At 43.1% G+C, this 71,087-nt stretch overlaps 3 protein-coding genes across 9 annotated transcripts in view; 1 reads left to right on the top strand and 2 right to left on the bottom strand.

Annotated features, from left to right (window-relative positions):
- Positions 1-10,864, bottom strand: part of LOC109142748 (protein FAM163A) — a 10,884-nt gene extending 20 nt beyond the window's left edge. The window contains exons 1-4 of one of the 3 annotated variants that reach the window (XM_019277442.2): positions 10,802-10,864; positions 3,546-3,634; positions 1,750-1,864; positions 1-1,000 (exon numbers count right to left, since the gene is read on the bottom strand). The exon at positions 1-1,000 is cut by the window's left edge and continues 20 nt beyond it. In XM_019277442.2, coding sequence (XP_019132987.1) covers positions 620-1,000; positions 1,750-1,842 — 474 coding nt within the window. In that variant the 5' untranslated portion in view covers positions 1,843-1,864; positions 3,546-3,634; positions 10,802-10,864 and the 3' untranslated portion in view covers positions 1-619. Of the gene's footprint in view, positions 1,001-1,749; positions 1,865-3,545; positions 3,657-10,801 lie in introns of all 3 variants that reach the window. The other 2 variants (XM_019277443.2, XM_027274589.1) reach the window with 2 other exon arrangements.
- Positions 10,865-19,545: 8,681 nt separating this feature from the next.
- LOC104926594 (nardilysin) lies at positions 19,546-42,874 on the bottom strand. 2 transcript variants are annotated; one of them, XM_027275098.1, is made up of 33 exons: positions 42,804-42,874; positions 42,320-42,409; positions 42,064-42,289; positions 41,295-41,547; positions 39,558-39,639; positions 38,537-38,690; positions 36,919-36,992; positions 36,679-36,774; positions 36,361-36,483; positions 34,337-34,394; positions 33,606-33,679; positions 33,361-33,430; positions 33,036-33,113; positions 31,424-31,544; positions 29,962-30,020; positions 29,614-29,668; positions 29,425-29,529; positions 29,066-29,189; positions 28,690-28,776; positions 26,981-27,100; positions 26,805-26,856; positions 26,257-26,407; positions 24,979-25,106; positions 24,585-24,747; positions 24,308-24,339; positions 23,937-24,075; positions 23,795-23,842; positions 23,655-23,707; positions 22,652-22,735; positions 22,322-22,412; positions 21,940-22,056; positions 20,488-20,577; positions 19,546-20,400 (listed from the first exon to the last, which is right to left on the bottom strand). In XM_027275098.1, the coding sequence occupies exons 3-33, from the start codon at positions 42,249-42,251 to the stop codon at positions 20,176-20,178; spliced, it is 3,294 nt and encodes a 1,097-aa protein (XP_027130899.1). In that variant the 5' UTR covers positions 42,252-42,289; positions 42,320-42,409; positions 42,804-42,874; the 3' UTR covers positions 19,546-20,175. The 2 variants fall into 2 exon arrangements, with proteins under 2 accessions (XP_027130899.1, XP_010738780.2); XM_010740478.3 differs by having other exon boundaries at positions 42,064-42,286.
- A 152-nt stretch (positions 42,875-43,026) lies between these two features.
- LOC104926602 (SLIT and NTRK-like protein 3) lies at positions 43,027-64,510 on the top strand. 4 transcript variants are annotated; one of them, XM_027275236.1, is made up of 8 exons: positions 43,027-43,160; positions 45,073-45,110; positions 51,240-51,520; positions 51,714-51,965; positions 52,200-52,315; positions 52,570-53,493; positions 54,737-54,956; positions 63,012-64,510. In XM_027275236.1, exons 3-8 carry the CDS (start codon positions 51,305-51,307, stop codon positions 64,161-64,163), a joined length of 2,880 nt encoding a protein of 959 aa, XP_027131037.1. In that variant the 5' UTR covers positions 43,027-43,160; positions 45,073-45,110; positions 51,240-51,304; the 3' UTR covers positions 64,164-64,510. The 4 variants fall into 4 exon arrangements, with proteins under 4 accessions (XP_027131037.1, XP_027131036.1, XP_010738791.3 ...); XM_027275235.1 differs by lacking the exon at positions 45,073-45,110; XM_010740489.3 differs by lacking the exons at positions 43,027-43,160; positions 45,073-45,110 and adding an exon at positions 48,205-48,316.
- The last annotated feature ends 6,577 nt before the right edge of the window (positions 64,511-71,087 follow it).

Genomic DNA, 71,087 nt, shown 5'->3' with positions numbered 1-71,087 from the left:
AGATTTCATGAGAAAAAAAATCTGTATTTTTTATATTATGTATAATGATTCATTGGAAACATGGCTTATGGGAATTGCTTAAAATTTGCATTCCTAGCACCTACAAGAAAGTTTACTTGGCTGTCCGAGGACCCTTTTTATATTAACACTTTAGCAGATGGTCACGTGTCGCTGACCACCTTCAAATGTGGCTTGAATCGCTGCATCAGTCCAGGCACATTCACATAAATTTAGACTGGATCATCGCACCTGAGATCCGAAAGACACATTTTAATTCCACATGGCCCCATGTAAAGAGTGATGTACCATTGTACGGCTGATAAAACGCTGCTTCATGCTGCTGTCTGCAGCTCCCCTGTGGGCACGGTCCAGGGATTTGTTTCCCACACAGAGGCTCTTGTCAGTGGGCTCAGTTTATGAGTCACTCCCATGGATGAATGAGTCTGGAATCTGTGGCAGAAGTGAGCATGTGCAGTAATGTGGGCGTGTGTGTAACTGTGCTGTATTGTGATCCATCACCTGAATGTAGTCCCAGACAAAAGGGCATGTGCTAGATGCGTAAATGCCAGGTGTGTGTAAGTATGTCATAATGTTTTTCCCACGTGTGTGTGAGTGTGGGTCAGACCTGGGTGCTGTAGGGACGTGGTGGAGGAGGAAACATGTCCGTGGGACTGTAGTAACTCAGAGGGGACGAGCCCTGCGGGTTGACAGACAGCGGGAGAGAGACAGACGGGTTCTCGTAGTAGGTGTGGAAGCCCAGACGCTCCCCTCCGTTGCGCATGTTGTCTGTCGGTCCAGAGCGGAGAGGGTACGGGGGGGAACAGGTGGGGCAGTGGTTGTGGTGAGAACCCGTGTCCAGCTGATCCAGAGAGACGGGGCTGATAGCCGCTCCGTCCATGGCGAGGGCGTTGCAGGCATTGCAGGGAAAGTGAGAGAGAGGGTCGGCTCCCACCACGGAGCCCATGTCCACCTCAGAATCATTCTTCTTACAGCAGTAATACTGCAGAGGGTAGACAAGGAAGAGGCCGGGGCAGAGAGAGATGCAGGTTGTGAATATCGAGGCTTATTTGCTTCCTTGCCAGGATAAAGATGAGAAGATTGAAGTCACCCTCATATCTGTACAAAGCTAGAGGCGGCAATTAGCCCAGCTTAGCATAAAGACTGGAAACAGCTCTCTGCAAAATTAAAGAAAATATCTACAAACAGCTCCTTAATTAACACTTTTCTATTTAGTTTCTTTTATTCATACACAAACAGCATAAAACAGTTTTCTTCTTTGGTATAACTGTACAGGCTTTACATTCACAGTGAGGCTGCAGTAGTGCAAATAGTTACACTACTCTTTTTTTACATTACTGTCTGTTAAACAAACAGGATAACATATGTTAATGTGTGTGACCTTTAGAGGTGCCAGAAGGCAGATTTGGACGTTGGAGTTTTAAGTCTAATCACCTCCAGGCTCAAGCTTAAATTTACCCTAATATAGTAACTTGTTTTTTGTCTGTTTGTAATGTAAATACAACTTTTTGTATACATAAGGCCTTTAAAGAAGAGATATGGGTGGAAATACTAATGCATTTTTATTTAATTGCACAGAAATATCTTTAAAGGTTACAATCATTAAAAGGTAATGTAGCTACACGGTGTCTAAACAACAAATTTCATGGATCACTGAGCTCTTTATCGAAATAGTTTAATTTTAAAAATCCTGCGTTCAAATGACCGAAGCACACAAAGCGACACTGATACCTGGAGTCTACAGTAACAGAGCACTGCGACGATGCACAGCAGTATCACTCCGGCGAGAATTCCTCCGGATATAACAATAGTTCCCGCTGACATTCGACCAGCTCTCCATCAAACCCTTCGTAAGAAGAGAGAGAGAGATGAAAACAAGAGAGAGAGGGGAAGGAAAAAAGAGAAAGAGCTGATTAGACTTCAGTAGAGCTAAAAGTTAAAATGTTCTGCATACTTACGTCCAACAAAGGTTTCTATAATGCCTGCAAAGATAACCAATGTAGGCTGAATTAGTATATCCGTGTTAACATCATGATGTAACCTCAACTGATGAAACATGTTGTAACTTATCGTGCGGCCGATATCAGATCAGACAGCTGGGGTAAGTTTGAGGCCTCGTAGACACAGATGAATGAGAAAAAAGGAAGAACCAACGCGGGCCTACAGAACAAGTTTGGCGCTCTTTGAATTGAAGTCTCTAAAACTCTACAGAAGCTACTCATCACATTGATACTACTTGTGTTTGACTGTGTTTGCGTCACATCGTTCAGACAGTGTTTCGATGTCTGAGATATCAGCAGAATCAACAAACCATTGATAAATTGCTCCAAAGCATCTGTATCTGGTACTTGCACACAGATAAAATCAAATATTAACACTAATTTAATAATAAGAAACGGCCACAAGTAGAGCACACAGCAGAAGTACACTGTAAAAAAGGTTTTAAAAAAATGGCAGCTGTGGTTGCCAGAATTTTACTGTAATAAATATGTTATAACATTTTCTAATATCACCGTAATAGGATATAAGTACTGCTGATTTCACGTGTACAGCTGGCGTTTTATTCCATATTTTAAAATGTGATCTTACTGTGAAGAACTGTAAAATATGCCATTATATATTACAGTGCTTTACAGACAGACTCTAATATAAAATACTTCTTTATTCTGTATAAAATCCCTGAAAAGTGTTAATTATGAATATAGGTATACAGGAAAACACAGTCATACTTCATGGCATATTTTACAGTCTTTTACTGTCATGGTTTTTTACAGTGTAGCTGATTAGGGACATTAAATGATGTTGCCACAAAGTTAGCAGTGAGAGTAACCAAGTTGCAATAACAAAAAGTTTTTTCTGTTCCTCTGCATGAAGGCAGCATAACGACATAAAGACTGGAACAAGAGGGAAACTAATTAAAAAATATGCCTGTATAGCTCAATAATATGTTATATTATCTTTAATGCATTCACAAATAAGCTGTTGTTCATGCAACCGTGCGCATTTCCGAGTTGTCACAGTGGGGGTGATTGCGGCTATAGACAGAGACAATCGGTACAGAAGTGCTGAGCAGAAATTGTGAATCATTTCAGTAGTTACAGCATGTTACTCCCAATAAAGCGACAAAATTCAGTTTGCAGGACATTACTGAACGATGCACATCAGAGGGGATTTAGAAGTGGGTGTACCCAAAGCTGACTAAGTTGCTAGAGTTGCTTGTAGGTATATTTTCCTGGTTCCCTTCTGTTTCCAGTCTTTTTACCAAGTTAAGCAAATCACCTCCAGTCTACAACTCTGTAAAAAACACACACAGACATGAGAGTGGCATAAATTTTCTCATCTAACCCACAGAAAGACAACAAATAAGTCTATTTTCCCCAAAATTTGAACCGTTTCTTTAATTTCTCACCCTTCTTGTAGCTACATGTTTTCTTTATGATGAGTTCGAGGAAAAAACAAACAAACTTTGACCCCCTTGCAGCAGCAGCATCAGCATCTGAGCTCTAATAGAGGTGATGGACACTTACATTAGAGGACAGCGGGAGATGCAGCGATGGAGAAGTGTGAGAGGGGAGGAAACCATGACAGGCCTGTGGAGTGTTACTCTCAAAACCTCCTGCAGGAAAAGAAAGAGGCTTCTGTCAAGAGAATATGAAACACATATAAATCTGCAGTTAATTATCATGGATTAATCTGTTTTTTTCTGATTAACTAAGTGATTGATTGGCCTAGTTACAAGTTACCAGATTCTTAAGTGATGTTTTTAGATGCAACAGCCCAAAAAACCCAGAAGTATTTAATTTATAAGGATATGAGACAGAGAAAAGCAGCAAATCCTCAAATTTGTGAAGCTAAAATGTGGTTTTAACATCAGAAATCCATGAACTGATTATTAAAAATGTACCTCTAGCATATAAATCACACCTACTGTTGACATGGAATGTGATTTCACAATAAAAATCCACACATATGGGCATAAATGGCACATCACTTACAGTAGAAGGAATGTTAAAAGCTCCGTCTACCAAATGTGAGTGAATTCCAACAGGACCACTTTGGCTGGCAAACGGATACTCAGGATGTCGACGGATTAGCATATTGAATGCAGGCAGCACCATGCTGCGAGCACTTGCCATATGGCCAGTATGTTGTATGCATATGTGCAAGTACAGTCTCAGCATACCAAATGTGATTCGTGCGTGGATCTCCTGTCAGTGTGACTGATTGAAAAAGCACCTCTTGAATAATCATCATATGATCACCTACTTTCATTCAGATGTATTTACTACACCATTGAAACCACACGTATAACATAATGTTTTGATGGGAACAGAGCGACGTAAGACATCTGACAAATATATAGAAACATGCACAAACGCTGGCAGATTACAGTCAAGCGTTCGTGCTGGATTGCAGGTAAATAATCTTAGATGAATAGCTCACACAGGCATAAATAAAAAGAAATCATGTCCAGTCTAGCTTTAAATCGACTGTATAAACAGAAAGCAGTACGTGTGTTTACTTGAATAGATATAAGAGTGTGTACGCGTATGTGTTTGTGTGTGGGTGGCTTGATTTCTCTCTACTGGCAGCCGCAAACACAACGTCTAAATAGTAACACAGAAAAAGAGAGAATGACCTTTTCTATTAGTCTACAAAATGTCTGATTTTGACATTAATTTAGACAAATTTAAATGGTTGACTTGTTCATTCTAAGCGCTGCCATTATAGTAATTACAACACCAGGCGAATTTGTTTATCTACTGTTCAAGTTGATTAACTAAAACATCCGGATATTTCTCGGCGGAGGAACAACATTTAATTATACCAATTAAATTGATGGAAAAAATGTCAAGCTTCTTTCTCATTACTGCTGAATTAATGTAATTTTCCAAAAGCTATGAGCCTCCCAAGGCTGTAATTTGCAGTGGATATTTAGTCTTCCTGCCTAATGAAATGGTTTAAGCAGCACTTGTCTGGCACTTGTTGTATTGTCATAACTTGACAAATCTAAGCCAGAGGGTTAAAACAGATGCTGTAGTGTAAGGTTGGATGGTTTTGGTCTGCTGCCTGATTGTGGAGCCACATGTTACCCCACTTTACCTAGAGTCCAATCCAGCCAGACGTTTCTTTCCCCGTGTCTCTTTTGCTTTTTTACGACGGCCGGACGGGAACAAAAATCCAAGGTGAGTGGGTTGTACCCCTTAAAAATTGTGACTCTTATCATGAATCTTAACATCGTATGAACATGAATCTCTGGTGTGTGTGTGTGTGTGTGTTGAGCATGTGAGCGCTCCCTCCCAGACAGCTCACTCGATGCAGTATCTTCCATTGCGTCATCGTACTAAATTATATACACCGCGGGCCACGATAATGTCGTTAAAAGCGATGTCTCTCTTGCTCCCGTTTTCTCCATCTCCTCCCTCTCTAGCTCACTACTTCATGTCTTCTCTGCCCTCTTTTTTTTGTTGCCTCTCATTCACTCTTTTAGCCAATCTTCCTCTTTCACCACACAGTACATCATTCCCCTCCTGCTATTCCCCTCGGCTTTCATGGCATGACAAGACTTGTGCTACACTTTGTGCAGAAATTATAGTCTTCTCTGGTGAAACTCAACACAGACCAAAAAAAAAATCTTTCTAGAACCAAAAATTTTGACTAACATGCAACCAAATTATGCCAGAAAGGGAGCGTTGGGGTAAAGCTTCAGATTAGAGAGTTTCCAACAGACTGGAGAGACAAAGACGCCAAGTGACAGAGGACGGGAGATTCATCTCTAACGCTGTCAGAGTATCTTAACCAGCACAGTTCATATGTGAGTCTCAGCGGGGTCAGAGCTGTCTGATTCGACTGGGAAACACAAATCCGAGCAAACACAGACACATATAACAACCCTTGGATCACAAAACAACCCTGTGCCCTGAGAGGAGTTAGAGGATCTGCCAGAAATCCTGTTGGACGAGCAACAGGGATGAAGTGGGATGAGATGACGGTCTCAGAAGATTTCCACAACACAAAAGCACTGTAAAGTAATTAAGTGTACCACTCCCAGGTGACCAGTAGACTCCGGTTTAGACGTGTGTCTGTCAAATGAGCTTCAGTGATGGTGAGTAAAGGATTCAGCTCTTCACTGTACAAGATAAATGTGTATCCCTGAGATCTGCAGGGATTCTGACTGAAGTACAAAAGCAATGCTCTAAGTGGACTGAGAGAGAGAGGGGCTCAGCAAGAAAGTAAAAAGTGTTTTACTGTTCATTTACTGTGCATCCATTCATGTCATGTTTCAATTTGCACAAGAACCTTTGGATGAAAAGTAGAAGAACATGCACGTCAAAGGTTGGAAAAGTTGATGCATCGATAAAATGCAACAGTGTGTCGTGGAAATAGACAAAAACATGGAAACTGTGGCGTGATGAGAAGACTATCATTCTTTAAATTAATGTTTTTTTTGCTTTATATGTTTTCTAGATTGTTTTCCACCATTTGAGGTTTCTTGTACATCGTTGGATTGCGATCTGTTCTTCCATGGTTTATTGGCATCTGGCAGCAGGAATTAACACCACCGACTGTTTATCACGAGGTGATTCACGTCAAACCTTCAATCAAAGTGGTTGGAAGGGGATTAAAATGTGTGCCACATATGTGACCCACAGTTGGAGCCTTTCCAAAGGTTAGATGGACATATGAAATCCCCTGGCAGTGATGGAGTGCAGAGTATATGTAGGTATACAGAGTATACTTATTTTTCAGTTCTCACTGGGTACACATGTTTCTAAATCCTTTCATCAGTGGCGTGGCAAAGACACGAGACAGATGTCCAATTTGATGAGTGGATGAAAAAAAAGGAATACTTCACTTAAAATTAAAAATTCATTATTGTAGTTGTCTCAGTCATCTGTGGGACAGAATTTACTTCGATATCTGTATCACTTCTTCTGTGGCTAATGTTGATTTCATTATCATCCTTACTCCCTGAAGTCAAGCAGCAGATTTATACAACTGGCCCATTTTTCAGGGAGCTAAATATCATACAGTAGTCTTACATGTCACTGTTTATAATTTTGTTGGACATGATGCTTTAATAAACACAACTCAACAAATCAACAAAAGATGGCCACCTGCATTTCCAGCCTGCGGCCATCCGCTGTATGTCATATCCTGTCTGCCAACCCTTTCCTGTCATTATCAAAAAGAGGAATAACAAGATTAGAAAAGATTATTTTAGGATAAAGAAAATATCTTTGATAAAAAGTTGAACCCACATTGAACATTGAGTAAAGGGGACTCCAATAACAGAGTTTACTATTCAGCTAAAGCTACAGTTCACACTTGAACCCTCATAATATGGTCAATAGTTTAAGTCATCGCTTCTTCTCCACAGCAATGGTAACTGTCAAAGTCGGAATAATCTGAACTTTGAGTGCATTAACTGACGAGGGTAGTGTTTTGCCCAGTTCTGCCCATAAGAAAACAATGGCATAGCTAGCTCAGAGCCAAGCAGTGACCTCCATGCCTGGGAAATGAAGCCAAAGACTGCAATCCCTTGAACGGCCACTTGTGGCTGGCTCCAGAACGAATCAACCTCCATAAGCACCAATATTAAAATGCCAGAAGGCAGAAGACGTTGGCGGCAGCCAGAGCCACATATCGTGAGCTTCAAAACGATTCTTCTGTTCATTCTTTATACTGTCAGTGCGCAGAGCGGTTTTACAACTGATCATAACTACTTCAATGATTACAGTAATGTATCTGTGCAAAAATGTGAAACATTATCTGATTCCAGATTCTTAACATGTGAGTCCTTCATGCTTTTGTTTGCCAGGTATGATAGCAAACTGATTAGCTTTAAAGTTCGCAGTGTTGGTCAGATGAAACAAGCAACTTTAGGCTCTTAATCCTTATGAGTTGCAGCCATACATCACATATGGCATATCGAGCCATTTCATAATTAAATAATAATAATTAAAACCCATCACGTAAACCAGATGGAAACATTTATTATAGAACTAAAATGAACTTTTAAATGTGAACAGTTTCAGTGCAATGACTGAATACAGCTCGACTGCTTTTTGTGGTTTTGTATGTTCATCATGAAAGTAAAATTTTCTTGTCACTGTCGTGTGATGTTCATTTTAATCATATCATCCAAACATATCTCTTTCTCTTTTCACACTTAAAATCAGATGATTATACCTGTGTTCATCATCTAGTTTCGACCTTCGTAATGTTAGAAATGCTGAGAAGGGTGAAGAGGTTTCACCCTCCACTTGCAGAACTATATTTAGCAGTTTTGTCGTCTCTTGACAGTGAAAAGCAGGAGATGAGAGGCAGCTGAGAGAGGTGTCATATTTTAATTTGTTTTCTCTGTGGGAAATGAAACGATCCTTGCAGTCAGCTGTATGCCAACGCACAGAGACACACAAGAGCTAACACACATTCAGCGCGCACTCTTACACAACCAACGCCAAACACATCCCTAATCGAACGTTGGAGAGGTAAAAACGCCGCTCTCCTCTGAAGTTTTCACGTGGGATGATGTGGTGCTGATTTGCGTTTTGAAATTAAGAGGTTTTTCTCCCATGTGAGACTGAGGGAGGCACGAAAATTAGAGAAGCTTTGAAAGGGAAATTTAATTAGCAACTAAACTTTAACTACAAGTTAAAGGAATAGTTTGACAGTTTGGGAAATCTGCTTTTTTGCTTTCTTACTGGCCGTTAAATGGGAAGATACCACTGTTATATGTTCAATATGAAGCTGGAGCCAAGTGGCAACCTCTGTGGCTGTGAAGTGAAGCCTATGCTGAATGCCAAAAACTGCAGTTCTTCAAACGTCCACTTGAGGCTGGCTCCAGAAATGAGTCTCCATAAGTCCCCATGTTCAAATGTCCAACTTCACAGCAGAAATAAACATGTTTACAGCCTGGTACAAAAAACACTTTGGTCTCTATAGCTAACTTCCACGTTCATGACAACTGTACTGAGGGTGAATTTATATACAACTCACCTGTTCAGATTATATTAAGGCTTAAAGTTATGCAGAATTAACAGCGTGGCTGCTTTGATTGACAGGTGGATGCCATTACAGGTAGCACCCAGGCATCATACAGCCTGCCTCAGGTCCACCATTGATCCATGTCTTCCCCTATTTAGCCGATTAGATTAGCCAGAAGGTGGAAGAGGCAGGACTGCCGACACTGCAGCGGCCAACAACACCAAAGAGTTTGAGCTTCATAGTGTCTCTTAAGAAACCTAGAAACCCTTTATACTTTATACTAAACAGTGGCTGGAGCCAGCAGTTGCTTAGCTTAGCTTAGCATAAAGACTGGAAATTAGGGATGAAGCTAAGTAACAAACTCTCTACTTCCACCTCTGAAACTCACTTATTAACATGTTTTATCCTGTTCCTTTGATCAGCAACAACACATTGTGGTTTCATGTGGGGTTAGGTGCTGGACTAGTTCCTGGAGCTAATCGTCTGCACTCTAGTTAAAAAACGTTAGAAAATAGTGAAAATCGCATGTTCCTTGAACACAAAGCAACTTTTTTAAAAATGTTTTATTTTGTCCCAACGGTTTAAAACTCATTAACAAACACAGAGAAAAGAAGCAAATCATCATATTTCAAGAACCCTGAAGCAAGTGCTTGGCATTTTGCTCGACAAATCGACTTTTGATTAATTTTTCTGTTCTCCACTAATTGTTGCAGCCTCCGATTATATTCCGTTTTATATTCCTTAAAATGTCTGCTGGCTTATTGCGCTAATCATTTTTTATTTTGTATGTCTCATTATCTTGTGTCATTACAGATAAAAAGAGAGAATACTAGAGCGGCAGTGTGGGATGTATTAAAGCTATTTAAAAAATGATTAGCGTTTCATTTTAAGAAAACATTTAGTCATTACAGTATAGTTTTAATTCATTTCGAAGGGAAGAAACTGAGAAGCTGAGAGAAGATTTCACAACAGGAGAAGTGCTTACACAGAGAGAGGTGAAGCGAGAGGGTTGCAGCACCTGAGTGGCTCCTTGATATCTCCATTCTTAAATAATGATATGAATATTTCGTTGAGGTGGCCTCTAACTTTGCGCTGGAAAATCACAGCGAGTCCCTGCAATTTTAAAGCCCTCGGGCTTCAATAATTCAAGTATCATTCCTTTAACAATATTTTTCCATCACAGGGCAATTTAGTCAGATAGTAAAAATCGGGACTTTGTGCCTCGTCCGCCTCTGAAAGCACTCATCGCAGCGTGTGAGGAGAGGAACGCATCCACATCTAGGACAGAGACACCCACTGCTGGAGCAGGAGGGAACAAAGACAGCAAAGAGTGTGGGGTAAAAAAAAAGGAGGGGTGGAAAAGTGGATATTTCATTTTCAAATACTCTAAACGGAGCTCAGTCATCTGTTTTTTTAATGCATATGACTGACAACGCAAATGCTCTGGTCTCCTTTTTGTATTTGAAGTGTCATGATTACCTCGGTGTTATTTATTTTGGATCATTTATGGTTGACTAATCTGCATGTGTGGACTGAGCACGGTGCAGAGAAACCACAGGAACCCAAATGAGCTGCAGAGAGTTCCCCAGTTGAACACATAAGAGCTGAAACACAAGTGAACACTTTGATTTGCTTGGTTCGCCCAGAGCAAGATCCCCCGAGGTGCAGAGCAGAGATCAGACACACCACACCAACATCCTTGTGGCAAAAGGTTTAAAGTAACCTTCCCTTTTGACCTGTACTGGCAAACAGTGTGTGTGTACAGAGAGGGATAATGTGAATAAACACATACCTTACCTGTAGAAGTCACCATCTGGGGGATGATGGCATCATTGATTGTGTTGCAAAGCCTCCTGGGAAAGCAAAAGAACAAAAAACCCAACATGACATCAGTTAACCGTGATGCGAAGGAGACGCCTCGGGGCCCCAGCAGTGAATGTGGTCAGCACTGCTGCAGCTACAGTAAATGAGCCTGTTTGTGTGTGGAATAGATCTGTCTTCATTCACATCATAAATTCATTCATCACTCCAGCATTTATCCACCTCCTCAGTCTCACATGCACTGATTAAATGCACAAGAAATATGCTTCAATTGTAGTTTTAATACACCTGTAATTTCCACAACACAAAACAGAAATTATTGTGCCACATTAATCTTAATTAAGGTGGCCAAAGTGCAGATTTTATGGTGATTAAAGCACATAAACTCTCTTTATTTCTCTTGAATGCAAACAGCTTACAGTGTGTTGAATTCTCAGTAATAAAAACACCTTGAATGGATTTTATCACCTTATTATGTTGCACATCATTGCAAGTAATGTCAAACTAACAAATTAACACTTTTCTGATACACACATAGCTCCTGTTTAAACTGGAGGTCAGTTTAGCAGCTGTTACATCACTGATCAGCCTCATTTCTACTCAATTAAGCGGATAAATTGATGCGCAGAGACGTTGCGTGGCGCACGGATGGTTGTAAAGCCAGCAGCATGCCTTACCTTTCAGACTGGAGGAAATCTCAGCAACCTGTTTGAGAGAGCGTTTCTTTTCTTTTTTTTAATGTATATATATCTGTGGTCGATCCAGTGTCGTACGCGGCTCCACACACACACAATGAAGTCCGGTGATTTCCTCTCCAGCGCCGGGGATTAAAGACGCACGGAGCCCCTGTTTCCAACCAGAACCATCACGTCATTTATCCCCTCTTTCCCCCCTGGTTCACTTACAGCCAGGTACCAGTGAGGGCCTGTGGGAAATCTCATGGCATCCTCCTCCTCCACCTCCTCCTCCTCCTCTTGTGTGAAGCGCTGGAGACGGATGAGACGAGGCGGCAGTCCGGCTGTTGAGTGTCATCGCTCCGCGGCGGCGTGGCCGCGTCCTCAGCGCGGTCCCCTCCCCTGGGGGAGAGGGGGGCGGTTTGGCACCCGCTGCCGCCGGTCCCGGCGGGGCGGGGTTGGAAGAGCAACACGGGGTTGAGGGGGTGTCAGCTGTTAACCGTGTGATATCACTTTACCGGGAGGATGAGAGGTGGGCTGGAGGTGTTAATGGGTAAGGGGTCGTCACCATCCTGATGTAACTGGTAAAACTGGTACCAGTCTGTCTTTGTTGAAGCAAACCTGCAGCACTGATCTCTCAATTGCAATGAGCCACCTGAATGATGGCAATGATCTCATGATCCAACCTGTTTATATCTGCACACCACAATTGTCATACATTTTTTATATCCAGGCAAAAAAACCTTCTCTGTGAAGGTAAAACCAACACGAGCGAAGATACCTGTGGGATGTAAACAAGGTAAATTATTGAGACGTGGTTAGAAACAGAAAGTACAAAAGCACAGCTGACAAACAAAGTTAAATCTCATCATCTTTTCACTGACAGCAAGGCTCTAGTTTGCAACAAAGCAACTTTTCTACCATAAAATAAGACATAAAAATGACCTGTAATCAGGGGGATGCTGTCTCCATCATCTTCTATCATCACTATCGAGAAGTAAGTCACACACCACCAACTGTTTCACTGATTCTGGTGAAACTGGATCATATTTTATGGAGAAAATGTTTCCTGGTTTTCCCTCTGATGTCTTCCGGCTGCTCCTACGCATCAGCTCTCTCAATTTGTTAACTGTGCAGAGATCAGAGCAGCAAGGGAGTGTTAGTGTTTGTACCACAGGGGTTAGAAATCACAGGAGGGTTTTTAAGCCCAGGGCGCAGGCGCAGGCGAATGCTGATGCAGAGGTAGGGCTGATGTCGTGCCAGAACCGGAGCTGGAGGAGCAGGCAATGCAGCCTCTATGGACATAATGACAGAGGAGCTGATGTTGACGGAGGAAGCTCAGGGAGTAAATGAGTAAGTGAGTATAGCTGTCCATATTTACCACAGTGATATACTCACACTTTCCCATCTGAAGCTGCCCAGTACAACTATCCACTGATGTGCAGGTCACTGGGCAGCTTCACTGGAGCAGTTGGGGGTTAAAGGTGTTTGCTCAAGGGCACCTCAGTGGTGATAATGAGGCAGGGCTGCTCTGCTGTAACAAGATGCCCTTAGATACTTCCACTCTCGTGTACATAAGTAGAAGCACTCAATAATACTCTTAACCAAGGCTTTATAAGTTGCTGTTTTGGGGTGTCTGCTCAGGGGAACACTGGTGTGTTAAATGAACCATGTGCTGCTTTATTCATTAAACCACTATTAAATAATCCGAGGCTGTTTTTGTGAATGTCCTAATATTAATACACAGTACCAACTACATCTTCTTACCACATGCTATTAAACTCTATGATCTGACACATTAATTGCTCTGCCCTACATTTACTCCACATGGAAGCCATTAACTGCCTTTTTGTTGTTGTTGTATGAATCGATGCTGAATTAAAAATACAATAAGACAAATAGAAAGTCTGAAGTCTTTGTAGGTTCTTAGCAGCCGACTACACTGGAAAAACTGGCAAGCAAGCCTCCATCTACATCTTCTCCAGTTTCTTCAGGGTGGCTGGTTTGAGTGGGAGCAGCTTTGGCTTACACAGAATCACGGCTGGGAGATCTTCCATGGAAAGTCGACCTTGTTTAAACAGAACTTCACCGACTTCTGGCATTGTATCTTCTGCTCGCTTTGTTTAGCACCAGTGAAAAAAATGACATCAACTGTCAAGCCCCATTAGCTGTAAGTAATATCTTTATTAATGGTTCTAAAGAAGCTGGTGATCTGTTTTTTTTTTTAAAGAAGTTTTTTGATTGCTGACGGACACTCAACATGGCTGTGGTCATCTCACTACTCGATTACTGTGACGGGCCTCACCGGCCTGCGGAGTGAAACCCTTTCAGATGATCCAGAACACGGCGGCACGCCAGTTTTCCAATCAACCCAAAAGGTCACGTGTTACCCCGCTGCTCATCAACTGGCCACCTGTAGCAGCCCGCATTAAATTCAAATCCCTAATGCTTCAGCTCTGCACCCACTTACTCGAATACCATTTCACAGGCAAACTTTTTACACCACGTACCACCTCTGAGGCTCTCCAAGTACCACCACTATGACAGACATTAAAATATAGTAGCGGTAGTTTATTAGTAGTAGTTTTATTATTATTGACTCTCCCAGTTCAAGAGCCAGAGCCAGTTTGGTGGAAAAGTTGTACTCCTGATCCACACTTCTCTTCCTCATACATCCCATTCAGCGGCACATGTGCAGTATTTTACCTCTCATTAATCATGGTGGTGTGCAATCTCTTGTTTAGTTTCATTTAAAAGTTTGCAGTATTTTGATAGTATAGATTTAAAATCAGAGATTTCTCTTGTACCACTTGGGGTACGTTGTGTGCCACTGCCATAGTTTGAGAATGGTCTTAGTTCACCATGAGGGAAGGGCCAGGGCGATCGTCTCTTAAGCTCAGATGTAGCTTAAGGATTATTTCATAAGTCTTTGTTACAACATCTTTATCTTTCTAATTCCCTAAAGCAACTGGAGCCAACCATCTCAAACCACTCCGGGCAAACGAGATCCATCTTGACCATAATATCCGCATAATGAGGAGATTTAGCCTGGCTACATTTGTTTAAGTATAATCTTCATCCAGAAAAGTGGCTCATCTCTTTAGCATTTCTCTGCCTCTGTGTAAAGTAAAGCTAGCTTTGTAGCAGGGGGCTGATGAAGGCAGGCCAGTGGGGAGCTCTAAGATTACGGCTCAAATTGAATAAAGGAGTCGACACATTACAGAGGCTTATATGATACACCCCACTGCACTGGTTCATTTAAAACCAGCACAACGTTACACGCCACACACACACACACACACATACACACACACACAACGACAACATGTGTAAACCTGGACAGCCCCTCTCTTTAACACCATCTCTTCCTCCATTTACCTTCCCTCTCATTTACCCTGCTGCACACAAACACATGCACATGGACGCACACACACAAAACGACTCACAACCACTCAGCATGGCCCCTGCCTCATGACTTGAGTTCATTATTGCCTTGGCAGGGTTCCTCAGATGAAATTAGAATGACAACAGGAATGACACAGAGCGTAGCAGTGGAAAGTTTACACAGGGTGAAGTCGAGTGTGTGTGTGCGTGTGTGCGCTGAACAAATCTAATCTTCTCTGATTCATGGGCAAGCTTGTCTGCATGCATTTGTGATACACTCTCTCTTTGCGTATGTACTCAGCGTAAGAGATGGAGACAGAGAAAGAATGGCTTCTGACAGTACAACACAGCATGAGCCCAACTCTCTGGGACAAAGTCACAAAGCCTTTCTTAGCAGGACCACCAGTTAGTGTTGACAGCACAGCCTGAGTTCATTTACTGGCAATATTTCTTGTGACACAGTTACATATCCCAAAGGCTGAATTATGACTTTCTGATCCAGGGAGGTGGTGAGACGCTGTTTTTCTCTGTTGCACAGGCAGACAACAGGGGGAAAATAATTCATTTTCCTCAACAGCACATGTAACAGCAGAAGATGTATTGATTAGCTGCCTCTACTACCAACTGTACTAGTTTTTTGGATTATTTATAAAACACTCTTGAATCATGAATCAGCTGATGAAACGTCCACTTGAGGCTGGCTACAGAAGTGAGTCAGTCTCCATAAGTCCCCATGTTCAAATGTCCAACTTCACAGCAGAAATAAACATGTTTACAGCCTGGTACAAAAAACTGTTTTGGTCAGTTTTGGCTAATTTCCACGTTCATGACAACTGTACTGAGGGTGAATTTATATACAACTCACCTGTTCACATTATATTAAGGTTTAAAGTGAGGACACTTTGATTGACAGGTGGGTGCAGCTATGATGCCGATGTTTTTAGGAAGAAAATAAAATCTCATCTGCAAGTAACAAATTACGGTTTTCTAAAGAAAACCTCTTCACTAAAAAGGTGACAGTGGAGCAGAAGAAGAGAAGAGAAGAGAAGGTGGTCAAATTGTCTCACCATAAGCTCAAGATGAATTATGAAATCTTTTATTGGCAGTGACAGGCAAAAATTGTCTGCTGCAACCCGGTGAAGTACGGAAACAAGGAGAATAAAGCCACAGTAAATCTTGTTATACCAGTAAAAACACAAACAGATTTATTTCTCTGTAAACTCTTTCTTATATATACATCACCTCTATAGGAGAAGGACTGAACTGATGGAAACATCACATGAAAAAAAGCTTTTACTCTGAAGTAACTAATTTAAAAATATTAGGCTGAATGCCAGGTAGCATTACTCCAGGTTTGAAGCAGCTCTCACAGTCAACAGTCTTCCAGAGACCAAATAATCTTTTTAAAAGTGTCTTGATAAACACCAAAAACAGTCAAGTGCCTTCAATGACCTCTGAGCTCGCCCAGATGGAAACATCACAAAAGCTGTACGGGAAATCCCGGAAATCCTCCGTCATGCACACGCCACAGGTGATGTGTAGAGGCAGTGCAAAGAGGACTGAGGCTATTGATTGAATGTAGTTAAATATTCGCAGGATCCGTCTTCGTAATCAAAGCTGAAGCTGTGTTTTTGGTTTGGTGCAAAGTGTCCTATCCTTAATAACCTGCACTCTCCACAGAGGGATTAAGGTAGCTCATCGACCAGCGAGGCAAAGCTCGGTTCACAATCAACTGAATGCTAATGAGATCGGTTTGTCACCACAAAGAAAAGCTCTGTGGGGCTTTACAGTGCTGCATGTTGCTACCACATACACATAATTTGTCTTTAACTTAATTCCACATTGTATTAATAAGGAGTGTAACACCACCATGTATCCCACAAGTAGATTTATTTTTTACTTCGTCTTAGCTTGGCTTTCTTTTGTGTTTCTTCTATTGCTGAAAAGAGCATCCCAAGTCCAGTTCTCTTCTTTTTACGACTGCTTCCCTGCAGTTTGCCTCCACAGAACACATCTCAGAAAAAAGAACTGCATATTTAGCCAACATTTCTTCCAAGTTTAATATTCCTGCAATTGCAGCATGTCTGAATTTACTGAAAAATCTCCCACCAAAGCCAAAATATCTTAATCATGCATTATAATTCATTCTTTCAGTGTCAGTTTCCAGCTGTGACAAAGGAAATACATGGGCAGGCCATTTTCACAGCCAGTCAGTAGCTGTGTTATCATTCAAATGTAGCAAAGATTTTAACTGAATTTCAACTAATTTGCTGAAAGGAAATTTGTGAATGAATGCTTGTTTCATTCCACTGCTGCTGTGAGAACATTAGGAGCTGGTTTGAGTTTGGTTAGGCGCCAAATCTCCTGCTGGAAAACCAAAAGAAAAGGGTGCAACAAGATTGTGTAATTAAAAGAGCGCCAGTTTAAAAATATGAGATTTTACGTACTAATGTGAGAAAGGTGAGAGGAAACACAAAGGATGATCAGTCATGTGATGTTTGCTGCATCAGAAACAAGCGGCAACCTCCGTGGCTGTGAAATGAAGCCAACGCAGGAAGAAACTGCAGTTCTTCAAACGTCCACTTGAGGCTGGCTACAGAAAGAGTCAGTCTCCATAAGCTCCCATGTTAAAATGTCCAACTTCACAGCAGAAATAAACATGTTTACAGCCTGGTACAAAAAAATCAAACAGTTGTAACTATTTCTTTTTTTTTTTGGCCTTTTCAAGCTTTATTTTCGAAAGAGACAGCTGAAGAGTGACAGGAATGTGGGGAGACAGATGGGGAATGACATGCCGCAGGTCGGATTCGAACCCTGGGCTTCCTGGGGCAGCTGCTCTACCAACTGAGCTAAACACAGCCCCCAGCCGTAACTATGTCGGACCACTGACCACCAAAGAAATCCTTCCGGTATACCACATTAAGACACCAAGACCTTGAGGAGCACCACAGAAAAATTCATGCTGTCATTTGTTATCAAAAACTTCATCTGGAGCTTTTTGGTGATTGGATGGTGAGCACATCTCTTCTGAAAATTGCTCAGAAACCACCTTATTGTCAGTCTACAGAGCAAAGCCATAGATCCTCTGAACACCCTCCGTCTCTAGTTTGTGGTTGTCCAGTTTCATGAGGCTGTGATCGTCCGAGAGGGAACAAGAGGTCATTTTATACAGTGTGGTCAAGTTTCTAAGAATGGAAATGGTTACTATGAGGACCAGCATCATCACCGATGAATACATTTGGACTCACTGAATCCACATGAGTCTCAGCTTTTCAGTCATAACCAGATTTATGCAATTCCGAAACTGTTTAGGGACCCCAGTATGCAGAAATATTCAAATACGCCAGCCGGAAATAACACATTTATACTGCATGCAAAAATGTATGCATGATTTTTGCCCAAAGCTGCCAAATTATACAAAGACGTGTCTGCAAAGAGGAGACTCATAGAAGCCATTTTCATTCAGATATCTTGAGGTGATGAGGTCAAGGGATTATTGCTGCCGCTTGCATACAATTTTTTAGACAATAATGTGCTTCCAATCTTTCCTGATTTAAAACTTCAGCAGAACTAACACCACACTGAAAATACTCCACTACAATTAAAGTTCTGCATTTAAAACTTGAGTTCATCAGCAAAGGTTGCTGTCAGTGTTTAACTGTGATGTTTTGGGGTTAATATTGCTGCTGCATTAATGTGTATTTAGCATTTTACAGCTGTAGATGTTTCAGATTGAGCTCATTTTAACCAGTTTATGTACTGTTGGTAGTTTAATCTAGAGCGTTGCATCATATTCTATTAGATCATCATGTTTGTGGCATCATGTGACAACGATGCATCTTTAAAAATTTTTTTTACTTTTCATGTTTTCAGCTTCGAGCCAAAAAGATTTTCCAGCTAATCCAAGAATGTTTTTAAATAGTGTATTTCCCAACCCAAAAAGGAACACGTAATCCTTGATCAGAAAAGCCAATTCAAAATCAACAGATTGGATTGGAGATACGTTGTTTTCACTAGGAAAGAAGGGTATGAAAATAAACTGCATAACATGGAAATACTCAAGTACAAGTACATTAAATTTAGTAAATGTACTTCCACCACTGCATTGTATTCTTTATACAAACAAGATGGTGCAGCACACATCGAAACAGGTAGCACAGATATCTCTATACGTGAGGCCACTGCAGGTGAAGACTTTGCCAGAGTATGAAGCTTCCCTGTGGGCATATTAGTCAGTTCTGTTAACACGCTCTGCTGTGCTGGGCTCTGAATTAGTTTTTAAAATTACATTCAATAGTGCCTCGTGTCAACCAGCCACAAGCCGGGAGACAATATCGTCTGCAACAAGCCTTTTCCTCAGGGAGAAGAAGGTGGAGAGTCTGTGAGTAAGGTACAATTTACACACAAATTAAACCCCTGGAAAGTAAAGAGCTGGCGCCAGCATGCAAACAGTATTGACCTCGCCTCTGAGCAAGCAGTGTCAGAAACGTCAAAATAGTGTGAGCGCAAATTCATTACACCTTTAGTGTGAGCTGTTAGGAGAAAATTCATAAAAATAAACTCAATTTCAGGCTTCGAATCGCACTGGTTTGAGTACACAGTCACCGTGAAGAGGACTCAATAGGTTCAAGTGTGTTTTCTGTAGTCGGTACATTGCTTCACTCGTTACTCATCAATTTATTTCTTTGCACAGTTTCATTCCATGACATGATCCAGGTCAGTTAATAACAGTAGTGCACAGCAGAGCTTCAAATCCAGCACACAGTCACTCAAAAACACATTTCTGGAGTTCAAAGGACTCGGCTTTTCCGCAGTTTTCACAGTTGATTTGTGAGTGTGTGTTTTTTTCTTTAAAAATGGTATTAATCTGAGCTCCCACACATACAGTGACAGGGACAGGGATTTGCAGTTGTAATAGCAGCAGCAGAGCTCAGAGAACCAAATAAATGAGAGTTTGATTCAAAGATTTTCAGTCAGTGTGGGGAGAAATAGATCCCCACACTCCCCGGGTTTCTGAGAATACAACATAATTAAGTGTGAGAAAGCAGAATAGATTATCAGTTAGCTAAAAAGAAATCATCACTTCCAGGCTTTTTGCTTATGCACACAGCGTGGTTAAAATCTACAGCCGGTGCTCCGGAGACAGAATCCAGGTCCAGAGCCGAGCCGAAGCTTTTTCAGCCTTACTTCACCTCCACATATCATATTATAAGTGCCTGCATCTCTAATGAAGCAGTCCCTGAACGTGGTTCAGCGAGAGGCAAAGCACAGCCATCTGTCTCACAGTTTATTCCAGTATCTTGTGGTAGGGGAAGAGAGGGAGCCCTCCGATGAAAGCAGGAATGTCCATGATGGCTACGGCGCCTGCCATCTTCGGTGAGGCGGGCAGGAAGGTCAGCTTAGACACCTCGCCATAGGTAGAGCCACTTATATCCTCCCCTTTGCCCTCCTCTCCTTCTTGTTTTTTACCACCAACCTCCTCATCATTCTCTTCAGCACCAAATCCCACCACCTTTGGGAGACAGGAATACATTTAGTGTGTTGCTACACGCACACAAAAGTGAAACACGCTCACACACACGTAGGGGAAATTGCTTACGTGCACGCTGAGTTTGCGGCTGTTCTGTCCTCGATGTTCTTTGTACCAGGAGACCAGCTCAGTCCTGGTCATCTGCTTCAGAGCCTCGATCTGAACACAAAGAAACACTGATGCTAACGACGCTGGAAGGGCTGAATGACAGCTGTTAGCTGACTTGACACGAGGGGTCATTTGGCGGATGGTTCAGTCTCAGGACTCGGCAGTAGGCAGCAAATTTTAGCAAAATAGTTCTATGTCTCTCTCTTTCAGGGTTATGCCTAGTCAGGCACGGTATTGGTTGAAGATGCAGTCACATCTCTGAAAACAAAAACACGTTTGTTCTGTACACGTGACATCTATTGCACGTCTGTCCGTCCTGGGAGAGGGATCCCTCCTCTGTGGCTCTTCCTGAGGCTAAAAGGGTTTTTTGTGGGCAAGTTTTTCCTCACTCGAACCGAGGGTCTAAGGACAGAGCGTGTCACTCCCTGTACAGATTGTAAAGCCCTCCAAGGCAAATGTACTTTGTGACTTTGGGGTATACAAATAAAATCTGATTTGATTGATGATTGATGAAAAAAATGGTAGAAAGTTTCTCGCTGCTGGACAAAGCCGAGCATTCGAGACATTTCCCTCAGAAGTTGGTGGAGACCAAACTAAAGCTAAAAAGGAGAGCAAATATTGCATGTGGAGGGACGGCATTGATGTTTAGTGTCTACAGCATGTGTGTAAATTAGCAGTTCCTAAACTGTGTTGCTACTACATGTTAAAATGTGATAGAACTGTATGTTAATACTGTGCATGTCAGCTCATTTGCCTCCTAGTAGATGACATTAATTTAACTGTGATTAAACATACTCAATTTGATAATAATAGGATTGTATATTGTATAGCACTTGGAACCAGGGTTCAGGTCTATTCTGTGTGTTTGACACAAAACTCTAAAAAAACAAAACACCACAGATGTAGCCAACTAATAGAGAATGCAGTAACAGTCAATAACACATTACTGCCTTGTAAAAATGTATGGAAATGTGGTGAAGTTCAGTGGTTAAGATTAATGTGAGAATTGGAGGCGAGGGAATGTGTTAAAGGTCCAGTGTGTAGGATGTAGAAGCATCTAGCAGTGTGTAGAGTTGCAGATTGTAACTAACTGAATACTTTCCTTTTTCAAGCAGGTAAGTGGGTAGGTGATTTTTATAGAACTCACCTGTTCAAGTCATATTAAGGCTTAAAGTTGGTTTGTTTGAGACATCATTCAGCCCGCCTCAGGTCTGCTGATGATCCTCAACTTTACAGATTTTTTTTACAAGAGCCAGAAGAGGCAGGACTACCAACATGATGGCAGCTAGTGCCAAATTTCTGAGCTTCAAAACGGCTCTTCAGAAACAAAGTGGATGCATGCATACATTTGTCTCTTCGGCTGAAGATGTGTGTGTGTTTGTGTGTGTATATGTGTGTGTGTGTTGTCCTCACCTCTCTGTTGAGCCTGTCAAACACATACTGCTGTGTAACCACCTCGGCCCAGTTTCTGTCCACCTCCTCCCCAAGGTGTGTGTCTTCACACTCCTTCAGCTTCACTAAAGCAGTCACCTGTGTACAAAAACACACACGTTTAGTACGCTGGGTTTCACCTTATCAACACACTGTTTTGACTTCCACAGAGTATTTGAATATTTTAAATGCAACAGCGAGATCTGGATGTGCAGTCGTGGTGAGGAGATGGAACTTAAAGAACAACTTTTGACATTTCTAAAACTTCTTGGTTATGGTGCGTTTGCTGTAACTTTTCCATAACATTAAAAAAAAACAACAACAACTCACAAATACACAAAATAAAACACACACAGGCACAGACCTGAGTATTAAAGGCCTCCTCAGTCAGCGAATTGAGCTTCTCCCCATATGAAGCCAAGAACTCTTCAATCTTTAACTCCACCAGCTCCGTACTGAGAGAGAAAAGTTCATGAGAGGTAAGAGACATATTATAGTCTATAGGGTTTGTTTGATTCTTTTAGTCATTTATCAGTTCCTCCTGCTTCTATTTTTCAGGGCCAGATAGATAAATTGTAGCTTGGGTTTGGGTGAACAGTAAGATAAATTATACCTTCGATTTTAGAGAGCAGTTAAGATAAATTGTGTCTTCCTTTTGGGCGGATGAAGGGTTACATTTGTGTTGCAGACTCACTTGAACTTGGTGGCCTGTGTTTCCACGGTGACAGAGAACCCTAGAACGCCCGAGGTGTTTCTGCAGGTGGGGTAGACGTGATACCTGCGGAGGAAGACAGCTCGGATGAGAGATGTCGAGGAGCAGATAAACAGAGAGGGAGAGATCAAAAATAACTACACGAGAAAGAGCTTTACATTTGTCAAAAGTAAATGTGCCACCGGTCACGACTTTCTCTGCTTCTCTATAATAAAACTGGAATTCAAATCGCATACAATCCGACAGGAGAGACAAAAAATCCAGCAGTTTTATTAAGTTCAGCACATGCTGGAAATGCTGGAAAGAAGGTTAGCTGTCGCCTCGCAGCCAGAAGCTTCTCCTCGTGTCTGCGTGGGTTCTCCCACAGTCCAAAGACGTGCAGGTTAACAGGGTAAGTGATGACTCTAAATTGCCCATAGGTGTGAATGTGAGCATGAATGGCTGTCTCTGTGTCAGCTGCCCCCGCAACCCTGATAGGGATAAGTGGTTATGGAAGATGGACGGATGGATAATAATTCCCAATAAAGACAGAAACAGACGTGTGCGCTGAATCAAAAGTAGATTTAGCAGCATGAAGGTTAATCATAACAATAAGGATAACAATACAACATAATGCAGGCAAAAAGATGTGACACAAAATGACAATTCATATCGAAAGACTCAAGAAATAAGAACAGAACACTCAGTATATATTGGCCTATATACTGGACATGTTATTCTATACACTCCAATATGAAATGAATATGATTTCTTAAGAACATTATGTGTTTAAGAATGCAGCCTGAGCACCTTTGCACAGTGATATTGGAGCAAAATCCACACAGAAAAGTTTTATTTTGATTCCTCAAAAATCCACTGTCAGCCGATTCTTTGGTAATCAGAGAATTTTCTCCTCTAAACTTGATATCTAATATAAGATGGTCTCTAAATAAGAACATTCAAAACATAATGGGATATTCTCAAAAGTAAGTAACTGAACACTCACCCCAGAGTCTCTTTGGTCCGGAGGAAGTCAAAGCAGGGTTCCTCCATGTGCATCTGAAAGACAACAACAGTAAACTGAGTCGAGCATGGAGGAATTACAAAATGGATGTAGAAAAATAAACACAGCCCTTCAGCACTCACCACCAGCAGCTCCATCAGTGTGTGCTCCCTCAAGGCTTTGGGCCCAGACTAGACAACGAGAAGAGAAGAGAGTGAAATAGGGCACGTAAAAAATAAACCGATATATAGAAAGTTAAAGATAGAAACGATTTGATGATGGTACCTGGTAGTAAACGGTGACCTCGGAGTTGGCGTCTCCCTTATTGAGCGATTTAACTTTGCAGATGTGCTGCTTCAGAGGAAGCTCCACCACTCTGAACATCACCGGCACCTCTGTTGGCAGCTTAGAGAAATGTAACTTTCTGCAAGGGGGGGAGGACATAGCGGGGGGAAGGAAAGTAGGTAAGGAGGTGTGAAGGAGAGGAAGAAGGAAATAAAGGAAAAAGGCACAAGTGACAAAGGTCAAAGGAAAAGCATGGACCGAACAACTGAAGCTAATGCAAATTACTGCGTATCGCGGCAAACAAAACCCATTTGATTGTATAGTATTGGTGTTCTGATTAAGGAGTGAATTCAGTGTAATAGCCGACTTACTCTGTGACATACTGGAGGAACTGTTTTGACTCCTGCGGAGACAGCACAATAAAGCATAATGAACAGGTAGCGATAAGAGAGACCGAGAGCGAGGAGAGGAAATCAGAAAAACACGGGATCAGTGTCAAGTACACTCAGAATCAATTGACGCAAGTGCATGAAATGAACCACATTAAACGATTCATTAACTAAACAGCTAATTTTATTGTTAATCAATCTACTTGTGTGTGTGTGTGTGTGTGTGTGTGTGTGTGTGTACTGCCTGCCGTCCACTCACAGCGCTGCTGAAGTTGCCCTGAACCAATCCCTCGGCGTAAAGCTCGGCCCTGAAATTCTGGCTGAACTCCATCAGCTCACTGCTGGTCAGACCAGCTGTCAGAGCCTGACACTTCTCCACCATGGACCAGCGAGAGTGCTCCAAGATCAGCAAGCGCACGTCCCTGAGAAAAAGAGGAGCGAGGAGAGGGGTGGAGGAGTGAGAGAAAAAGAGACACAGAGAGGGGGGAAAGAGGACGAGAGCAGAAGGGTTTCCCCCCCATTCAGGCCTGTCACACAATTCACCACTAGAAGGCATCATAGACTTGAAGATGAGTCAGGGAGTGAGATGGAAATGTCAGAGAGAGAGAGGAAAAAAAACAAGACAGGTAAGGTAGACAAGGTAAACAACTCACTTGCCGAGTTTCTCCGGCTTAATGAGGATGTTGAAGTAGGTTTTCTTGAGCTGCTCTGCGAACATGCTGAAGACGTCAGGGGAGGCAGAGAAATCAGCCAGGTGGTCAATGATCAGGTTGAAAAGCAGCTAAAGAGAGAGAGAGAGAGAGATGAAGAGAAAGACACGAAGACATAGAGACAGACAGAATCACCATCATTATCATGTATAAAGACAACACACACACATCTGTGTTTGTGTCGAGAAAAGATATGTTCTATTCTTCGTGACAATATGCCTAACTAGCTGGGCAAGTAGCAAGAATCTTTGTATATAAATAATTTCCTAAAAGAATAGTTTTTGGAAATATGCTTACTCACTTTGCTGTACGAGATAACCTGTTAATGACTGAGCTTTGCAGGTGCTAGAAGCCACATTTTGTTATTCTTGCACAGAGCCAGGCTGCCTGTTTCTCCTGGTTTATGCTAAGCTAAGTTAACCGTCTGCTGGCTCCAGTGACATATTTAAAAACACACAGGCATGAGTGTGGTATCAATCTTCTCAGCTGAGTCTCAACTAAAAAGAGAAAAAGCATATTACCCAAAACGTTGAACCGTTCCTTTGATACTTAATACCGGATTGTGACAAATACCAGAAGGTAAATAACCAAAATGTGCAGTAATCCTTATGATGCATGATCTAAAGCTTTTTAAATGATTTAATACCATTGATAGAGATGTTATTTACCACTACTAGACAAAAGATACATTTTAATAGAAGTTGGTATCAGATTGTTACTCTGGCTGCCTAAAATAGACACATGTAGCCTAGTCTATACAGTCGTCCCTCGCTATAACGCGGTTCACTTTTTGCATGCTTTTTTTTTTGCGTACTGTACAGTATGAACGCGCATTGTGTTCTGCGTCCTAAATTGGCTAAGGGAGAACCACACATGTGTTCTGCGTCCTGATTAACTAAGGGAGTACTGTACAAAATGTGTGTAAAAAGGTGTATACAAGTGTACTTAGGGGCCTTAAAACATGTATAATAATTGTAAAACTTACTTTGCGGATTTCGTTTATTGCGGGTTATTTTTAGAACGTATCCCCCTCGATAAACGAAGGACCACTGTATTTTAAAGACTTCACCTTACACACATTCACTTTTCAGATATGCACCACTGTGAATTAGTATACTGTAATTAACACATAATGTACAACTGAGCCATACATCACCAGAAAGACTGTTTACTAATAAGTGTGTGGTAAATCGTATCTATCTGTGCTTTCCATTCACTCACAGGCAGTTTGTGGTTAAATCCTTTGACCTTGATGACCAGGCCATGTTCACCGGCCACCAGTTTATACTCTAGCTGGGCCACTTCAGCCTCGTAGGCCGGCTCTGCGAGGTTGTGGCCTAGTATGTTGACCAGCAAGTCAAACAAGACCACACTGGAAAGAAGAAGAGAAGGGAAATAAAAGAGTGGAGGAAAGTAAAATAAAGAAAGGGAGGAAGAGATAGAGGGAGGGGTGAAGTGAAGGATGATTTGCAGGGCGGAGGAGGGAGAAATAATAATAGAAGCAGTGCAAGATAGAAAAGAAGGAGAATGCACGAAGTAAGAGCAACAGTGAGGAAGGTAACATGGAATGAATGGAAGTAAGGAAGGACAGATGGTAAGAGAGAAATAAAAAGGAAAGATTGAAGAGACGAAAAGGACAAAGGAATGAACTCGAGGACGAGGGAGGGGGAGAGAACAGATAAAAAAAATAATGAGAGATGGCAGTTAATCAGTGTTGCGGCAGAAAACAAACACTATTTTCACGAGGTCATATCTGAGCCTGAACTCACTTCTTAGCAGACTGCTGGATTACAGGAGAGATTATGTGGAATCTGATGTAGGCTGGAGCAAGGGAAGAGGACAAACGAGTGTCAACACCGCTCTAATGATAGTAAAAGTCTTCATGGAAACATCTTGCATGCTAAATGCTGCACACGGTACAGACACACACACACACACATTTCACCTTTAGGGATTTTGAATTTGTTGTCCCTCTTGTACCACAGGCAGCCCCTGTCGCTGTCGGCTATCCGGACGGGGAACTCGGTGTCTGGGCAGTCAGAGGGCTTCAGGGTGAAGTCAGTAGCTGTACAAGTTCCACATAAACAATAAAACATCGTAATTCTACTCGGTGCAATTTCATAAATAATGTGTGAGTTTCAACAGTTCAATATGTCCAGTTTGGGATAAACTCGCAGGTAGTTGTCAAAACTGTAAAAGATATTGTCGCCCCCCCCAAATAAATGATTCAGTAACCCTTGGGCCAATAAGAGAAGACGCATCACCTCTCCACATTTTATCAGAATTGGCAACGTCTGTGTGCTGTGGCCTTCCAGAGTTCATAAAACAGAACACTTTGCCATAATGCATTGGCCCTTAAAGTTTGGTCAGAATTAGACCAGGGGAGTCTTGTTTGCCAGGTTTAATTAATCTAACCCAAGCAGTGGAATGTGTAAAGGTAACTGAACTCATGTACCACTGTGAAGCATTTTGGGACATTAATATTATAACAGTTGTTTTTCTAGATGGCATTTTAGCCACTGGCATATTACAGGAGCTGGCTGATACAGTATGCTGCGATAAAGCCCTGACACTTTCATCACCGGTGGGCTGATTACTATTTCTAAAAGGTGGAGCGCTCCGATTTTTACACATCAAAGTCTGTTTACAGGTGTGTTAAATCTGATAAACGGCCTCGAGCGATGTCACGCTATATTTGAACTCGTTTGTGACGGAGTTACATTGTGGGTAATGTAGGCTTCAAACTACTTAAAGGTCTTTCTAAATGTCGATCAGGCCAAACTTCATAAAGGTAGTGGTTTCTACAGTGTTAAATACATCTAGCTCGCTTCACATAAAATCAGTTTTTGGGTACAAAAACTACATAATACTTTTCCTTTCATCGTATGAGCTGACTGATGTTAAAGCTAGGATAGGTGATATTTTTTGTTGTATTTTTTAAAATTCTCTGTACATCTCTACAGCAATCAGTAAGTCCAATGTTCTGAAGAAAAAAAATTCTGTGTTTATTACAGGCCTGTGTCTGTCACAGGCCTGTAATAAGCCCACTACCTGTCTCTCTGCCTACATGCTCTCTGCCCATGCACTGTAAATGTGTTATGGTGGAGGGGCTTTGGAGGGAGGCCTGAAGGAAGTAACGTGATCTGCCAGGTTATTTATTGGCAAACTGTGCAAAAATATAAGGAAAAATAATAATGTCCTAAAATGCAAAATGTATTTCAGACTGGACTTCAATTACAGCAGGACCATTGAGGTCAGTGAAATGCGGCAGGTAACTGGGGCTGTAATAATTACTGATGTGCATACACAATGGGATTAAAACCGCTGACCAGCACTCTCCTCTTCAACACAAATAAACCCTAAAATATTTGAGCTTGAATTATAACACTTCCATTAGAACACTGGCACACAAGGAGGTGTTATAAATAAGAGAATACACTGACCAAACTGCTCCTCCATGGTAGGTCAATATATTAGATTAGTATATTTGTTAGACAGATGAATGGAGAGCAAAAGTACAAACTGCTGGAGTGAGTCTTGTCCATGATTGTCTCTGGACACTTTTTAGATACTTGCAGCAGTTTCTGCACCACAACAACAACATTATTTTTTTGTGCCAGCAGTGCAAAACAAAGTGCAAGTTTGTACACCCACCGATGAACTCGTTCTCAGCGGGAAGGTGGAGGTCAGTGTTCAGCTCCAGGTTTCCCGTCCACCGCTCCACCCACTCCTGCTGGATGTCTGTGTGAAGGGAAAACACGGTTTATATTCATGTAATAAACCAAGTGACCTAAAGCAACATATTTTTTCTGTTTAAACACTGTTCTCACACTATTGTTCATAATCTAAAAAGACAGAGATAAACGCTGGCATTTCTACCGCTGGCTGCCTGCATTATATCAGGCTGAATATCACCACACAAGGGGGAAAAAAGACAACGTATTCACTGAATGCCTACATTATGCGAAGGAGCTGTTACACTGACAGCAAACAAACACACACACACACACACACACACTCAGGAACACACCCTCCATGTTGTATTGTGTGCCAAACCACTTCTCCCTGAGGGGACACTGGCCCTCATGTTCTGGCGACAACAGCATCAGGTTGGCTTTCTCTGGAGTGAGGAGGGACAAGGCTGCACTGATCACCTACACACACACAGACACACACAGAAGAAAATATAGTCAAGAGGAGGAGAGTGGTTCTAATGACAGCGCTGACAACTCGTAACAAGAAGTAAAAATATTTTTCATTTCACATATCAGACAGAAAAAACACTTTTGAGTGACCTGTTTCATTACCATCTTTATCTAAAAAAGGAAATATAAGATTTTAGAATAAAACCCCTATCTGGTTCACTCCCCGAACTACTGAACTACTTACTTCTGGGTTGAACTCAAACATCAGCTGATCTCCTGTCAGGAAGTCGTCTTTAGGGAACAGCTGCATGTTCTCGCAGATGTCCTCGACGTACTCTATAGGGTCGATCTGGCAAAGAAGAGATCGCACTCAGTGAAAAAACACGTTAAATTACATGTAATGCTGCAAGTGCTTGAATGTGTGGATTCTTACTTGCTCCTGATAGTGGAACTCATTCGCTTCGATCTTCTGAATCTCTTCGTATATTCTGAAAGTACGAACAAACAAACAGAAATATTACCTTTTATTTGTCCCAGACACAAGCTCAGATGTCACAACATCCACACTCCTTAAGACAGATTAAGAAACATGACAAAAACAAAAATAATAAGCCTATAAAACTATAAATGAACAAACAAACACACCCAGCACATTATCCTGTCAATACCAAGTGTAATGCAGTATTAACTACCCCCCGCCACACAGACAGAATATGGAAGCTTTGTTTTCTTTTTGTACAACTCTGTTGTGTTTAGTGTGTGTGTGTGTGTGTGACAGTGCCTTTGCTGTGGTCCGAGTGTCTGCAGCATCTTCAGGTACTGGAACACCAGGTTAGTCACCTGTGAAAGACACACAGACACACACAAACACACGGACACTTCTGCTTTAATGAATCATTACCACGTTCATTTTGTTGCCTCTTTTTTAGACATTAATGACAGGGGGGGGATTTATAGTGCAGGGTTATAATCCATAACAATTACCACTGGCGTAAGGGAGCGGCTGCCAATCTCGCTGACCAATTGTTATTTGATTACAGTCATTAGAACGAGCTACAATCGTTTGAAAAAAGGTGTCTTCATTTAAATACTAAACAGAATGTAATGTGCGTCTTTATTCGCCCTCTTTTGGAGACTGAAACATGCAAATGAAAATGTCACATCCGCCTTTGTAGCAATTATTAAAACTGTGAAGGACAGGGTGCTCGGTCCTCACTAATCAGTTTGACGGGAAGAGAAGTATGGCGTCATAATTGCTATGGATGCAATAGGTTCATGTCACCGAGCATTGACAACTTTGTACACACTAGAGTGGCATGAAGCTTCTTCCTTTAAAGCGCTAAAGGTTTGCAATCTGAGAGGCTTTCGAATTTAAATACATAAAAAATACATTAAATAAATTAAATGATTACAAAGAAAACACTGTGTTTTATTATTATCATTTTTATTTATTCATATTGTCAAATAACTTCCAACGGCAAAGACGTTCTCATCCAGTTCCTATGTTGTGATGTTCCCGTCGTACACACTTTATGAGGGCTGCTTCCACTTATACCTCGGCCACCACATTCATCACATCACATCACTTCTGTGTATTTTTAATGTATTAACTTGTTACAAGTGAACTTCAGGTGTGCCACGCACCTCTAGCCAATAAAATACCGAAAGTATCTCAGTCGCTTGGCGCGCTCTGCATGCCGAACTTGGCTGCGTTTCACACGCTGTGCTACAAATCAGAACTCTCTAAATAAAAGAGAAGCTGGTGAAGTGCTCTTGATCACCGCAAACAACATCCTCAAGGCCGTCGCAGCGTTTATACAGCAGTCGTCAGTGCAAGTTTGTTGACTGGAAGCACTTTTTCCGTTACATTTTTCCGATTAGAGAACAGTCCTCCTGTTGAATGATCGCCAACCGCCTCCGCTTTTTAAACACTAGCATTGTCATAGCAACAGATAGCACAGATGAAGTTACCTGTTGTATTAATGAAAGCAAGGCAAAGAGGCCAGCTGGGTCCATGCATGTCTAACTTACGCTGTCTCTGCTGAACAGACTGTCAAGTATGTTATGTAGCATACAGACTAACATGAAAGAAAACACTGATTCTCTTTGATGTGACAACAAATGAGTTGGATTACGTGCTGCTTGACTTTTGCTCGGGCCACAGCTGCAGAGTTTCTATGCATCCAGATGATATAACAACAACAAGAAGATGAGATGAGTAAAAAATGAGATATTTTCGTTACCTGGTAGAAGTTTTGGAAGCCTTCATCGGTGAGGGTGATGGAGATGGAGAAGATAGAGTAGGTGGTGTTTTGGTCAAAGCCGGTTTCGCTGTTTCCTCCAAACAAAGCCAGAGCCCAACACCTACACGCACAGGCACAGAGGCACTTTAAATGTTGAAATGTGTTCGAGGCAGTAAGTAGAAAAGATGTCACGTCATGCTTCTTGATTGCACACGACGCTTTTGTGGTCCCCGTGAGCTAGAAACGTATCCCAGAATGAGGAAATAACATGTATCATCCTGTTATGTGTCCCGCCTTGCGTAGCAGCTTCTCATTCATTTCAAAATGAAAAGAAACTTGCAGAGATTTCCCACTTTCCTGAGCTGGGTAATCCATCACGGCAAACATCATGTCTGCTTTTATCTGCATGAAGAAATGTTCCAGCGAGTACGATGATGCACTGAGAGGCAAAGGTTGGTTTGAAAAGTCTGCACTGCATTACCAAACGAGTGGAAATGATGTTGACTGTGATGGATGACAAGTGAGTTTAAAATCTCTGAAAGGCTGTGCGGAAATGAACTGAAACCAGTGGTTGGAAAAAAATGACATGAAAGGAAGTATAGTGTATTTATTCTGTTGTGTAGTAAAAGCACTAAAACCTACAAAAAACTTTGGTATGGTCCTTTAAAATGTAATGGCATCATCCATCAATTTTTTAAAAGATATATATATTTTTTAAAGCTTTATTTGACAGAGATAACTGAAGAGTGACAGGAAAGTGGGAATTGAAAGAGGGGGATGACACGCAACAAAAGGGCCACAGGTTGGATTTGAACCCTGGGCCTCCGCAGCAAGGACTGAGCCTCAGTACATGGGGGGTGCACACACTGCCAGCTGGCACTATCATACTCATTTTCTTAAGTGCTTATCTTTGTCAAGGTCACATGGCTGCAGACAATCCCAGCTGGCATCGGGCGAGAGGTGGGGTACACCCTGGACAAGTAGCCAGTTCATCACAGGGCACAGCGAGTTAATTAACCTATCAACTTCTTCTTCTTCTTGTCTTTGGGCTGTGGGATGAGAGATGGACGCACAGACCATTCCCTTATTTCACTGAGGGGGGACCACAATGGTCCAATTTTAAACCAGCCTCTGGGCCGCTGACATCGTTATTATCTGAACTCAATAAAAACCGACCACTCCACTGCCTCAGCAGTTTGTTTCTACTGGGAATTGTGAGAGAGTACACTCAAAAGTTCAGTGTTGTCATTTATCAACAACTGAAAAAAAAACAGCACACACAGTAAATATGATATTCTATCAAATGTTCTAAGTGGTTCTGATCATTAAGGGAGTACTGGATGAGTTCTTGGTACTGGGACTACTGGCAAATCACTTTGCCACTTAACAACAAGAGGCTGAAAATGCTCTTGTGCAACCACATACAGAGATAAGAACGTATGAATCACTCGGTGGAGTGGGCTGGCAAAGTGTATATATATTGAAAATCGGGCTCCGGCACTCAGGGCATCGCTCAGAGCTTGAAAAAGCTCATGTATACCCGGCAAATTGAAGACCTTTTAATTGGGTTTTGGAGTGCCCTCGAATCAGAAAAACAAACAGACAAACTCACTTCTTTCTGAGCACTGAGAGGATGCTTCCTGTGCCTTCATGGCCAATCAGCCAAGAGATGTAGTGGAGAGGCTTGACTCTGAAAAGAGGAGGGAAGAACATGAAAAGAGGAAACAAAAAACACTGATGCGATCCCTCTACAATCAGGGAAAAGAATGGTATCTTTTGGCTGGTTCTAATTCTTTGTTTATATGAAGAGGCACCACTCTGGGAAAGGAGACGGCAACAAAGAAACAAACAGTTTCTTCCATGCGAGGGGACAGAATCGTCTGTTATTCTATATCTAATTCTGCATTTATGTGCCCCATATACTGTATGTAGCTCACCTGTAGTATTTCTCCTGAGGTGGGAGAGCCCAGGTGATATTCAAAGCATGAACTTTCCTCACAGGGACGACTGCAAACACACAGACACACAGTTAGAGGAGAAGATCCATTTTGGATTTGAATGACTTTTACAGGCAGGTAAAGAAGAAACCCCCTTAATTTATTCAGAGGTTGAGCAGCAGTGCTCTACAGAACCAGAGCACCAGGTGTGTTCAGTATTCAGAGATGCAGACGAAGATCAGTACCTCTGTAGAGCTTGTTAAAAGCTGCTGTGTCAAAGGGATCCAACATATCAGAGAAATCTGGCTTCGGCAGCTTACTGTTGACACAGAACAAAATTACGTAAAGAAAAAGTGATGGTCTTGTATTAGTTAATATCAATTAAACAACCCCAATATGTCACTAAACATGTCCTAAACACAGCATGACATCTATTTTCTTGAGTTTTTTTTAAAAGAAATCAACAGAGAAAACGCAATTATTCTTTACATTTCACAAAAACAAGCGAACTCCAAAAATGTTCACTTTTCATATGCTGTTAGCTTCATGAAAACACACTTAGTTCATCTAAAAAAGGAAGTTGAAGATGCTTGAGAATATTTTAGAAGCTCATAGATGAGAGAAATGTCATCAGCCCATACGGGAATGTGTAATCCTTAAAGCATTAAAATCTGGAGGTTGACTGGTTTTCACAAAAAAAAAATAAATCTGCCGCCAGTGGAGTGAGTCACAAGGCAAACAGAAGTAGAGATCTGTAAGAAAAACACTAATTTAGCTCCAATTTTGTGGGTTGATGATGATGATGATGTTGGAAAAACATGTCGAAAGAGTAAAAGGTAAAAAAAAAAAAGGAGAAAGGGACGGAGGGAGGGAGGCTTGACATTTACATTCCAGCAAAGACTCACAAAGGATAATTCAATGTTTATCACACTGGCACCTCATCACAGTGACTGAGAGCCTCTTCTCCGATACTCACTTGTTAGGCACCTTGCTGAAGATCTCTCTCACCCACTCCTCCAGAGTGTCCAGCTTCTCTGAAGGACAGACCGAGTGAAGGAGGATGAATTAGAGTCTGAGTGAGTGAGTCTCAGTAATTCTGGACGAAAACTCGTGTTAGTGTTTGCCTGTGTGAAATGTATTTGTGAGGAAGAGAGTTTCCAGTTTCTGTTTTTACGTTGGTGGTGGGGCAACCTGTTTTGTTTACACGTGTTTAGATACAATTTATGCAATAACCATTCAATGTATTCCATTACATGCTGTAATTCTATATAGTAGTTTCATTGGAACTGGCACCGTAGAACAATATGCATAATATATTTTGTCTTATCGATGAAAGCCTTTTCTGTTGACTGAGCTCTCTCCTACATCAGCTGTATCGACAGTATCAAAGTTAGGATCAGTCTGAGGTCACATGACCATCTTTCTTTTCTCTGAAAACCCTCCTCGCCCTGCGTGCAGTGTGAGATCAGATCGTAATCGAGCGCTCACAGCATGATAGAAAAAGGACAGCTACTGAATTTATTCTTTAATAAAACATCTTCAAATAAATCTTTTCAGCCCCGGGTTTGTTCGGCTGCGCGCTGAAAACGGAACGAGCAGCTCAAGGTGAGTTTTTCTGCCCACAGAAAACGATGCTTGTGTCATTAAGGTGGATTCGGTGTTACTGGGACGCCCTCATTGTTCCCGCTGCTAAGAACAGGTGTTGCAAATTCAACCAGGACTGAAATCTTAAAAGAAATAATAGCATAAAGATAAAATTTCTAATGGATCTGTGTGTAATGTGAAAGTTAGCTTTTAAAGCAGGTTTTCCTTCCAACCGAACAGCAGCACACCAGACTTGACTCATTTAATCACCTGATCTCAGCCTTCAGATAGTTGATTGGTCAAACTGTGTGCTCTTGGTTGGTTGGAAGGAAAACCTGCAGCCACACCGGCCCTTTGTTGAACAGTTTGGAGACCCCTGTTTTAAAGTGTTTTAGTCTTCCAGCTCATTGTTTTGGACTCTCACAGCTCTCGTCCAACAGGAAAGCACGAAAAACTCAACTGTTCGCTACCTGCCCAGCTCCAGACATCAGACAAAGTCAGCAACTAGTTGGTGAACAACAACTCTTAGCAGCTAAAGAACCAAATGTTTGCCCCAGGAAACCAAAGACAGAGTTAGGAGAGTGAGAAACTGCTCATTAATTTTAAGAGCTAGCCATTTATATGAATTCTTACACCGACGGTGAGGCCTTTAGGGGCAATTTGGGGTTCAGTTTCTTGCCAGAAGACACTTTGACATGCCGACTGGAAGAGATGGGGATTGAACCACTGATGATCTCATTAACGGACGACCTGCTTTCCTCCTGAGCTACAGCCTACGACTTCTCAATAAGTTATGTCGACATTGTGTTTATAGCTCCAAGATCAGGAAACACATTTCGCTATTGGTAGTAGTTCTCAGTAAATTGCTGGTAATGTATGAACTTTATCATATGAGTAGATCAAGAAATCATCGTGGCACCTTTGCATCACTTCACACCGGTTGATTTTCATGCAGCTGAAGGAGAACGAGCTGAAGTAGCACTGGAAGTTTTCAACAAGAGGCCGATGATTCTGCTGTTTTTATTAGTTGAGTTATGAGTTATTTTCTCAGCACAAATGTCAACACTAGTCATCATTTCACTTGCAGTGCGGCAGTTAATTAGCTGTGTAATATTTTCGGTGACAAAATGTGTGAGATGTTTAGTCTTGTTTTTTTTTTTTTCTGGACTGTTTGGAGAAACACTGCGATTCGAGTTGATTCAGGAATAATTGAGCACAGTTGGCTGAACATGGATGAAGAGAATCCTTATTAGAGCTGCGACTAATGACTAGTTTTACTGCCCATTAATCTACAGATTGCTTTTTCAATTATTCAATTCATTCGTGGTGGCGAAATAATAGAAATCAATTTAATTTCTGTCGATCTGCTAATAGACTAGTTCTTGATGTATAATAAACAGAATAGATTTTCCTGACCTTTTGACTGCACCGCCAGAGTCATGTAGTGGGCAGAGTAGTGTTTCTTCCAAAAGGCACGCAGCCGTTTATAGACATTGATCTTCTTCGTCTTTGGCTCCTGCTTCAGCGTCTGGGCATTCCCTGGTGTTGTCACGGGTGAGCAATCAATTTAGTAAAACTATAAAACACTGTAGAAAATGGTTTACAAATGCAGGGATATCAGCAAGAAAAGGAGACATGGCATCTGTCTCAGCGTTTCTGTTTGTTATTGCGGTACATACCCCAAGGAGGCCCTGTGTGTATTATGTATCCCAGCGGTTGTGTTTACCAACTCACCCCAGCAGAACTTGCCCATAGGGTGTCCAGGTTTAGCCAAACTGCCAAACAGCATCTCCTTCCTGTGGGAGTCCGACGGCTTAGCCAGCTGGTACTCTAAAAGATAGAAAGAGCGATGGTAAAAGTCGAGGCGGCAGAAAAAGCTGTGCAAAAGTGCTGCATGAGGAGAGCTCAGCGATGTGGCTGATGAAAAGTTGAACTCTCCGTTTTAAATTTAACTTCTCACGATGGAAGACTCACCGCTGTCAACAGCCTCCACCTCCCTATCGATGGCGTCTCGGATCATCAGGGGGCAGATGAAGAACTGAGCCCACCTAAGGAGGTGACAAGACAAAGAGGCTATAATCAGGGGCCAGGGAGAAGCCAGACAGAGGGGACACAGGTCAGACAATCAGATGTAGACTGATACACACCACAGACAACAGAAGAATGGCCACTGATTGAGGCGGTCATGTTTGTCCGAGCCTGTTAGTACATATCAGGAGTCTGTGTTACATCACATCCCGTCGTGACCCGTCAGATTCTGACACAGGAATAAGAATTTCCGTTGTTTTGCCACTGTTAACAATGTTTAATCATGCTTCAACAATTCATTATTTTGACAGGTATAGGGAATAAATTGGCCAGAAAAACACAGGTGGAATTAATAACAGTAACAGCAGCTCAGCTCCATTAGGTGTCCTCCCCGTAACAGTGACAGCAGGACTTCCCCTAAGTGGAATGCGGCTATCATTAATTCACCTGCGAGTTTCCTGCAGTAAATGTCAAAATGTCTCCTGTGCAAACTGTCCATTTGGACAGGGGCACAAATGTTTGTTAACAGGTATCAAAATAAAGCGTGCAATAAAGTCGAATTACAGAAGTTGAATAAAGTTACAGTGGAAAACGCGGCTTGCCACTGCGATTAAAAAGTGGATGTATCTTTACTCTTGCTGCACGACCACAAGCGGAGGTGTTAACATCCACCGTTGTTATGGTAGTCGTCTCTGGACAGCCAGAGCTTTATGATACTACTTTATATTCATACAGAAACTAGGCACAACACAAAAATAGTTTGTTTGGAAAAAAGTAAGCAAAAAAAGTGTCTGTTACTAATTCCAGCTTTACTTTGCGCTGAACTAATTTAACATAACCCCTCATCGATCCGATCTCGGCTCAGAAAACAAGCATTTTAAAAGTTGTTTGCTCGGCGTCTTGCAGACAGAACGGAGTATGAATTATGAATGACAAAAAAAAGTATGAATTCAGACGCCTTACAAATCCAACATCGTGATGTAGTTATTTCAGCATTCTTTTGATGAGTTTATTGCAATCAAAACACGGACAAATGTTTGTTTTGGATTCACACGTTAGTACGTGGGTTCAGCGATTCATAAATACTTATGCACGGATACACATAAATAAACCTGAGGTCACATTTTAACCACTAATTTAAGGAGTGTTTTGAAAGTTTGCTATACATTGCAAAGTCTAACTTTTGAACTCTTGAACTCTGTCATCGCATCAAGGGTGTGAGAAGGTGAAGGTATTTTGGACTTACAAATTGTCCCTTGAAGTTTTACATGATTAATTAATTAACAAGTATTAACTGAGAACTTTCAAGGGAGTTTACACAAAACTTATTAAATGGATTTATGAAAAGTTGGTGCAACACAAGCCAAACGTGTCCTGAATCCAGAGTGTCCAACATAGTTTGTATGTAGTAACTGTTTTAACATGCCTTAAATGATTATTTTGAGTCTCTCCTTTCCTTAGTCATGTGTGTTGTGTTGATCTGAATCTGAATCATCTTTTGATTGTCAGTCCACTGAGTGACTGCTGTGGAAAAAAAAAAAAAAACCTTCTGATCCTTCCTCACCTGTCAAGAGCTTCTCTGAAGCTTTTCCTCTGGACGTCAAACTGGAAGACAGTCCTCTCGCAGTCGGTGGAGGCGTTGTCGCTCCCTCCATGCTTCTTGAGGAAAGCATCAAAGCCGTTTTCTGAGGGGTACTTCTCACTGCCCATGAACACCACTGGGGCACAACGGGAAAACAGTAGGGGTGAGAAGAGAGGAAGGACCGGGTGTAAATCAAAAAATGAAGGGATGTAAAAAGGAAAAAATGCACAGGAGCTGCTTAGTGATGCACCTTGCATTTGTGGTTCTCTTTTTATGTGGACAGCTGGCCAAACACAGACAGCGCCGTATTATATCTCCTGCTGAGCCACCATGGAATCTGAAAGTATTTTTTTCCAGATATGGCTGTAATAGATATCTCTAAATGTTGCTGTTAACATTTGGTGTCAGTTTTGATGATAGGCTGTAAAAATGAGCCAGTCTCTCTTTTCAAACGGACCATTTAGGAACAATGTTCAACAATCACATCGGTAGAGGAGACGGATATAATAATTTCTCCACTGACAGTTGCATCAGTAGACCGGAATGCAATTCAGAAGATATGTTGCATTTCGAGGGAAGAGAGCAGGGGGGGAAAAAAAGTCTTAATGCAACAAGTTCCTGCCTGTTCCCTGTTGCTTGGTGGAGGGTATTTTGGGGGATGTCAGAAATTATTAAGTGAAGCAGAAGTAGACAAAACAGGTTAAGGAAAATAGGGTACAATAAATAATTTAAAATAGCAATAACTCCTGGAATGAATTAGATATGGTGGCTGAGTTTTTCCTTGCCCAAATCCAGACGAAGACAAAAAGTCAGGGGACATTTGACTCTGAGACAAATGTTTGATGTGTGATTTTTGGGCTATATAAACAAAACTGACATGACCTTGACTTTATGGGGCAGAGAAAATGTAAAAGTATCTGTGGGCAAATTAACCCTTGACCGAGCAAAGATGAGAATTTCCTTTTCAAAGAGAATACTTAATCCCCTTTGGATGAATACTCACTGTGTTCCAGAAAGTGAGCGAGGCCAGGGAGGTCACTGGGGTCGCTGAAGCTGCCCACTCCAACACACAGCGCTGCTGCAGACTGACACACACACACACACAGGACACCAAGTTGAGAGTGTGCCTAAAAGTCTGGTAATATTCTATAAATAAATATAATAAATCCACTGAAACAACCTAAAGCAAGAGCTTATTCCTCTGTGCCGCAGACCGTAAATGATGCAATTGGTGCTTCATTCCTTCTGCTGTGGTTTATTTTAAGTCAACCCTATGGACGTCAGCCTGCTGCTGTAAATACTCACCCACAAAAACTAACACAGCATTCACTCCAGTTTAAGCACTGTTTGATCAAAAACAACCTTTTTAGTGAACTATTTACTTTGTTAAAGAATCAAATTATGTGTTGACGTGGAGTTGCAGACTGCAAATGAATAGTTTTTGTTCGTTTCATGTCGTTTTTCAACAGTGAGATAAATATAGTATGTTGCCAACCTTATTAAGCACCTCAAGCTCTGTATGCATGGATGTGTTAGGTGCAGGTGTGGTTAAAAAGTGTGTGAATTTAGCAGTATTATAAATAGATTTTTAGTTTGTGCTGACAAACCTTTTGCATAAATAATCTGCATGTGTTATTCCAGCACAAATGTTAATGTGATACACAACTAATGGAAGAGCACATAGTCGCTTTTTGTTTGTTCCCGGTCCAAATCTGATGTTTACACGAGTATATCATTTTACACAGTACTTTATTACTCCCTGTAGTAACCAGCCAAGAAAAGACAAGATAAGAAAGCGAAACCGAAGTGCAGGTATAGTTTCACCTGCCTAAGGTGAGCGACTCCTCCCTCTTCCCTCAGACAAACTTTGTGAGGAAGAGATGGTGGTTTGCTCTTTCACTCTTGCACTGACTTTGTGATTCTATTTTCCAGGTTAGTACTTGGTCAAAAATAAGACTAATTCCTGCTGAAGTGTGTAGCGATGTATTGTAGCTGTGATGAGTTTGTTTTCGATATGTGTAATTAGCATAATAGACTGTAAATGTGTATGTGTGATGCTGTGTTTCTCGCTCCCTTGCGTGTTTGAATTTCAGTTTTTGAGATATCCTGACATGTTATGACTGACGGTTCATGTTAAAGGAAGATAGGACGACGGGGGATTATTCCTAAAGTTATACATGAGCAGTTATGCGTCCGGTTTGTGTTTAAAGATGCATTATAAGTTGAGCAGTTGTCCCTATGTGTATTATGCTTCATGGTTTTGGCTCTAAAGTCATTTAAATACTCATCCTAAGCCAAAGAGGGTTTGTGATTTACAGTATCACATGAATATAGTGGTGGACTTCTTGAGTTAAACAAAACAAATTACTCTGAAAGTGTGTGTGGAAGACGCCCACCGACGTGTGGAAATGCAGAGATAACTGTATTGATGTATTTGAGTTTAAACTAACAAATGGGAATTGAAACTGAAACGTGTTCACACTAGGGGATGTTTACTGTTTTATGCCATGTATTTGGAAATTTGTAATAAAGAGACAAACTTTGTAAGGAAGAGATGGTGGTTTGCTCTTTCGCTCGCTGACTTCGTGATTCTGTTTCCGTGGGGTTTCATTAGCAGAGAGTTGAGAGCAGTGAACCCCAACAAAATTCATTTGTTACTCCAGTTCTACACATTGAAACTCGTAACATTAACACAATTTTAGTCTCCTGAAAATGAACGTTAAAAGCGTCTCTGTGGTACCTGCTTCTCTGCATTTCTTTTCTTCTTCGTCCCCTCGTCGTCATCATCTTCATAATCACCATCGCTCCCCTGCTCGTCGTCGTCTTCCTCGTCATCTGATTCATCTCCTGATTCATCGTCCTCCTCTTCTTCTCCTTCTTCTTCCTCCTCTTCACCGTCCTCGTCTTCGTCCTCGTCTTCATCTTCAGACGCTGCAAGGCCGCTGTAGTCTGAGATGAGCAGAGCTCGTAGCCCGTTGTCCAGCACGATGTACCTGGGAAGGGACGGGGGTGAAAGACATCTTTGAGAAACTGTGTCATTTCATTTCACAGCTTTCATTGTTTTCTCATTTCGCAACAGGCTGTTAAATCAAAAGTCGATTTGCAAGACGGCATCTTTATACCCTGTGAGACTCTCTTGTTCTGTGCCTGTTTCACAGCAAATTTCTCTGCGTTTGCCCCACAGAGGCCTCGGGCGTCGGCGTGTGCTTATAGCATGAAATCGTCCCATCAAACTACAATAATACTGTACTGATCCAGCTGGAGGCGAGGCTCGATATCATTGTTTGGATCTGGGTTAGTGGATCTGGGTCATTTTCCCCCAGCACTTTCACGCTCGTGAAAACGGGAAAGTAATACCCTTACATGTGTATCACTGCGCATAAAAATCAGATTAATAACAATGACTGGGAATAAAGCACATAACAGAGGTAGATAAATCATGCAGCACGATGCATAATTGGAACACTCTGGAGAATGGATTTAACTTGTGCGGTAGAGGTGTTCTTTACCTGTACTGTTTGGGGTCACTGGGAGACTTTATTATCTCGCTGTCTCCAATATTATCCTCTCCTCCACCTCCACCATCACCTGCAGCGAGGATCTCCTCCCGGGACACCGGGTCTGCATCCTCTGCTGTGGCCCCCGAGCATGAGGAGTCACACACTGGGGCGTTTCTGGATTTGTTTGTCTGCGGCATCCTCGGCTGAGATGCTGATGATGATGATGATGATGATGATGATGCTGATGATGATGCTGATGATGATGCTGATGCTGATGATGATGAGACTTTGGCACTGCAGGCTGACAGCAAGGCGCGGTAATTTACTCCTCAGGACGGAGACACACCTTGTCAACCTGAACACAGCAATGATGAAGAGGATAGAAACAACACACACAGGTTAACCTCAGTGGAAGAGGCCCACACACACACACACACACACACACACACACACACAGCAGCCAGCGCCCACAATACAGCTATTCACACACGCTTGTCTGGTGGTTTCGCCTCTATTCAGCTAAAATACGACCCGGCCCGGACGACCCCCCCACCTCACCTCGACCTGTAACACTCACTAACGCACAGGTAGCACAGGTAAACAACGACACACAGAGAGAAATATGCATAAAAAAACATAAATAAATAAACGTAGTGATTTAATATCAACAAACAACAGCCGGGCTCGGTTCGAAACTTTAACAAGAACTTCACGAGAGCCGGCTCGCGGTGTTAAAAACGGATGCGTACCTTCCTCTCTGCTGACAGCGCGAGGGGGGCCCCCCTTCTCCACGTGTGTGTGTGTGTGGAGCGCGAGCGTGCCAACAAGCAGCGATGTGATTGGCCGAGAGGATTCAATGCTGCATCACGCTCAGCTCTGATTGGCTTGTAGAGTCCCCCCTCCTCGAGGAGGCGTGGCGCGTGGTTTTTTTTGTGTAACACGTGTGCGCGTGCAGTCAGCAGTGGTTTGCATTGTAATATCTGCAGGGACGGACAGCAGCAAGCAGCAGCAAGCACCACCTGGATGCACCCAGCAGCTGCCAGCCATCTGTTTATGATTATGACTTGCGAGATTGAGAGTGTTCAACCGACCGCTTGTCATAGCCGGTAAATGTCATAATCTCCTCCAGCCAATATAACCGATCAGAAGTGAATTGGATGTGAACTGTGCATCTCAGGCTATAGCACACTGGCTGCACTTGCATCTTTTTTTATTATTGCACCTGGACAAGGATGCAAGCAGGGGATGATTGGTTTAGGGGCCGCTAGGTGGCAGGCATAGGCCACAGGGGGGGTGTGTGGGATGATGATGGGGTAAATTTGACACTTGATTTTCTGATGCTGATGCCCAGACTCTTATTGAATTTCAAAGGGTGTGGAAAAAATGTGTAAATTTATTAATGACCTGAACATATTTAGAAATGGACCACTAGTAGTCAGAAAGGTGTGGGGGAAAAAAAAGCAGAATATTTTTAGTTTATTATTTCAAAACAGATAAAAGTTGAGTGAAAGCGAGGAAAGTGTCGGCTTTAAAGTGAAAGATTTTCTCGACTAATATGAGCGCACCTCAAACCTGGAAAAAAACAAAATCTTATCATGAATAAGCCACATTGACATTTGTCCAGTGCCCTTCCTCGGCAGCGTGTTGGCATTTCACCCCTCCGCTGTGCCAATATGTCCTCCCCCTCACTCACCAACCCTCTCTCTCTCCCTCTCTGTCTCTCTGTCTGAAGCCAATCTGATTTGCCCCTGGGCTTCTGTCGGCAGAAAGAGGTGATAAACACCGCAACCATGACAACCGGCGAGGCAGGCACACGCCTGAGTTCCTGTATCCTAATGGCTTTACTTGGCATCCTCTCCTCCTTTAATTCATCAAGTCCAGCCTTCACCTGAGCTGATATTAAGACAATCGGGACAGATGAAGGCGCCGTGGTTCCACTTGAGTTTGAGCTGTTTCATCCTCGTCTTTTAAGAGTCTGTCATCATGTGAGATGAAACCATATAAACGCTAAAACCTCCACATAGCTTAAAAATAGAAGTCTGTTAGTCACTGAATAAATATTTCCTCAGTCTGATTAACAGAAATGTTAGCATATTGATTCCTCTGATGCGCTCTAAAGCAGTCAGACACAAAGTGAAAGCACTAAAGCTGATTCCTCACAAACATTTCCTATTGATCACTAATGGAGCCCTCGTGAAAACACTATGAATGATGTTTTCAGAGCAAAGTTCTTGCACCAGGCGCGCTGTGGCGGCGTTGGAGCCTTTTTTCCCCGGATGAAATTGCGATGCTGCGGTAATAGCGGGGGATAAGCGGCCTATTAAAACTGTGTGAAAGTGCCTTTTTACATGCCGAGCCACGTGAAAACTTTCAGAGCAAAATGGCAGGCTTGAGTTAGTGATCGATTGGACAGGCTTTTTGCAAAACCACGCACCCCTTCCTTTAATACCAACACATATGGCCTTTTCATAGTAAGGTATATTGTATTGGCGTGACTGCGAATGTGAGCCGTCATAATTCACGCGTTTTTTTCCCCCACTTTTGTGCGCCCCTGTCTATGACCGAGTCCAAATTGAAGTTCAGATCGGGCACCTCAGGCCTCCCCAGAAAAATGTGTCTGTGTGTGAAAAAAGGCAATGTAGAAAGCAGCCAGCTGAATCATTGTAGGTATTATGAATTTGTCCCCCTCTGTCAGCTGCCTGTAGCAGCGGCAACGAGAGTCTTTACCTTAAGATTCCAAGGGGGCAAGATTCCCAGAGCAGCTGATTTGAATCCTAATTAAAACAGGAGATTTGATTAATTAGTTCAACCATGTGCATGAGTGTGTGTGTGTTGCACGGCGCACTTTGTATGTGGCATTTGTGTGGGAGTAGGCATGTTCTTGTGAGTCACGGTGTGTGTAGTTATGCTAAATGAGGAGGGGGTGTTATGTGCCTATATGCGTTGAAGCCTGTGGGTAATCCTGTGAATCACTACTGTGCTCATGTGTGCTCATGTGTGTTTCATGTCTCCCGGGAGGCTTGTCCTTGCCTGCAGTACTACTGTGTGAATCAGAGGTGAGTCCTCTAGAGTTGCCCTCTGCTTTAATCTGGAGCTAATGACAGAACCACCTGCCCTCCTGGCCATGGACCCACCCCACTCCCTCGTTCCTCCTCCATATCTACCCTCTCTGTTAGCTCCTCTACCCCCCACCTCCTCTCTCCAACACACATCACAGCCAGCTCTCACAAACCCCCAAATTCCCACTGCTCATTGCCTCCCTTCCACTCTCTCCCACAACCAGCCTGTTATTTTCCTTCTCCTCCTTCTCCTCTCTCTTCCACTTGCTTTCTACTCGTTCCCACAGAGTACGGGGTGCCCTTGCCCGCCTCTCTGATTGCCTCATCCCGCTCTGTAACTAGAGACTAGGGGCAATGCGGGCCCCAAAGAAACCAAGACACGTGTTAAGGGGCGTCGCAACAGTATGTGAACAACGTGTAGCTTTAAGGAGATTTTCCGACCCGTGGATTGGCACCACGTCCTCACTCTTGTCAGTGTGCGTCTGCTTGTCCTCGAGGTTGAGTGTGTGTGTGTGTGTGTGTGCTTTTGCACATGAAAGACAGTCCCAGTGGCTTTCTCGTGAACAAAAGCACAAATTGAAGAAAGCGACATAAAATTAGATGACTGACCACCTCCTGCAGCGTGTGCACAAGGACGGAGGAGAAGATGGAGTGAGCGAGGAGAGGAGAGGAAAACAAAAGAAATCAAAGAAGGAATAGCAAGTCTGAATTGACAAGAGCCCACTGGAGAAACAAAGGGAGGAAGAAAGGGAGAGAGGAAGGAAGGAAGGAAGGGAAGGAGCAGAAGGAGTCTTAGTATGATCTGACAATTCTGATAATTCAGAAGGGAGAAAGGAAAGGGCTTTGGAGAAGGAGAACGCGGAGGAGGAAGAAAGTGGCTGAAGTGAAACAGCATGAATCCCCATCCATTTCAGCACCGGACAGCTCCACAGACAGCACTAGGCCAGTATAAATAGATCCCCTACTTTAGAGGCCCCATCAACGCTCCAAAAAAGTGCTTTATGTGCTCAGAGCGGCTCCTGCCCCTGGAGAACAGACACACAGGTATCTGATGATGCCTGATAACCATCTTCCCTCAGTTCCTCTCCGTTTGTTTTCTTAATTTAGGGAGCCTCCACGGCTCGGCGACAACACCACGGTAAAGAAAAGCGGGTGTTTTTCTCCCAGAGTCTCCGTCATGGGGGCATTGTTATGCTCTGAGGTAAACGATATAGCCTCAGGTCTGGGATCACATTACCCCTTTCTACAGATCTGGAATCACCAATCACGTAGCTAGAAATAATATCTCAGTGCCAAAACCTTATTTATATACATCAGCTGCAGCCCCCGCATGTTAGAGGTGACTTTAACGTGTGTGTGTGTGTGTGCGCGCCTGTGTTTCTGTAAGCAATCTCCACAAATGCATGCATGCATGCATGCATTCATGCATGTGCATACAGACCCTGCATCTGTCAGCCTGTTTCCATTGCAAGTGAGCGTTAAGTAGCCTTGTGGGGAAGCTGTAATACAGCCTAATGCACCTGAGAGCCCTGAAATCTATAACCATCATCTACATCATCCTGATATTACTGGAACCGTCTCTGTTACTGTTTCTGATAGGAATCTCTAGGGAGAGCTCTACCCTCCACTGCTGTAGGGAGAGGTATGGCATAGAGAGAGAGAGAGAGAGAGAGAGAGGGGAGGAAGGAAGAGAGAGAGTGTGTGTGTGTGCGAGGGAGATGCACCTCTCCATTTCCTCAAGGTGATTCACCTTAATGCACGCTGAAATCAATGTGAAATTGAACTGAAAATTGAACTTTCAGCTCAGTAATATGGAAGACATGTTGTTATTAAATCTTTTCCTATAGCCATGAAACCGGCTGACTGATATTTGAACGCTTTTGGATGCTTGTCGCACCACTGTGTCCTTGATGGAGACTCCTTCCATCGGTCCACTGGGGACCCCCCACCCCCCTCCCTCTTGGGCTTCACGGGGGGGGGGTCCCTATAACCGTCACTTAAAGGCTGTATTGATGCACCAGCAGCCACCTATATAGGCTGTAATTTGCCAGGGTTGGAGGCTAAATTCAGTGTCGGTAGGGGGGGCCTTCACTGCTCTCAATCTCCGCGGCATCTGTTGCGCCCACCACCTCCATTTGGCAAGACAGGTGTTTTGACGTAGGCCGCGCAGACGTCCGGGCCTCCCTGTTAATCTCCGCTGTTCCCTTCATAACAGTCACCACAGTTTTCCCGACTGATGCTTCGTGCGTGCATGCGTGCGTGGCGCGCATGTGTGTATGTGTGTGTGTGTGTGTGCGCGACGAAGCCAGCTGGCACGAGTCACCATGGTAACACACACCGGTTTCACGAAATCCGTCGGTGCTTAAGGGCAAGAGGAGAGATGAATAAACTAATGAGATTATAAATTATTGTCGGTATAGCTGAACAGTCGGGGTGTTTTTTTTTTTTTTTTTAGCAGACTGCACACGCGGCAACGTGAGGAGAAAGTTTATAGGGCCCATTGTCTGTGACTCCGTTGTGTCTCCTGTAATCTGTTTATGATGAGGAGCTGAAGTGGCTCCTCTGGTGTGGAGGAACCCACCCTGCGCGCTTTATGCCTCATATACAAACTTGCAGTTGCGCGCCACCTTATTGCATGATTAATTCCGGCGCCTCAGTCCTCCTCCTCCTCCTCCTCCTCACCCCCACCCTCCACCACCTCTTTTCTCCTCTATGAATTACCCAGTTGTGTTTGAGATGAAGAGAGGATTCTCCATCACTACGCAGGATACAACAAACTCCGCGCACCGCACGCCTGTCCAGCGGTCCAGTGCCGCAGCTCCCACGGGCTGCACTGTGGAGAAGCGGACCTGCATCCTAAAGCCAATCGGGTCTCTCTCCCCCCCCAACTCTCTCTCTCTCTCTCTCTCTCCTCTTTCTTTCCCTCTCTCTCTCTCTCTCTCTCTCTCTCTCCCGGTTTTTATCCTCCACCTCATTGCAGTCTTATCACGCCCCCCCCCCCCCCCCTCTTCTCTCTCTCTCTCTCTCCTCCTCTCCACCTCCTACCCCTCCACTCCCTCCCTCCCCATCCGCCTCAGCCGCTACAGGAGAGGAGAGAGAGAGAGAGAGAGAGAGAAGAGTGCGACTGAATGTGAACGACATGTCGACAGTCAGCCTCTAAAGTGTTTTCTCGGTCGTTCCCTAATTCTTTGGCGGCGGACTGAGTGAGTATTACCCGCATCCCTGCTCTGCTAAGCGTCGCTGTGTGGATCAGAGAGGCTGCCGGGGGAGAGACAGACAATGGGGAATGCAATTGGATTGCGTTACTCTGCCAAGGATTTTCATACATAGCCTGGTAAATGTCTTAATAGGCTCTGTTAATGACAAGGCTGTTTAATTGGTCATGCTTTAAGTCTACTAACTGTTACAATTTGTGTGCTGTGATGTTTAGGGGGCTAATTGATTTTCTTGAAGGGCTGTGGGCTATCCGGGGCTGATAGCCCCATACATTTGATCAGTGATGCTGCTGCTTGCCTGATAGTGCGGGTCTGTGCTGGGGTGGTGGTGGTGGTGGTGGTGTTGGTGGTGGTGGTGGTGGTGGGGGGTGCAGGGGCCCATGTAAAAAGCCAATGTGAAGCTTTGGTGAGGCTCTGTGTATCCTGACCGACAGAGAGGACAGCGAGGTAGACACTGGAATTATGTGACATGAATAATATGGTAAGGAATAAGCAGTGACCGTCATCTGTGGTTGGCTTGCGTCAGTGTGTGCAGGTCTAGAGGAGAGAGGAGAGAGGGAGAGAGAAGGAAGGGAAAAAAAAACTCAGAGTCAGAGAGAGAGAGACTCAAGAAAGACAGAGGAAAGGAAGGAAGCCACACCTGTGTCAGGCCTGTTTTCAGATGGACATGAAGACGGATGGACAGTCAGACAGACAGTTTTTGAATTCTGCTGCGCTGTCACCAGTCAACACTTAAGCCCTTTCCTTTCTTGTTACCATAATGATGCGGAGCTATGCCGACTGCTGACTAGTCCACTCGGCTGATTGGAGAAAGAGGCTTGAGTGTTGACTGTGTTTCTTCTTATTAAGGAGAGATGGCCGTCCAACAAAGCAGAATCTAACAGGAGGGATCCCAGTGGTCTATCTGGACTGGGTATTGATCTCATCTATACGGGGGGCTTCAGGCCCCGCAATAAAGAATGCATTTTCTTTGACGAAAACGAAGACCTACTGGGACTGTGAATGGGCTGTATTCTGTATCGTATTCCAATTTGTCAAACACTATCGAGCATGCTGTCCTAGATTCTGCTATGTGAAGTATGCCTGCTCCAAACACTGATAAATTTCCCTCTTCTTACAGGAGGGAATGTGTGTTTTTGTTGGGTTTGCCCAACAAGTACTGAAGCATTATCTACTGGTTTGTTATGAAAGCACACACACTCATCTACACATGTCTAGCTACCTGTTTCTGTACTTGGCAGGCGATGAAAGCGTACTTTTTGGATATGGTTTGACCTTTTTTCACATTGTTTTTTTTATTTTTTAAACACACACACACATACACACACACATATGCTGTAACTTGGCTCCAGTGCTGCTTCTTCTCTGAGGCAGGCGTACATTGTGTGCAGGGCGAGAGGAGGGCTTTGATGTAATCAATATCAGGTTTCAGCTGTTTCACTGTGAGCTCTCATCCTGAGTGGCAGCCTTGACTGACTTCTTACTGCTTATGCAATCCCACTCCTTTCTCCCACCTCACCCGTTTCCTCTTCCTTTGTACCTACTCTCTGCCCATTACTCTTCCTTTTATACGTCTGTCTCTCCTTTTACGCCATTCCTTCACCTTCTTCCCATTTTTTTCCTCCTCCTCTTCTCATTTCCACCTCTCTCTCCTCATCTTTCACTCGTCATAATCATCTCTGTGATTGCTCTTCCTCTCCCGGGCGGTGATGTTTTCACTGCTCCCTCCTTGTCTAACTCGCTGATGCTAGATTATTGCTGTATGATTACAGCTACCATACCATGATGATCATTATTGCATTTCGCATGGCAGTGTTCAACACTGTTTGAGCAGATCGAGATGCTTCATCCAATTTAGATCTCATTAAGACTTGAGAGGAAATATCCCCCATGCAAGATTCACATCTCGGTTGTTTTTTTGTTTTGTTTTCCAGGACCGCTGCAACTCCTCTCCCATTCTGTTGTCATTACAGTGCCATTCTCATCCTCATCATCCACCACCATCACTATCACCATCAGTTCATGTTCCCGCCCGTCAATGCGCCGCCTTCACATCAGCCCTTTTGAAAATTTTTGAAGAGTTTGGATTCGCAGTGATGCTTTCCCTCCACTGTCATTATCACAATAATGGTTATGACAGGACTCGATGGCTGTTGATAACCTAACATACTCGGCTGATTGATAACATGTTTTTTTTGTGTGTGTGTGTGTGCGTCCCTCGTCCTTCTGTTCTCTGATTGCCATTCATCTTATTAAACAGAGCAGTTCATTAGACGGAAGCATTATGAATCTGATTTGCATTCGTCCCATATTCATATTGCATACATTAAAAACAGCACATGCGTGACATTTCGGATTCACCGGCCATTTGAGAGTACAGATGAATATATTCATCACATGCTCACCCTCCCCGACCCAACCCCTCACTTGTTCAAAAAGCCACTCTGAAAATGATAAAATGTGATTCACAGGTGAACGTGCCCACGTGTTTGCCTTCGTTTTGCATTTTCAATGTCAGAATTTACATTTTTAATTCAAAGGCAATGTTGTAACAGCTGAGCAATTGTTCCGCTTGTTGTTTTGAAATCAATATGTCCTGCTTTGGCGAACCCTGTAAATCCAATGCCTTGTTTTCTTGACTTGAGTGCATACATATGTTTACATCGGTTGGTTCTGCTCCCTGCATATTGTGGCCTGCAGTTGGCCCATACATCATTATTCCAATGTAATGTATTTCTTCCCCCGTGGCACTCCAGTCTGTGTGATTTCACTTTTATTTTCGGACTGCTTTAGAGTGCTTGTGATGTATCATCAATCTGATTCATCCTGGACTGACTTTTGCCTCCTTGGCTGTTTGCCCTCTTTTTGTGTTTGTGTGCGTGTCATGTATGTGCCGTGCCTCGCCGTACAGTGCGGTGAAGGGCCGATGCCGGGCTGTAGCCCCAGGCTGCTGAGCTGAGAGGGAGAAGCAGGAGGATGCAGTGGGTCGCTCTTGCAGTGGCCCTGGGGTGTGTGTGTCTTTCCCAGGCGTCGCACACCCCCACCCCTACCCCCACCTCCACACACACACCTCTGGTGGACAACTCCGAGGAGGAAGTGGACGAGCCGTGCTTCGAGCCGTGCACGTGCGAGGTCAAAGAAGGCGTGCTGCATGTGCACTGCGATGGGCGGAGCTTCACTAATGTCAGCCAGGTATCAGCCCTGCTCATTTATCTGGCCGTGCACGCGGAGCTGCACCACACTTTATTGCTCTGTCATTTAGCTCATTAACATACCATATCTCCAAGTCTAATATCCTGCTGCTAATGTGGCTTATGGGTGTTTCTAACTGTTAAATTCATGTAATTAATAAGATAACTAATCAGACCTCTAATTAATCATTCAGGTGTCACAGTCGTGGGTCCGCCCTTTCAAACTCAACCTCCAGAGGAACTCTCTGAGGCGTCTCTATAGCAACGGGTTTCAGCACCTTGGCAACGCAGTGTCGATAAACCTTGGCAACAATGCACTGCAGGACATCCGAGTGGGAGCTTTCCACGGCTTGGCCAAACTGAGACGTCTGTACCTCCACGAGAACAAGCTGGAGGTCTTCAGAAACGATACCTTCGCTGGCTTAGAGGCTCTGGAATACCTGCAGGTAAGTCTCCAGAACATAATCCATGTTTGTTATCCTTGATTGATAGGGTTAATGACAAATTCTGTCAAGATTACATAGCTGTGGCATAGATAGTCAATAGATAGCAGGTGGCTTGAGTGAAAGAATCTCAAGATCTCTGTGCATTTTCAAATGGAGGGGTGGTGCCTCAGTTTTCCTGCTACATTTCAACTGCAGCGATTACATGTTCATCACATTTTCTTTTTTTACCTGCAGGCCGACTACAATGTGATCAAACGAATTGACAGCGGTGCTCTGAGGTTTCTCTACAAGCTCCGGGTTCTCATCCTCAATGACAACCTGATCCCAGTCTTGCCTGCTCATCTGTTCAGGTTAGATTCTGATTATTTTACTGCAAAGCTTTTGAATTATGCCGGGACTGATCTGTAGAAATATCAGTGTCAGACAGAATTAGCCAGTCTGCACCGCTGTTGAATTAATGTTACTGTGGTATACTATTTCGTATCATAAAAGACAGATTTCTCAGCAATGCAATGTGTGAACCTTTATTTTCATTTACTATCACACTGTCCTTTCATATAACCAAGCTATATATCCTCACCTCCTCCTCCTCCTCCTGCTCCAGATCTGTGTCTCTGACTCATCTGGACCTGCGGGGAAACCGTCTGAAGAGCCTGGCATATGCTGGGACCCTGGAGTACGTTGGTCGCTCCCTGATGGAGATACAGCTGGAGGAGAATCCCTGGAACTGTGGCTGCGAGGCAGTGCAGCTTCAGCAGTGGCTGGGTCAGATTCCTTACACTGCCGTAGTCGGGGACGTTACCTGCGAATATCCCTTCCACCTTCACGGCAAGGACCTGAGAGAAATCCCTCGCAAGGAGCTGTGCGCTGACCTCCCGGATAAAGAGCTACAAGCAGAGGGAGGCGGTCCATCGGCGGGATCACAGCCACAACATTTGCCCCCGAACTCTAAACCTAACTCCCACCCTGGAAGAGTTAGGCCGACTAAACCCTCTTCCATGGTCCACGGCTCCCGCCAGAACACTCATACCTCCTCCACTTCATCGTCCTCTTCCTCAGCTGAGCGTAAAGACAGGGAGAGGCAGCCAAGGCCGACTAAAAGGCCTCGGCCCTCCAGAATATCCCCCACACCTCGCAGTGTCAACCAGAATCCTCCCGTGGCTGGCTACCAAACCCGACCCCCCATCCCCATCATTTGCCCCCTGGGCTGCACTTGCAACCTGCACATCACAGACCTTGGCCTGACAGTCAACTGCAAGGAGTTTGGCTTCCTCAACGTGTCCCAGCTCACACCACGGCCTCTCAACGGCCGCAAGCTGTACCTGAGTGGAAACTTAATCCAGAGGATCTACCGCACGGACTTCTGGAATTTCTCCAGCCTCGACCTGCTCCACCTGGGGAACAATCGCATCTCCTACCTCCAGGAGGGGGCCTTCTCCAGCCTGACAAGCCTGAGGAGTCTCTACCTGAACGGGAACAATCTGGAGAGGCTTAGCCCGCACATGTTCCTGGGGCTGCAGAATCTAAGGTAGGATTTAAATTTTTTTTGGATTGTTTTTTTACCACTCACAACGTTTCAGGCACGTTGCCTTCGCTGCACTTCAAACAGATTCATAAACTGAAACCACATGTCAGCTTAGGTATTTAGACACTTGTTTATAAGTATGTGGAAATTAATTTCACTTTAATACTGGCGTAGCACAGAGCAGAACATTTTGATTACCATTATGCCGGCGTTTGATTGAAATGAAGGTGCCCATTCTCTTTCAGAAGTGTCATTTGTTAGTCACGCTGCCTGATGGCATGCTTCATTTGAAGTGCGAGCCTGCTATGACTGACAACGTGAAAATTAAAAATTCTTTTTGTATTTGCATTGAGAGGTGTTGATAAGGCGGTGAGACGTCTGGATGATGCCAGGAATTAGCTTTTTTGGGAAAAAAAAGGGTGATTATAAAAAGGGAGTCATCAGAATGATGCGCGTGTATCATTGTCAGATTAAGCTTACAAAGATAATTCCTCTGCAAATAATGCATACAGCGTCGGTAGCTGTATTTATTCAGCGAGTTAAACATTGCGGTCAACCTTCATCCTCATATTCAAAACATTTTCAAGGCTTTAGTTTTCAGCTCCACCATTCGAATCTACAGAAACATTCATTTTGACTATTAATTAATATTAAAGATCCTCTCGGCATATTTAAAAAGTCTTCCTCTTAACCTCTCGTTAGCCTTTGTTAGTGAGTCTGTGCAGAGAGAGAGAGAGAGGTACATTCAAAACACATCTATTACTTATTTTAGCAATGGAAGTAGATTGGATGACTAGCATGCAAAGAAAAGTCTCCAGTCATATTTAATTCTTTCCCAAATTCGCACTGATTTCTATTATTGAAGAAAAAAAACCCTTAGAAATTCAAACTGTCTTCAATTCGAGCATACTGAGGCAAGTGTTAGTGGCCACCAGTGTAAAATTACACAATGTTGTGTGGTACTGATCAGCTAATCAGCTGTGAAGTGCAGATAAAGTCCAATTTCTCTTATTTCTCTTTATTGAATTATTATGCAGAAGAAGTGAACTACCTGCACAATACTTCAAAATAAATCGATTTTATGCGTGACAATTCATGCTGCACTCTAAGTATTGTACAAAGTAAGACAGAACAGATGATCTTCTTGACTTTTTGTAATGTTATTGTATTTCCATGCCTCCTATCTCCATAGACCATCTTCAGTTTCATACAGAGACACCGTAACAATGCCCTCTCCTCTCTTTAGGTACCTTTATTTTGAATACAACGAGATACATGAGATAGATCCCGGGACGTTCGACTCCATGCCGTCCCTCCAGCTGCTGTTTCTCAACGCCAACCTGCTGCGGAGCCTCCCTCTCGGTGTGTTTTCTGGAGTTAATCTGGCTCGCCTCAATCTGAGAAACAACCACCTTCTGCAGCTCCCCATGGTGGGCGTGCTGGAACACCTCACAGGACTGGTGAAGGTTGGTGCAAACCTATTCACAGAATGCGTGAGAGAGGGGGGATTTTTCAGTGCAGGTGGATGCTCGAAAACAATGATCTGCTAATCTACTCATGTGTAAATGAGTCAGATACCTGGCACAAGGCTTTTTAGCAGATTTAGGCCAAATAGCATGCATTTTGTTGAGTGACAGTGACAAGGTGGGAAAACAAGGAGATCATTGAATTGAATCACCCCCTTCTGATTTACTAAACGAAAATGTGCATAATTATAAAGAGTATATTTGTTTCAAATGTCAGACGATGAGATTAAAAGAACTAACAGATTGCCAAGACGCATTACATTATCACAGCTTGATGAAAGAAACAAAATCAAGCTGAAATCTTGGATCAACTCATGCCCGCATTTAAAACTTCTGGCAGCCCCTGATCTCCTGGCCTCTGGCACAGCTGCGTTTTTCTCTGTCAACTGCGTCGTCTGTTGCTCTGTGAGCTCTGCTGTGGCATGTGGGACTACGTATGGTTGCGCCTCAGGTATTCTAATTGGAAAATTGCAATTGACTCTATTTGCATAAGTGGTCTTAATAAATCAGGAACCAAACTAGAGAAAGCCGAAGCCCTTAAGTTTTTGAGCACGGCTGTAATTAACACACCTCTTAGTAAATAGTCTGCATAAACTACAGTATGCTGTAAATTCACTGTTTGCGTTAGACCTCACATATTTGACTGCAGCATTATGTTGCTGTACACAATGCGCTGATAAGGACCAAACCCGAGAGGAATTACATTTTTTTATTTTTTATCCTGCCTCCTCTCACTTCAGCACATTTAGTATACGAGGCTTTTCTTAGACAGCCCCAAATAGAATAAGGTGAGGTGGGTGTGGATTAGCTTAAATGTCATTGTGAATTCCCGTTTTACTTTGCTCCATGAAAAATTCCTGATTCCTAGGTATGGTGTGGGTGAGGCTGGCGTTTCAGAAGCTGTTTCTGAATGTTAGCTCAGGGGAAGGACGAGCATGCTTTATGGAGTTGGAGGAACCGTGTAGAAGTGTATTATGTTTTTTGTGCTGTTATACGCCTCGGATGTCCAAGAGAATTAAAGCATTCACCAAATGGCAGCACACTGTGGGCCATATTCATAAAGCCCAGCTGTATCACCATTGTAGTGCTCAAAATCTGTAGCACAGTAATTGAATTCATTCATTTACCAGGGTTGTTATTACTCTGACAAAGCCACATTAGCGCTGCCCATGGACTGCAGAAAATAATGTGACAATGATATCACCTGTTGACTTACTGCTGGCCTTTTTGAAGCTGGGGAAGTGGGATTTCTGGGCGCCGGCGTGTGGTTTTGGAGCCAGAGTTTGCACAGTAAAATCAAAGGGTAACACAGATGGAGGCAGGGTGAAGCTCACAGCTGCTGTAAAAAGCAGTCCATTTTTGATAATCATAAAGCAGCAGGAGTCATTGTCACTATCAAGAACAGGATAATACAATGACACTCACTTACATGCATTCATATTTTAGAAAAATACATCTCGGATGTCGCTGTTGTTTAAAATAACCATCAGTGAGACATTACGGGGAAAATTTAAATTGCTATGATGATGATTTTAATACAATAGTTTCAAGAAACTACAGAACTGCAGCACAAGAGCAGGAGCCTTCCATTTGAAAACCAGCGAAAAAGAATATCATAAAAATCGAGTCGGGTGAATCAGCATCTGAGTGGATGAGAGAAAATATGTACAGTTCAGGAATACATATGTCTTTAAATGCAAACAACATGTTGTGTAGTAGGGCAGCTCTCGCTCATCACTTGCCAGCTGCAATGGAGAAACTTAGCCCACAAGCAATGTTGGATAGAAAAACATTACACACACCAGAATGATTGATGAAAGCAACACAGTATTCGCTCACAGGGGGGGCCGGTTTGACAGGAAAGCATTTAGCGTTGAACTAATATTCACCTGATTGTCAGTTTGAGTCAGAGTTACCACTTCATCAACCTACTGTATGTACACTACAGTTTGATTGAATGAGTGATAATACCTTTTTAAGGTGTTTAGTGCAAACTAATCTTTAATGACATCTTGGGAAATGCATTTGGTTTCTCGCTGAGAAGCCAATCTGTTCAAAATGAGCGAACATCTGGTTAGCTTAGCTTAGCAGAGACACGGGAAACAGGTAACTCTCTTTCAAAGGTAAAAACATGAACGTGTTATATCTTGTTCGTTTAATCAGTGCAAAAACAAAACAAAACACCGCACCGAATCGTCAAGCTAGACCAGGGGTCCCCAAACTTTTGTGCGGGCCACATCAACTTGCCTTTCTGTGATGGGGGGCCGGGGTCAGTCTATAACTGAAATGATATCAGTCCCACCAGGATTTCGCGGGCCTTTTTTGAAATAGTTGCGGCCTAAAATGCCAGATGTTGCATGAGGTTTTCAAAAAAATTGCGGCGAAGGTTGCGTTGCTTTTTACATTTTTGTTGCGGGAGGAAGTAAAAGTTGCGATACATTGCGATTCGACAGTCGCGGAGAGGGCGCAGCGAGCACTAAGTCCACGGACCTGGGAAGCGGCGAGGTCCAGGCAGAAATGCGCTCAGTGGAGGCCAGCCAGCGCCAGGGAGAGGTCCCACGAGGGGATCCTCGTAGATTTTAATTAGAATGGCAAGCAATCATTAAGTGTGGATATTTTATAATAGGAAAATGCAATTTTGAAAAATAGGCCATGTTTAGAGGGATTGTTTGGGATCGTTAAGTGGGCCACTCCAATTGTATAGGCGGGCCGGATGTGGCCCGCGGGCCCTAGTTTGGAGACCCCTGAGCTAGACTGAATTATCATTTTCACTATCGGAGCCATTAGCTTTTAGCAGTGGAGCTGTGTGATACCACTTCCTGGTTAAAAGCTTATTTAAAGACCGTGAAAGCCACAGAAGCAATCATGATGCTGCCGGCAACAGGTGGCTGCATTAGCCTTATGAACATTACCCCGATAGTTTTGTACTGAGCTGAAATAGTTTCAAAAAAACAAACCAAACTAAACTTACTGCGATCAATGGTGATGCAGTCGCCTAAACTATAAAAAAAAATAAAATTATGTAGTCTGTGTGTGAATCTGGGACAAAATTGCTTAATTCACCTCTAATACTTGTATTGACTCAGCCGACGGCTAAAAGTCAGTCCCAGATTTACTCTTGTCTGGCAGCTTCCTGCTCAGTCACTCTCTTTTTCTCTCCTTAGCTTCTTTCCTCAAGGTCCCTTTCAGTCTTTTCACCTCTGTCACTATGTCCATAGAGGCTGCTGAGCCCGGGTTACATTGCCCACTTTCCCAGCTCCTGTTCTGGCGCAACACTCTGGTCCCCGTCAGTATTCCCTTGCACTGAAAACCTACTCTTCTTCCCGGCGGTCCAAAACACCTGTGGTACAAACACTAACCCCTAAAATACACTGCATGCGGAACGGCTCTGGAACGATTGCGGCGACTGGCAGCCCTCCGTCACACATACGCAGAGCTTTTATTTTTCATGGACGCCGGAGCACGGTGCATAAATTCAGCACAGAGCAGACCGTGCGGGGAAGGAAATCGGCTACAAAATACAAAATAAAACCCCAGGTTGTTTTTCAAAATAAAATACTCGACCTGAAGTCAACAGGTCAGAGGTTTTCAGGCATCTTTTCACCCCGTCGACACCATGGATGAGGAGAAGTTGAGGTCCAAAATCAACCTATAATTTATGACACCTCACATCCTTTTTATAAGTTCACCAACAATAGAAAATGCGGCGTGGAATGCCATTGCAGGAGTCAAAGAGACTACAGCCGGCAATATCCCAACGATTATGTGTGAATTCACGAGATCTCGTGCATTCTCGTACTCAGTCTAGTTCTGGGCAGTTTACTTTACTGTCCATCACAAAACTCTGTAATAATAGTTTGGTAGGTGGTGTGTGACTTAATACCATAAAGTGTTGCGTACTTCTCGCAGGTGGTCGTACCCGGAGTACAAAGTTGTAGAAACAGAGGTGTGGTTCACAGAGTGAGAATGTAAAAGAGATATAATTCCCCTGATTACAAGCCAGTGTAGCATCAAAATGACTTTAAATATGTTATTTTATGGTAGAGAAGTTGTGCAGTATTGCAATACAGTGGTCAGTAGTGCCAAAGTAACTAGCGGGACAGTGAAATCATGTTGAGTTGAGCACAGGCTTAATAGTATTAACACTGATAAGATGATAAAAACCTGGATGACAGTCAGTTAATTATAAGCACTAACGTCCTCACCAGATCATTAATTCTATTAAAAGATTAACTCATGCTTCTCTTAGCCATTATTTCAGTTGGCTGGTTCATAGACTGTGTGGTAAATATCTCCTTAACACAAAATAAACCGGTGGACATGTTTATGTGCTGAGAACACGATATATATTTTTGGAATATCAGCCCAGGATATTTTACTTGAAACTGCAAAGCACAGCAAAAAAAAAAACACGACCACCACAGGTGTTTAAGACATAAAGACTTTAGCTCAATAAAAGCCCCTGAAATACCCGGCTTTTAGCAGTTGTGGAAGTTGACGAGACCTCTGGCAAGAATACCGATGCATTTTCTATCTCAGGATGGAAGACGGACTGTCTGTCTCTGACTGTTCCTGAAATAATAAATCCAGTTTACAGCACAACATGCCACTGCGCTGTTAAGTGATTATTCTTGCAAGGTAAACACAATTTTCTCAGTACTTTGGTTTTAACAACCATTTTTACCCAATTATCTGTAGAAGTGGACGATTAATATTACATGTATAGTTTCAGAATTACTCAATATCAATATGTAATGAGTCTACTAAAGTATTTAAAATCACACAGTTGGAGTTGAAATGCATTTTTTATTCCACTGAGCCAAATCATTATTATTCTGTTTCTATGGGGACAATATATTGCATTTTTCAAAAATATTAATTAAGTATTTAACGAGCTGTGACAGATTTTGGTCAATATAAGTTGTTAGTATTTGTTGACAAAATTATATAGATTATTTTCAAATGTGCTGATTTACGACTTTTCACAAACCTCCAACCTAATTTTTATGTTTGTTATTCTATTTTTCTGCAGCTAACAGTGCAAACATCCTCAACATGTCATGTCCACTTACTTCTAGCACAATTTTCTGCACATTTCGAACATAGAAAATCCAAATATCTACTAGTGCAGCATTAAAAATCAGTGGTTTTCTTTCAGAATAAAAGATCAAGGGCTTCTTTCTAGACTCATCATGTTGCAGCGATGTTCGGCAATCACACAGTCAGGCAGTGATGTCAATTTCTCTACTGACAATAGCCTCAATGGACCAGAAACTCTTGCTCTTTTGCTATTACTACCACTCTTTCTCCACCTACATGAAGCACTGCTGAACTGCTGGATAGAACAAGTTCATGCCCCTTCTCAAGGGGTTGTTGAAGTCGCTCTGGGAAATATGGGAAACCACTATCTGAGGCAGAAGTCGACGAGGCAGGCAAAGGGAGTGTGAGTGAGTACACTATGAAAGTAAATTACAACACTTCAAAAAAAAGGAAATAAAAAAAACTCCTGGAATCCACTCAACATCACAGACTGATGAAATCTAACAGCGTGAGAGTATCCATGAGTGAATTGCCTCGGTGCATTTCTCTGGCTTTTGCGTATAACATCTAAAATATACTTTACCCCATGAAGTCAGTTTTCCAATGTACACATTTTTCAGAAAAACAAAAAGTTTTTGCACATACTGCAGATTCTTCTTCTGCTGCCCTCTTTTCATTTTTGTTCTGTGTATTATTCAAAAGACAATGAAACGCATTATGGAGACGGCTTGGCAAGCTCAAGCTCTGGGGCGTCTCGCCACCAGAGACTACAGTAAAATCCCTGCACCAGAACTTCCCAAAAAAAAAAAAAACTGCTTATATTGACTATATTTCTGTGAACTCACTGGGGCAATCCTAATGACTGACAGGATATAGCTGTTTGGGCAAAGTGATCAATTATAAGACACATGGCTCACTGAGAACATCCTGAATTTATCCTCCTGATGTGATTTCTTTATAGCTCCCGAGTATATTTTGGACAATTATTGCTTGATCTTTGGTCTCTGTCATAACGATAAAAACCCACAAGAGCAAATTTACTCTTCTGCGGCTAAAGCTGTGGCAGTATCCACCCCAAAAACTGATGCCATTGTTTAAGTCAGGCTGAATATATTTGCTGACAAAAGAATTCATTATTTGCTGAATAAGATCACAACAGTGAATGCTGCACTCGGAACTGTAACATTTATATACAACTCAAGGTGGCTGTTGTATACTTTGTGTTGGGTATCATTAACACACTGTTTGTAAGTGGAATTAGTTTACTGAAAGAGTGTTCACAAAAAATATATATAATAGTTTCATGCACTCACTCTGCGACTAGCACCTGTCAGGCTTAACTGAGGGTCTGTAATTTTCCTTCACAACGCAGCTTTGATTGACAAGATGACAGCAAATCGCACACTAGGTGACCAGGCGTATAAATTGTAAACGTTGTTGGACATGTTGGACAGATGCTTGCAGACGAGGGAGGGGATAGAGCCCTTTGGGATCCATGTGAAAGCAAATAATACCTGGAGTAAAATATTTCAAGAATCTCCATCCAGATGGAAGATTATAGTGATGAAAGTCATGAAACTGCAAAAACAGGCTGACATTTTTAGTCGTACTGTGTTTATATTCTAAATGTCACCTTGTTTTTTTTTAATGTGCGTTCACGCTGGATTACAGCCCAGTTTTGTCACAATCATGCTGAAACATAAAAAACAACATTTTTCACTGGACCTTCGGTGTTCGAACCGAGTTAAAACTGCAGCAGAGTGTTTTTTTTTTTTCTACTCGCCCTCCGGTTAAAACTGCAGCAGAGTGTTTTTTTTTTTTCTACTCGCCCTCCGGTCGCAATTATGTCATTATCAAAGCCACACACACACACACACACACACACACACACACACACACACAAACCCCACAGTGGGCTCACTCCAATAAAGTTCAGCATGAGGCATGGGGAAGCAGTCTTGGCGGCACTGCTCCCTCAACAGCAATGCTGAATCATCTCAAAACGCATCCATCTATTTCTGCAGGCCTGGGAGATGGTCTAACCAAATTAGCATGACAACATTTGTGCAAGGCGATTGGAAAAGTGTGACAGAGAGAATATCAGCTTTCATTGCCAAAGTCATTGCTAAAGATATGGAACAGATCAGTTCTGCAGACAATACTACTGTGATGTAAGTGATTCCCTTTGTGCATAATCTGCTTTAGTCCTTTTTTTTTAAGTGGCAAAGTGAATATTTGAGTTTGTTTGCCGGAAATGAGAAAATTGGATTTACGCACGTAGCTATTGGATTATAGCACAAGGGAGAGTTGCATCATATCCTGTCTGTTGTTCCAAACAAAGTCCTGTGTTACTCTCACAAAACCTGCCGGTGAGTTTTGTCAATAACCACTTATGTAAACTCTGAGTGGTCTTAACTGAAATATTCCTATAACCTGCCGTGGTGCAGGTGTGAACAGGTTTTAAAGAGAGTTCTTGTGGGTGGCGCGGGTTTACTCACATCGTTCACTACCACTGAGGATATATCATCCCCGTGTGTGGGAAATGTAAGCACTGCAACATTTTGATGACCCTGTAATGACATTATTTACACTAATCAGTACTTTACACCACCTGCATATTTCAAAAAATCATTTAAAGACGTTGGCCATCGTGGGGAGAGAGCTGTACTCTATTATGCAAAGGCTGAAATACTCATTTCCCATATATTCTCGCTGTTGAAAGGCAAAGGTAGCAGAGAAAACATCATTTTTCTTGCTGTCATCTTATTAGAGTGCCAGCTACTGCCTTATTCTTCAAAACAACAGTTACCAAGTTACTAATATATATCACGAGGATGTCAGCGAAATGATCCATTTTTTGTTTATATTCCACAAAGTGATTCATGAATTTGCATTGCACGGCAGACCAGTAATTAGTGTACTATTGCACAATGACAATGCGCTGTGTTTCTCCAGGTGGACCTGCAGCAGAACCCGTGGGAGTGCAACTGTGAAGCAGCTCCACTGAAGCGTTGGCTGGAGGGGCTCAGCGCCGTGGTGGTGATGGGAGAGGTGGTCTGCCATTCCCCGGAAAAGACCAAAGGCGTAGACCTCCGCTCCCTCTCTATGGAGCTGCTCTGCCCTGAGCTGGAGCCCCAGGAGGACCAGAAGCAGGAGGAGCAGACAGCCACCTCCACAGCTGCAGACAGCGGCGTATCGGTTGGATACCCCAGCTCAGGACTGGGGCCCCTGATCCCTCCGGGGAAGGATTCAATCCCTCTGTCGGTGTTAGTGCTCAGCCTGCTGGTGTTGTTTGTGTCGGCATTCTTTGCGGCAGCGGCACTAATCGCCTACGCCCTGAGGAGGAGGGACAAGCTGCCGTTCCGTCGCCAGGGAGAGGTAGACTTGGCGGGCATCCAGATGGAGTGTGGAATCTTCACCGAGCAGACGCACCACCACCACCACCATCACCACGGCCTCCCAGAGACGCCACCTCTACCTCCGCCCGAACACAACCACGTCTACGATACCATCTTGCCCCCAGAGGCTGCGCCGAAAGTTCCCAGCCCCACTGCACCCTCACACATGTGTAGCAACCCCATCTACAAAGAGGAGCAGGATGCAGCCGTGACACAGCGACCCCAGCAGCAGCAGCAGCAGCAGCAGCAGCAGACGTTTGCAGCTTCCAAAGACAGCGAGGGAGGATACTGTGCAGCAGAGAAGGAGAGGGAGTGGACTCTGGAGGTGTCCTCATCCCCCATCAACACCGTTACAGGAGCAATGGGACCCCTCGCCGGCCTCCACGGGAACGGCATCCTCTGCCCCACCGTGATCGACAGCCAGGGACCCACGCCTAAGGTCGAACTGGTGGACTGCCTCTTCAGACTCCCTACCCCTGAGTTCAGAGAGCTGCCAGACAGGTACGCGAGGCCGCCGCCCCGATACCCTCACCCACAGGACTCCAAACAGGAAACCAGACCCGACCAATCGCTCGTGGTCACCACCGCCAGCTCCACAGCAGGCGGTGGTAACAGCAGCCAGAGCGAGCAGGGAGCAGGAGAGCAAAGAGCCAGACTGAGGACCACACCGGACTACATGGAGGTGCTGGACCGTTCTTACCAGTTTTAATACTCCTCCTCCTCCTCCTTCTCCTCCTGCTGCCCCTCTTCTCTTGTCTCCTCATCATCTCCCTCTCTGGTGATGAATCATCCAGTAACAATGACTCCTGTACAGAGGCTGGCGTGGCTTTGAGAGGAGCCTGTGGGGGGAGCGGGACTGCACTACACACTATGTTTATTCCTGGATAACGAGCTGAGGTCAGTTTTTGTATTTTCCCCACTAGTGGCAAATAGGTTGGTTTTTTGGCAAGGATTAGCTGATCCCAGATATCTGCCTGAAGGCGAAACTTCAGCTGCAGCTACTACAGAATTTTTCCCTCCATTTCGCCTCACAATCGAAAAAGCACTGGGGCTTTTTTTTTTCTACTCAGCTCCACAATGAGGGGGAGGTGGTGGTGGTGGCGGCGGCGTTGGCGGCGGCGGAGGTGGTGGTGGTAGTGGTGGTGGGCGTTAATGTTCATATTATCACTCTCAGAAGACCTGCGTGGAGGTGAAACACACCAGCTCTTTGCAACATCAAACACAGAGTCATAAACTGTGACAGCCAGAAGGTGTGGAAACAAGATGGGCGGACGTGTAAGACGGAGACAACGCGAGAGGGAGAGAAATGACTGAAAACAGCCAAGTGCCTTAGCAATGAACAGCCAGCAGTGTGGTCAATGCTTATTTTTCTATGAATACAGATCTATTTATCTAAACAAAAAGGTTTGACTACCAACGGATGGGACGCTGATGGATGGACGACTGAGACTGAAACCAATCAAAGCCGCCGAATAATTGCATTCCCTGGATGAGCCAAAAATAATACTATACCCAGTTAATATTGGAGTTGTTTGTATGCAGTTCAGTTCACTTTCATCTCATCCAGTTAACTTAATTTGCTTATCCGGTTGAATTTTTACAGGGCTAGATGAGGAACTTATCCAGGAATAGTTGGTTTGCTGTTTGCTGAAATTATATTAAAAAAAAGGTTCTGGTTTTATGGAGGTGAGGATACAGAAATTATTTTTTTTAGTGCAAGACAAAATGAGGAAAGTCGACACACACATACCGAAGGACATTTTGGCAATGGATGCATTTTGGATTTCTTAATCAGCCAGACTTGATGTGGCCACAAGGACCTCTGCTCCACATTTTCTTTCATGGGACAAAGGCACAGAGGTTATTGTATTGATTTTTAAATATTTCTCAGAGGAAAATTGAATGGCAACAAAAGAAATGGACAAAAAAAAAAAAAAAAAAACACACAGGACGTGAAGGCTTTTTTTTTTTTTTGGTCGAAAAAAAAAAAGACACTTCTATCAACTATCAATTATTATCTTTTACGGAGGTACCTTTTTATGCTTTCATCTCCTACCAATAGTAGAGGCAGTTGTGAATATATTTATTCTTAGTTTTTGCGTGTTGAAGCTCTCCTGTAAGGGATCATGTTATATTAATGTATAGGATGATTCTGCATCTGGTTCAGCCTTCTTACCGCCGACCCACGAAATACAATAAAGGGTGCTACGTAAAAAAAAAAAAAAAACCCTGCAATGGCAGCTACTACAATTTGTGGAACACACACGCATGCACACACACACTCTCATAAATGCACATTGCCATAATATTGCATGAAAGAAGAAATAGCTGCAGGTATGATGAGCCTGTAAGCTTGTCCACGCAGCGTGTTGGGGAAGAAGAGAGTTGAGCAAAGCTAAGAGCCTGCAGGGTTCCCTCACACACTAAAGGATGGAAAGAGAAGATAATAGTGTGGAATCTGCCACATTAATGGTATAAAATCAATACAATCTATTTGTGAAATAAGGACATGTAAGGCGGGTGGCCCCCGCGGGGCCAAGGTCGTGAATTGCTCCATCTCACTCCAACTCTGTGTCTTAATGATTTCTTCATCGTCCTCCTCTCTTGCACTTTCATCTCCCTCTCTTTTTTTTCTTCTCTTGTCTCTTTCTTCCTCTCTTCTCCCTCCTCACCTCTCCCTTTTGTTCTTTCTTCTCTTCCCTCTCTCGTTGCTCTGGCTGTCAGCTCAGCCTCACAGGACAGACATAGAGAGATGCTGTTCTATATGCTGCTCGACACACAGGTAGCTCGCACTGAAGTGTGTCTGCGCCTGTGTGTGTGGTGTATTTTTTTTTTTTTTTGTTCTTGTTCCTTGCTCTTTCCATCCTTCGGTGATGAGTGCAGTTCTTCAGACGCCTCCTCACTCTCAGTGTTCAGAACTCTGTTGCACAGATAATCCCCCTGTGGATGCATGTGTGTGTGCTTGTGTGCACGCACAAATTCGAGCCTGCGTGTGTGTGTCTGTGTATTCAGAGGGGTGTGCTTTTGTTTGTAGGTGTGTGTGTGTTTAGGAAAGTGTGTGATGCCGAGTGTTTGTGCAGCTAGTCGAGCACAGGGCCGCCTGTTTGTGTGTGTGTGCGCGTGACGGAGAGAGTGAGTGCGGCGCCACAGCCTCAGTCCAGCCTTAATCCTCTAAGCTGTGTAGTTCACTCATGCCACATCAGCCCCATTGTGTCTTCACACAAAGAAGCCCAGTTAAAACTAAATGCCAGTTAAAGCAACAAACGACTAATTATAGCATCATTCTCTCCACGCTGCCTTCTCACTTCCTCGCCTGATTTTTTTTCTGTCACACTTTCTGTTCTGGACTCATCCAGCTGTGTGTGTTGTGTATGTGTGTGTGTGTCTGTATTTTCCACTTGTGTGTATGTGTGTTTGACTATCTGACAGCTTTGCCATGGTTCATGTGTTTGGGTCCTGTCAGAGCTGTCCTGTCACTGTGTGAAAAAAATCATTCATTTCCCAGAGTCGAGGATGAAAGAGTCTTTAGACTTCAAACGCCTGTGGGCCTCTGTGGCTTAGATTGCCTCTCGCTTCTTCCTCCACCGCCGTGTCATTTATTCCTTTAAAAAAAAAAAAAACAGAAAGAAAAAAAAACAGTGCAGCTGTGGCACTGGTTAAGTAGAGATGGAAGAGACATGGTGAGGAGCTGGACAATTAGCCTGATTAAAACACTGTCATTTTGCATAATGGATTTAGCCTGAGCTGCGATAGGCGGATCCTTTCTGAGTGAGTGTGTGTGTGTGTGCATGTGAAGGCATGAAACCATATTCTTCTCTGCATAAACATGCAGGGTATTAAAAATGCACAGTTGGGCATAGTTTGATGTCAGTGAAAAGAGATCTATTTAAAAGTCATGGTGCATAGCTGCAGAAGCTTTGGTGTTTGGGCATGACAAATAGTTGTGGTACAGCTGGTCATCGTTCACAAACACACACACACACACATGCACATAAACATTCATGTTGTCGTATCGGTGCGCACATTTACAAATACAAAAGCACAAGTAAACAAAGTCGGTTTAAATATGTACACAAAGTGTGCATACGTACAAACACACGGCGTCTGCTGCTGCAGCGCCGTGATGTTGTTTGGTTGCTCTGCATTGCAGTAATCGGCTCCACTCTTCTGTTCTGCTCTCACCCACAGACAATCACTGGCTCTCAATGGACAACATCAGCAAGGGAAATACCTACAAAGAGAGCGAGAGACATAGAGAGGGAGTGTGTGTGTGTGAGAGAGAGAGAGAGAGGTAAGGAGAGGGGAGGGTAAGGAGGATGCTGGAAGGAAGAGGATGATGAGAAGGTAGGAAGGGAAGGAGAGGACTAAAGAGGACAGAGGGAGATTTGAGGGAGGATGGAAGGAGATGAAAAGAAGGGGAGAAAGATCAGCGAGCGGGTATTTCCAGGCTTAAGGCTGCTGGAGGACTTGTTAATTTGTGTGCGAGAGGAGTTACAGTAGGTAGCGAGGCACGGAAGAACTTACAGCGCGAGTGTGAAACAGACACTGCGTGTTTGCGACTGCGAATCGACACATTCCTGGGCCCCCCTTTGCTCTCCGGCACACAACCGCCACCCACATGATCTCTGTGAAGACTGGAAGCTCAATTACACGTCTGCCAAACAGTTACGGTCAGAAGATGACGATTTCCGTGCCTTTCCTGTTTAACATGACGGCACGGCATCTTGAAGCAAATTAAGCAAGATGGTGGATTATTCTGCGTGTTGGCAAGGTGTTATTATATTAAGCTGATATATGTCTGTTACTGTGTCATTGTGCCGTTGCAGTAAGCTGAAGTGGAGACACTAAGATGGCAGGGACCGGGCCTGGCTGACGCTGAAAAACATCACATGAGCTTTACAGTTCTTGTGCTGCAGTTTTCAAAGTGTGTGTGTGTGTGTGGTTTTTATATCTTTGTGAGTTTTAAGGTTTGTAGATCAGAAACAGAATAATAAAACAGAGTAAGTAGAATATAGATGAGAGGATGGAAGAGCCAGCTTTTTTTTTTCTTCGGATTTTCACAGAGAAATACTTTTTTTTTTTAAAGAACCGGATGGCTTTGAACTGATTTTCACCCGGATTTTAAGTCTCCAAACATTCAAAAGGTGTTGAGTTTCCTGCTGCAAGAAGACACCGCTCACCTCGCGTTTCTTGCAGCGTTCAGAAGAAGAGAATAATGGAGGGGAAATGTAGATGACCTGCTGATCATGCATCCCTGAAAGTAATAAGAAAACAATATGTGATTCAACTACAGATGTCTTTTTTTTTTTTGCTACAAATGTATTTTCAAAATCAGATTTTCACTCGGATATTGCTGTTATTGATTTTTTTTTTATCCAATTTTCCACTTTTTTTAATATTCACTATATACGAATTATTCGCTGGATTGAGAGCTGCAACAAAAAAAACAAAAAACACACAAAGCCTCGGGATCACTGTCTCTCTGAAACAACTATAAGACAGCGTTGATCGCACCATAAATTCTAATTTGTGAACGTGTCTCCCTGCACTTGTTTTCTTTCCCTGTCAGGAGCGAGCCAGGAGCAGAGGATTAAAGCCTACCTCAGCACTGGAATGCCTGGTGGCTGCTATTGCACAGCTCCCATCACCTCCTAAATACCACAGCTGGTGGTTTTAGTATTGAGAGGCAGTGGGCCACACAACTGCCGACTTTGCTCTTCATTTATGATAAACTTAAGTCGGCCTTAATCTCCGCCCGTCACCGTGTGTTGAACCAGTGTTTGGAACAACATGTTTATCTGGCGGGGGAAGGCGAGTGGAGTGGGGAGCCAGTCGAAGGCACCCCGTTCACAGAGATAACCCAGAATATCTTTTTTCCCCTCCAAGTGCTGCTCTGAGTGCAATTGTACTTATGTGTCCGGGTGCAGGGGCGTAACAGTGATTTATGGGTCCTATGCACAGATGTTGAATTCTGGGACTCGTCTCTTTACTTTCACTGCGGTGATGCCCAGTAAACATCTGAGTCCAGCCAGGCCACAATGCAAAGTTCACATATTTTGATTTACTGATAATTTCTAGCAAGATCTATGATCCATAGTGCATTATGGAGGTCATTGATAGTGAATTATAATGCATTCAAGCTTTATGGCCACTCATAAACACACAATGCTTCCTGATGCACTATTTCAGCAGTCATAAAGCATTATAGATGTGACTTATAATGAATTATAGCCGCAAGTGTCTGGTGGATGCTCTCGAAAAAACTAGAGGTTGACTGATGGGGCTTATAACACATCGCCTATACTAGTCATTGTATTAAGGACTTATAGGGTGCTATAGCAGTCCGTGCAGTGTCATAAGTTATCATTGCATGTGACAAGCAAAGTGAAGTACATTCTGATGCAGCCATAACACTTCAGTCTCCATCATAACATTTCATGGTTGGTAAGTAAAGTGCACTATAGATGTGGTCTCCATTGAAAGTGTTACCAGTTTTTTGGGGGTGTTTTTTTTGGTGCTTCCCCCGATGCCAGTAAGCTGTCAAGATGATACAGGGCAAACAATAAGATGAATATCAGCAGCCAGTAATATAAGCTTATAATTAAGCTAATGAAATTACATTTTTATTACAGAGGTGGCTCAGATTTAGTGCAGATCTCCACCAGGTGTCGCCCAGTGTGCTCCGTTACAATCTCAAACTTGTCGTAACTTTAGTGGATTATAATATTTCAGGTATCAGAGATCAGATGTATGTATGTGAGCTTTTAAAGCCATGACAAAGGTCAAAATGTGACCTGAAACAGACTAGGCAAGTCTTGTTTTGAGCTCAGTGCTTTACGAGTATTTTGTTGGGCCTTCACTGTGCTGAGCAATTAACTGTTTGGCTGAAAGCACAGTGCCAGCTCCAGTGCTCCTCAGCTAGAAAAATGTTACGGCCATTTATCACTTTTACAACTCATTTTCCCCCTTTTTTTTTTTTTTTGTAGGATTTCTCTGTGGGGCATTTTGCTCTGTGCTTCATTTTAATAGCATGCAGCTAGAGAGGCAGACGGGCAGTGTAGAGAGTGAGACAGAAAGGGTCCCAGTGCAGCCACATTCAAACATGAAACAGTTATATGATGCTCCAAAGTCACCTTACTCTCTTTCTCATGTGTACAGAAACACAAATGTTGAATAAACTCGGGACTGACTTAAAATGCATTGAGTGCAACGGTGCAATAAAAACATTGTCTAGTCTGCTGCTGTTTCATCAACCTATCCATCATAATGTGGTAACAATTAAATCGACTGAAAATATTGACATCAACTGGAGTTATGTAGCTCTCACCAGACATTAGTTAGCGAACCATCACACGCACAAACAAAGCCGCACCAGTCGATATTTTTATATTAAAAAACTGGTCAAATGACTTCATGTAATGTGAAAGGAGTCGCAGGTAGTGATGAACCAACAGATTTATCACCTGGCTCTGCAGTTCTCCTCAGGTCCACGGGTGTTTACTGTTCTGGTTTTATTGCACACACCTTTAAAGTTTTGAGTCACGCTTGCAGCTTTCATCATAGTGCAGCAGCTGCAGGCAGCTGTTTGCACTAAAAAAAAAAAAACCCTCAGATAAACCCTCTGTATGCTACC

The sequence above is a fragment of the Larimichthys crocea genome, chromosome XXIV (genome assembly GCF_000972845.2).
Source record: "Larimichthys crocea isolate SSNF chromosome XXIV, L_crocea_2.0, whole genome shotgun sequence".
NCBI classification, from domain to species: domain Eukaryota; kingdom Metazoa; phylum Chordata; class Actinopteri; family Sciaenidae; genus Larimichthys; species Larimichthys crocea.
Note: the sequence above shows the minus strand (reverse complement) of the source record. Positions and strands in the feature narration are given on the sequence as shown.

Coding starts and splice junctions, on each gene's coding strand:
- LOC104926594 (XM_027275098.1), bottom strand. CDS start 42,251: ATGCCGCAGACAAACAAATCCAGAAACGCCCCAGTGTGTGACTCCTCA. Junction 36,993..38,536: donor TTCAGAGAAGCTCTTGACAG/GTGAGGAAGGAT, acceptor TCACCTCCTTAG/GTGGGCTCAGTTCTTCATCT. Junction 28,777..29,065: donor CACACAATACAACATGGAGG/GTGTGTTCCTGA, acceptor CCCTTCACACAG/ACATCCAGCAGGAGTGGGTG.
- LOC104926602 (XM_027275235.1), top strand. CDS start 51,305: ATGCAGTGGGTCGCTCTTGCAGTGGCCCTGGGGTGTGTGTGTCTTTCC. Junction 51,521..51,713: donor GCTTCACTAATGTCAGCCAG/GTATCAGCCCTG, acceptor TTAATCATTCAG/GTGTCACAGTCGTGGGTCCG. Junction 54,957..63,011: donor ACCTCACAGGACTGGTGAAG/GTTGGTGCAAAC, acceptor GTGTTTCTCCAG/GTGGACCTGCAGCAGAACCC.